Here is a 69,532-nt window from a genome sequence, read left to right as displayed (position 1 = left end):
TTTAATTCACCAAATTGGCCTGTAAAGAAGACAGATGGATCCTGGAGAATGACAGTGGATTATCGTAAACTTAACCAGGTGGTGACTCCAATTGCAGCTGCTGTCCCAGATGTGATTACATTGCTTGAGCAAATTAATACTTCTCCTGGTACGTGGTATGCAGCTATTGATCTGGCTAATGCCTTCTTCTCCATACCAGTCCCAAAGGACCACCAGAAGCAGTTTGCCTTCACCCGGCAGGGGCAACAATATACTTTCACAACTCTCCCCCAGGGGTACATCAACTCTTCTGCCCTGTGCCATAATTTAGTCCAAAGGGACCTCGACCACCTGTCTATTCCACAAAATGTCACACTGGTCCATTATATTGATGACATTATGCTGATTGGACCCACTAAGGAGGATGTATCAAAGACTCTAGATTCATTGGTACAATATCTGCGTACAAGGGGTTGGGAAATTAACCCAACAATGATTCAGGTACCCTCAACAACAGTAAAATTTCTAGGGGTCCAGTGGTGTGTGGCATGTCGAGATATTCCTACTAAAGTAAAGGATAAGCTATTACATTTAGCTCCCCCGACGACTAAAAAAGAGGCACAATGCCTAGTGGGCCTCTTCGGATTTTCGAGGCAACATATTCCTCACTTGGGTGTTCTACTTCGACCTATTTATCAAGTGACAAGAAAAGCCTCCATTTTTGAGTGGGGCCCAGAACAAGAAAAGACTCTTCAACAAGTTCAGGCTGCCGTGCAAGCTGCTTTGCCACTGGGACCATATGATCCAGCTGACCCAATGGTGCTAGAGGTGTCAGTTGTAGATAAAGATGCAGTGTGGAGTCTTTGGCAGACCCCTATTGGTGAATCACAGCGTAGACCATTGGGATTTTGGAGTAAAGTCCTGCCCTCCTCTGCAAACAACTACTCCCCCTTTGAAAAACAGCTGTTGGCCTGTTACTGGGCCTTGGTGGAGACTGAATGCCTCACCATGGGCCACCAAGTCACCATGAGGCCTGAACTACCTATCATGAACTGGGTATTGTCTGACCCACGTAATCATAAAGTTGGACGTGCGCAGCAACACTCCATTGTTAAATGGAAGTGGTACATACGAGATTGGCCAAAGCAGGACCTGAAGGAACAAGTAAGCTGCATGAAGAAGTGGCCCACATGCCCACAGTCTCCACTCCTGTCACATTGCCTCCTTTCTCCCAGTCTGCACCTATGGCCTCCAGGGAGTTCCTTACCATACTTTAAGTGAAGACCAAAAAAGTCATGCTTGGTTTACGGATGGCTCTGCACGATATGCAGGTGCCACTCGTAAGTGGACAGCAGCAGCACTACTGCCCCTGTCTGGGATCTCCCTAAAGGACAGTGGTGAAGGGAAATCTTCCCAATGGGCAGAACTTCGAGCAGTGCCCCCGGCCGTTCAGTTTGCATATAAGGGAAAATGGCCAGATGTGAGACTATATACTGATTCATGGGCTGTGGCTAATGGCTTGGCTGGATGGTCAGGGAATTGGAAGGACCATGATTGGAAAATTGGTGACAAGGAGGTGTGGGGAAGAGGCATGTGGATAGACCTCTCTGAATGGGCCAAGAAAGTAAATTGTATCTCACATGAACGCTCACCAAAGGATTACCTCTGAAGAGGAGGACTTTAATAATCAAGTGCATAAGATGACACGCGCTGTGGAGACTGGTCCTCCTCTTTCCTCTGCCACCCCTGTTATCGCCCAATGGGCACATGAACAAAGTGGACATGGTGGCAGGGATGCAGGTTATGCATGGGCACAGCAACATGGACTTCCACTCACCAAGGCTGACTTGGCCACTGCCACTGCTGAGTGTCCCATTTGCCAGCAACAGAAACCAACCTTAAGTCCAAGATATGGGACAATTCCTCGGGCAGATCAACCAGCAACTTGGTGGCAGGTTGATTACATAGGACCACTTCCATCATGGAGGGGACAGCGTTTTGTTCTTACTGGAATAGACACCTACTCTGGATATGGATGTGCCTTCCCTGCACGTGATGCTTCTGCCAAAACTACTATTCGTGGACTCACAGAATGCCTCATCCACCGGCATGGCATCCCACATAACATTGCTTCAGATCAAGGAACTCACTTCACAGCAAATACAGTGCGGCAATGGGTCCATTCCCATGGAATCCACTGGTCGTATCATGTTCCTCATCATCCTGAAGCTTCCGGCTTGATAGAATGATGAAATGGGCTCCTAAAGACACAATTACGGCACCAACTAGGTGGCAACAACTTGCGGGGCTGGGACAATGTTCTCCAGGAAGCTGTATACGCTCTAAACCAGCGGCCAATATATGGTGCTGTGTCTCCAATAGCCAGAATTCGTGGGTTCAGGAACCAAGGGGTGGAAGCTGGAGTGGCACCACTCACTATTACTCCTAGTGATCCCCTTGCAGCATTTTTGCTTCCTGTCCCAGCAACCCTGTGTTCCTCAGGCTTGGAGGTCCTGGTCCCGAAGAAAGGAATCTCCCACCTGGAGACACAGCACGGATTCCACTGAACTGGCAGCTGAGAATGCCCCCTGGCCACTTTGGGCTCCTCATGCCTTTGGATCAATAGGTCAGGAAGAGTGTCACCGTGCTAAGTGGTGTGATTGATCCTGATTAGCAAGGAGAAATTGGACTGGTGCTACATAATGGAGGTAAAGAGGAATATGTCTGGAATCCAGGAGATCCCAGAGGCCGACTCTTAGTGCTACCATGCCCTGTGATTAAAGTAAATGGTAAATTACAGCAACCCAATCCTGACAGGACTTATAATGCCCCAGACCCCTCAGGAATGAAGGTCTGGGTCACCCCGCCAGGCTCAAACCCACAGCCAGCTGAGGTGCTTGCTGAGGGCAAAGGTAATACAGAATGGGTAGCAGTAGAAGGTAGTTCTACCTATCAATTACGACCACGTGATCAATTGCAAAAACGAGGCTTGTAATTGTCAATGTATTTTCTTTGTATGTGATTATTGCGTATATTTCCTTTGTTCAAGTATGTTATATCAGATATAATTTGACTCAGTATGTTTTCATTTATATGTATGATAGATGATTGATGATAGGTATAAGTGTGATTTCATTAATGTCTGGAAATTATATAAGTATGTATGGGTAAAGAATTATGTACAGGTGCCAGGTTGACAAGGGGTGGATTGCTATAGTTTATTTTGCCAGCCTGGCCAATAAACACAAGTAGGATTAACTGAAGGGCAGTGGGATAAATGGCTCGGTGAGCCTCACCTTGGTTGTTCTGTGCCTCAGTTTAAAGGAGTACACTACCTGTGGGATGCCTAGCCTGTGGACTGTGTCGCTGTAAGTTGAGGTCCCTTTAAGCCCACACGATTGGAATGTTCATCTCTGGAGCTGGGGACTGACATTTGATGACAGTTGGGAACCTGCCTTGCTGTTTGCTGCCTGGGTATATATAGCCCAGCTCTCTCTACAGAAGGGGACTGGCAACTGGTGGCTCTCAAGCCTTAAAGGACTGCCAGTGTCTCACTGCTTTATAATTTAACTGTTAATTTCTTGTATTATCTATCTGTATATAATTTAACAGTTCATTTCTTGTATTATATATCTATCTCTAAAAATATATTCATATATAATTACTAGCAATCTGGTTTGTCTCTCTAGAGAACCCTGTCCAACACACCCGTGTCTCTTCAGTAGCATCCTATGATGCTGAATGGCTGCCGACTTCTGACTTAAGGTCCTCCCACATTCCTTGCAGGACTTTACAGAAGTATGAGCAAGTTGATGTTGAATGAGCTGTGAGCATTGACTAAAGGCCTTCCCACTCCTTACGTTCATATGATTTCTCACCCATATGGATTTTACAATGTACCGTCAGGTGTGCCACCTGTGTGAAGGCCTTACTGCACACCTTACATTGGTAAGGATTCTCCCCAGCGTGAATGCTCTGTTGTTGCTTCAATTGTGAGCTCACCCTGAAGACCTTCCTGCAATCCTTACCTTCCTAGGACTTCTCCCGTGTAGATCCTCTGATGTCGGATGAGAGTTGAGCTCTGATTGAAGGCTTCCCCACATTCCTTACATTCATGGAATTTCCTGTCAGTGTGAATTGTCTGATGTAGAGTCAGCTGAGATGATGGGTAAAGGTCTTCCTGAAATCCTTGCACACATATGGTTTCTCACCAATATGGATTCTATAATGCACTTTAATATGTGAGCCACAGTCCTTACGCTGATAGGGTTTCTTACCTGTGTGTGTTAGTCTGGGTACATTAGAGAAACGAATCTACAGAAACTCATATGTATAAGAGAGAGTTTTATATAAAGGGTAAGTACACATCAAGAAAATATCCCAACCCAGTGCTGCCCAAGCCCACAAGTCCAACATTAGCCCATGTGTCCAACACCAATCCACAAAGTCCTCCTCCATCTCACAAAACAGACGCAATAATGCCAACTGCAGGAGGAAAGCCTAATCAGTGAGTGTGTAAGCATCTCAGCGCTGGCAGGGGTCTCCATACAGCTGTTCCAGTACCTGGGGCTGCATTGGGGTAGGTCCATGCTGCTTCTCCACAGGGAAGTCTTGCAGGAAGTGAGCCTTTCCAGCTGAAGCAGGGAACTGGCTAAGGCAGCTGCACCCTGGTCCCACCATCACAAAGCAGGACATTCCTGAGAACTTGAAAGGTGAGGCTCACAGAGCCATTTATCTCTCCGCCCTTCAATTAACCCCACATGTGTTTATCGGCCAGGTTGGCACAATAAATTTTAACTATATCACCTGTGTGAATACACTAGTGTTCAATCAGCTGTGAGCGTCAACTAAAGGCCTTTGTGCAATCCTTTCACTCCTAAGTTTGCTCACCAAACTTGGGAAGCCTTCGATGCTGTATGAAATTTGAACAATAATTGAAGGCCTTCCCGCATTCCATACATTCACAGGGTTTCTCGCCAGAGTGAGTGTTCTCATGTTGACTTAGCCGTGAGCCATATTTAAAGTCCAAGGACATGATCCTGCTTTAAATATAGTTCCTCCAGATTCTCCCCTAACAGCTGTGCTTCCTTACAGTGAGCGCCTGGTTGATTATATGTCCCTATGGAAGCAGGCGTCCTTTTCTCTCTTCCCGTCGTGTCGCCCACCACCCACCCCCATACCTTCCCCCAAAGCAGGTATTAGGTTTCCTGCCCTTTGAGCTCTGGACCTTAATGTAGAGATCACCCACCTTGTGACCCATGCAACTACTGTCTAGGCATATCTTATGGCTACTTATAAGATAGGTAATGGTTCCACACGATAGTAATGGTCCCCTCTCACGCCTCCCAGCTCCACGTGGTCCATCAAGATGAGCTGAGGTGAGCATGCTACCATAAAATGTGTCTGACTCCTTTATGTCACTCTCCTATCTTTCTTATCCTCTAATGAATTTACAATCATCTTTCTATATTATCGGCGTACGTTTGTGCCTTCTGACCCTTCAGCTGTTGGAAGCTGGTCTCTGACAATGACTGGTCATCACTGGACTGAAATGTCCTTCTGTATGTCCGTATTGTCCGTCAAGCTGGTCTCTGTGCTCCCAGCTGTCTTAGAACACTCAAGCCCACAGTTTGTAAGCTTTCCAGGCCCTCCCACCGCGGTGACCTCATAAACATTGCTGCTCTGCGGGGGAAACCACGGCATCTGCTCAGGTTCCACTTCTGGGTCCGGGCCTGGTGTTGCCGCCCTCTCTGTCAGCCCGGGCTCTTTCCCTTGCTGCGGGAAGGAGATCACATCGGTTTGAAAGCGGTAAGACTCCTTGAGACCAGCTGCTCTACGTCTCTACAAATTCCTCTGAGCGGGTCCCAGGGCTCGGGTTATAAACCTGGGAACCGGAAGGGGGCGCCAGTGGGGCGGGGACCGCGGGGGACGACGGGAAATGTAGTCCGGCGCTAGAAACGTTGCCCCCGACGCTGGGGCCAGGTGTCCCAGTTCTTGCCAGCTCCTAGGCCGTCGGGGCAGCGCAGCCTACCCCCGCTGGGGACTCGGGAGCCGCTCCGCTGCCCGCTTCTCGGTCCGGGTCCTGGAGCGGCTGCGCCCGGGGGACCCGGAGCGGGCTCTCTTCTCGGGACTACAGACGTACGGAGCCTCAGCCCGCTATTGCACCGCCTCTGGAACCTGAGCAATTCCCAGGTTCCTATATTCATACTTCCGGGTACTGATTATCGATCGATCTTATTGATTGATTGGTTTGTTTGTTTGTTTGTTTGTTTTGCAGTTGTTTCTTCTCATTTTGAGTCATACCCGCACAGCAAATGAAGCCCCGGAATGCTTTATTCTATCCGCGTCCTTATGGTCCGCTCTACTTTCAGAAAGCAGGTCCGAGGTGTATTTTGAGCGCTTTCTGACCACAGCGACTCACCTTTGGCATGATATCTGATGCTGTGTTGCTGGTATGCATGAGAGTTTTAGTATCTGCTAATTCCTCAGCAAAGTGGACAGTCTGTTCCTAGTTTGGACAATTCTCCCGGAACCCGTTCCCCTTAGCACACCCTAGTAGTGTTTGAATCACCAGTGACATATTATCCAACATCATAGCAACATGCAAGCCACCCAGTATGACCACGGACAGAAAACTGGTAGTCAAGCAGCACGCTGAGCCATCCATCTAAGAAGCTCAACTATAAGAGGAAGAATGAAGAATCCGGGCTGGAGGAAGGCTTGTTAACACCTGTGGATATGCAGGTGACTCGACATTGTTTCCTGAAAGCAAGGAGGATATGAAGCACCTGCAGCCTTCAGCATGGATCGCAACTCACTTTTTCACTGTCTTCCACAATTATTGGTGTGTTTGAATCCATTTTAGCCACTGGGTAAATCCATCTTGTTGAGTCTCTCTCTCTCTTTCTCTCTCTCTCTCTCTCTCTCTCTCTCTCTCTCTCTCTCTCTCTCTCTCTCTCTCTCTCTCTCTCTCTCTCTCTCTCTCTCAACATCTATTTAATAAAAATTAAACTTTTCAAGGTATCCATTTTCAATCACTCACTACTTACCCACATTTCCTGCTGAATGTTATTTCTGAGAATTAGTTTATGCTGATTGACTTAGATGTCTCCCAAGACTATGGTCCTGAGCTCCCAGGCCCAACTACTTACTGCCTCAAGGAGTTTGGTAATGTCTAAGAAGTATTCATCCCTTTGCTTCCTTCCACCACATCCATAGATATATTGACAGGATAGATCAATACACATGTACAAATATCTTCTGTTGAATCTGTATGGGTATACATCCACTCTCCCTCCTACATCTTTTCCGTTTACACTTCTTTGTTCCTTAGTCAATGTCTAACTTTCACATGCATACAAGGCAACTGAAAATACCATGGATTGGGGTCAGGCGCACCTTTGCCCTCAGAGTGGCATCTTCACGTGTCCACACACTGAAGAGTTGTCTAGCAGAGATTTTGAGTGCTTGGGCCTTCAGACAGGTGAGGCGGGGAGAGGACTGGGCATGTGAATCAGGAAGATAGTCTATAGTTGGGGGGAGCTGTTAGTCTGGGTTGAATAGAGAAACAAATTCATAGACACTCATGTGTAGATAAGAAAGAGCTTTATATAAAAGAGTAATTGTATAATAAGAAAGCATCCCATCCCAGTCCAACTCAAGTCCATAAGTCCGATGTTAGCCCATATGTCCAATTCTAGTCTATAAATTCCTCTTCAGACTCACACAACACATCCAATGATGCCAAATACAGGAAAATCACAGGCCAGTGGATGGAAAGTCTTGTGGATCCAGTGACAGTGGAAGCATCTCAGCGCTGGCAGGGGTCTCCACGTGGCTCCTCCAGCTCCAGGACTCTGGCTCCATCAGCATAGCTCCATGTGGCTTGTCAATAGGAATGTCTTGCAGGGAAACAAGCAGAGAGTGTATCTATCTGGCCTCCAGTGAGTTATTTATCTCCATTGCACCTCCAAATGAAGTCATCAAGCTGCGACCTGATTGAAAGGCTAAACTCCACCCCTTCACAAGGTGACAGGTTATGTAACTGCCACATTGGCTCAATCGTTTCAGGGCAGACGGACTTCTTCCCAACAAGCCACGTGCCCTGCAGGCGACATTCTTGGGACATCAGGCTGTACGACGAGGCTGCACGAAATGCAGATCCGCTCGAGATGTGGATATTTCAGGTTTTGTCTGAAAGTCACAGAAAGAAGAGAGAACTGTTGATAGGGATGAGGTGGGGGAAGAACAGGCAGGCGGCATCGAGGGCCCACTGCAGAAAGGACTATGCCTGTGAGAAACCCACCCATCATGAGGCCTTTTCACTTTGCCTCTCCCAGTTCCAGTCGCCTAAAGAAAGGAGAAGAAGAAGCATTTCGTTGCTTGGTTTTGTTTTGCTTTTTTTAAACTTTATGATTATACAGCTTTCCAACCAATGAAACCACTATTTCATGCTGTGGTAGTTAACATAATTTCATGTTAACTTGATAAGTATGTGTCGGGGTGGCGTCTAGCCTGTCAATCTGACTTGAAGGGTTGTGTATAACCCGGCTTAGGGATTTGGTCGGGACGGGGCTGGGATGTTTTCTCAATAGATAATTGCTCTTTGATATAAAGCTCTCTCTTATTCACACGTGAGTGTCATTGGATCTGCTACTCTAGAGAAACCGGCCTAGCACATTGTGGTACTCTGGGAGTGGGATACTAGAGAAACAAATCATGAAGACGGAGAGTGGATACTTGTTTGATCTCTGCCACCTGGTAGTTTTAATTCTTTGGCTAGCCAGAGGTTAGAGAGGACCACACTGTTTCTTGAGTTGTTTTCTGGAAAGGACATGGGAAATGGAGGTTTTGATTCCTAGAAATTGTCTCTGATTATTCCTGTTTTAAATGGCAAAAAATGATTGTGATTTGATTAATATATATTCTGAGCTCAGAGGGCAAAATGACTCCTTGAACTTTGAGGCCATGCTACTTAGTCAAAATGGCTGACAAAATGATGCAGTCAGAGGTCTAAAGCCATATTGCTTATGAATGGGATAGTTTAGATAAGGATTGAATTTACTTTTAAGAATTGAGTTTAAGATCTGGCTGTACTAGGTTTAGACTGATTTCTTCTGCCTATTGTTATTGATATGATGTGTAATACAAATGATTATTGGGAAGTAAAAGTAGAGAGTTTGTAAGCTTACTTGCCTTTAGCCATTAAATTGGATCTTTAAATGTGTGTAGGACACACCTGCAAAGAAGGCTCTAAAGAGACAAGCCCTACCTAGTGTCCTGAGTGCTCAGGACCTTCTAATTTGAAGAGACTTGCCAAGTGGTCATCTAGCTCAGAAGCAACAAAGCCCACATGAAAAAAACACACTAGCCTGTGTGACCACGAGCTGTCGAAGGGATCAGGTACCAAGCATCAAGGAACAAAAAATCATATCATTGAAAATGTGGGTGAGTGCAGAGTGGACACTCAAAGCCCAATGGTAGCCAACCAGACACCCCTTACTGAAGGGTTGTAGGGAAGAGATGAACCAGGCAGGGTGCAGAGTAGCAACGATGAAACATATAACTTTCCTCTAGTTCTTAAATGCTTCCTCCCCGCCCCCACCACTATCATGATCCCAATTCTTCCTTACAAATCTGGCTAGACCAGAGGATGTACACTGGTACAGATAGCAACTGGAAACACAGGGAAGCCAAGACATATGACTCCTCCAGGACCAATGGTGAGAGTGGCGATGCCTGGAGGGGGAGAGAATGTGGAGTAGAAAGGGGGAACTGATTACAAGAATCTATGTATAACATCCTCCCTGGGGAGGGACAGCAGAGAAGAAGGTGGGGGGAGGAGATGTCAGACAGTTTAATATATGACAAAATAATAATAATAATATATGAATGATGAAGGGTTCATGGGGTGGGAGGAGTGGGGGAGGGAGTGGAGAAATGAGCAGCAGATATTAAGGGCTCAAGTAGAAGGCAAATGTTTTGAGAATGATGATGACAACAAATGTACATATGTTCCTTTTTTTAACAATTTATTGGGGCTCATACAACTTTTACCACAGTTCATACATATACTTACATCAATTGTATAAAGCACATCTGTACAGTCTTTGCCCTAATCATTTTTTTCTCCTCTTTTCTTTTTTTACATTTTATTAGGGACTCATACAACTCTTATCACAATCCATACATATACATGCATCAATTGTATAAAGCACATCCATACATTCCCTGCCCCAATCATTCTCAAAGCATTTGCTCTCCACTTAAGCCCCTTGAATCAGGTCCTCTTTTTTTTACCTCCCTCCCCTTTCCCCCCTCCCTCATGTGCCCTTGGTAATTTATACATCGTTATTTTGTCATATCTTGCCCTATCCGGAGTCTCCCTTCCCCCCCCTTCTCTGCTGTCCCTCTCCCAGGGAAGAGGTCACATGTGGATCCTTGTAATCAGTTCCCCCTTTCCAACCCACTCACCCTCCACTCTCCCAGCATCGCCCCTCACACCCTTGGTCCTGAAGGTATCATCCACCCTGGATTCCCTGTGCCTCCAGCCCTCATATGTACCAGTGTACAGCCTCTGCCCTATCCAGCCCTGCAAGGTAGAATTCGGATCATGGTAGTTGGGGGGAGGAAGCATCCAGGATCTGGGGGAAAGCTGTGTTCTTCATCGGTACTACCTCATACCCTAATTAACCCATCTCCTCTCCTAAACCCCTCTATGAGGGGATCTCCATTGGCCGACACTTGGGCCTTGGGTCTCCACTCTGCACAGCCCTGGAGCTGGAGGAGCCACGTGAAGACCCACGCCAGCGCTGAGATGCTTCCACTGGCAGTCAATCCACAAGACTTTCCACCCACTAGCCTGTGATCTTCCTGCTTCTGGCATCATTGCATGTGTTGTGTGAGTCTGAAGAGGACATTATAGACTGTTGTCAGACACGTGGGCTAATATCGGACTTCTGAACTTGATCTGGACTGAGCTGGTATGTTTTCTCAATGTTCAATTGCTCTTTTATATAAAGCACTTGGTATACAGGGGAGTGTCTCCGAATCTGTTTCTCTAGCTCACTCGGCTGACACACCTGCATACTTCAGTACACCCCTCTCAACAGAACAAAAACATAAACAGGCGCACATTCCTACGAAAACCACAGCAGCCCCACGTGTGAGGGAACCAACACCAATTCCCAGGCGCCATCCAAACCTCTGTCCTCACGGAGCTCTCCAGACCCAGCTGGCTCCGCTGGAGGGACAGGCTGCACAAGCCCTCTGTGATGTGCTGAGGGCAAAGAGGCTGCGTTGGGGATGGAGGTAGGTGCCCCTTACATGCAGTCGTCAGGGGTTTGCTTGGATCCACAAGCAGTGCCCCTGGGAGCAGCCGTCGGGAGCTCAAAAGATGAGTTGCCCTGGGTAAGACTGCTGCACAAGACCTCTTCAATGTGTTGAAGAGCAAGGAGGTTACTTTGGGGACTGAGCCATGGTTTCGTCAGTCGTCTCCTGTGCACGTGAAACTTGGACATTGAATTAAGACCAGGGAATTGGGGTGCTGGCGAAGGATACTGAAAGTACTCCAGACTGCCAAAAACGAAAACACACCAAGCCTGTCTTGGAAGGAGAATCAGAGTGCTCCTGAGAAGCAAGGATGGCGAGACTTCATCTTACATCCTTTGGACGTACTGTCAGGAGGGACCAGTCCCTGGAGAAGGACTTCGTGCTTGGTGAAGGTAGCCACAGAGAGAAGGTCCCGGGCATGAGCAAGTCAAACTCCAATTCCTTTAAACGTTTAAATAGCCTTGTTTGAATCTCAGTTTTGAAGAGGAGCAAGGGTATGAAAACCAAGAACAAGGTGAGAGGAACGCAGTCAGGGGACTATGGGACTTGGACACGTCCACAAACTTCCGGTGCCCACTGGTGGGACTCGCCAGGGCCATGGACTTAAGGTGTGACTCGTCACACATCATGCTGTTCACCTCGACGGACAGAAACCCTCCCGGTGGCAGGCGAGCTTCCAAGCTTGTTTGAAGGCAGAGAGGACACCACCCCACACTGAGCTCCCCACTGGTCAGGTATTGCCCGATGTATGACTGGACGCTAAATGTTAAATTGGAACAGAGAATGATGATAACATGCGCGATCCCTTTGCTGAATGAACGCGTGGATTCAGCATCGTGCTGCGTCTCGAGTCAGCCCCTCCATGAGACGCTGGGACACACTGAGGTCAAGCACAGCATTGACGGTGAAGATGACCTCGCACCGGGCAGTGTTTCATCTGGCCGTGGCTGCGGGTCAGCACCGACTGGACTCCAGGGCCCCTAACTACAGTGGTCCAGGAGGTTTCTTGTGCAAAGCAACCAACCTCTCCCTCGGGCGCTGAGGTGCCCGAAAATCACAGGACATGGCACCCTTTGAGCAAGCCCAGGACGTGACACCCTTTGAGAAAGCCCACTTGAGTAAAGAGTGGTGGCTGAAGCATCCAGGAGGGAGGGGAGGAGGTGACCCCGGCCTGGCCATTCAGGTGTTGGGAGGGGGTGGCCCCGGCCTGGCCATTCAGGTGTTGGGAACAGGGGCACCGGGTCCAGGACTCAGAAAGGGAGCCTCCACCTCAAAGGACCCCTGGGGAACAGAGCAGGCACTGAGAAGTCTAAAACAAATTAAAATAAGGAAAAAAGGTTTTCAAACAAATAATCTGTTTTACTCAAAGGCCACAGGCACGCTCCTGCTCCCATCCCTTGCCTCACTTCCCTGAGGAACTCGGGGGTCCTAGGGGTGAAAGTACCTAAGTGCTTGCTCCCCAAACGTTTGCTCCAGGCACCCAGTGAGTCCAAGTTCTATGCACCAAGGGTGCGAAGGGGTGACCCACTCCCTGTGCCGTCGACGACCCCAGGGCCCCCCTCCTCCTCGCCCAACCAGCAGTTGCGGGGGGCCTCCAAGTGAGGCCTGTGAGGACCCCCACCCCCTATGAGGCCAGCCCCGGGGAGGGTTCATCCAGGCCTCCCAGCATCAGGAGGAGGAAATGGGGTATCCACAGTGGTTGAGGTCGGCCTCGTTCCGGGGGACGCTCAGTGACAGTCTGGGCTTGTGCTCCGGCTCTTCCTCCTCCTCTTCCGGGCAGCACTGCGGGGGCCGATCTTTGAAGAAATCCGAGATGTACAGCACCTGGGCGTGGGCGAGGGGTGGGGAGGACAGCAGAGTGAGAGGGGTGCTGAGTGCTGTGGGGGGGGGGACAGGGAATGGGAGCAGCCAGGAGGGAGATTCCCAAGCACAGAGGAGGGCAAGGGGCCCCAGGGTGTCTCGGGTGGGAAGGAGCAGTGTGGAGAAGGAGAGGAGGGGCTGGGGTGGGCAGGGGTGGGCCTCAGGGGGCGGGAAGGGGTAGTGTGAGAAACAGCGGGGCAGGATGGGATCTCGTGGGTGGGTAGGGGCTAGTGCAGTGGGGAGAAACAATGGAGAGATGGGATTGAGGGAAGGCAGAGAGAAGCTACCAGGGGTAGGGCCAGGGTCCCGGGGAGGCTCACCGTGAGGACAGCCACCAATGCTCCCTGCAGGAGCCCCACGAGCACGTCGCTCCAGTGGTGTTTGTAGTCGGAGATGCGGGTGTAGCCCACGTACAGGGCAAAGGCCACCAGCAGGGACTGCAGCATGGGCCGAAGCAGCCGCGCCCACTTCCAGCACAGCCGGGCCTGCACATAGAGCTGGGCGGGGCCGGGGGTGGGGCGTCAGCGGGTCAGCGAAGACCCCGACTCACCCCCTGCCATCCCCAGGGCGCCCACTCACCGCCAAGAACACCATGCAGTACATGCCGAAGGAGGAGTGCCCGGAGTAGAAGGACAACCTGAGAAGAGTGGGGGGGGGGGGCGCAGGCTTACGGGGGTGTGTGTGTGTGTAGGGGGTTGGGGTGATCTCTGTGTGGGATCGCAGTGACAGCTGGCACAAGGATGGCCATGAAGGGCCATTCAGGCCTCACCAGCAAACCCGGGCCGAGTTCTGGCGCCCAGCAACCTCGCCCCTCTGCCTTGCGTTATCGTCCATCGGGGTCAAGGATACCCGTCCCACCTTCTCTGCTCCATAAACCCACGGGTTAAAAGTCCACCCTCATAAAAGCAACGGATCCCAAAACAGCTGTCTGACCGAAGCATGGCTGGGATCCCTGCCCACACCGGAGCCCCAGCCTGCCCGCCCCCTAGGCGAGACACTGGCCTTGCCCCCTCCCCACCCCATACACATATCCACCTAGCTCCAATGATGCTGTCCAGGCCCCCACACCCACCGGGCCCCAGGGACCGTTGGCTGAGGCCCGGCACTTACCTGGCCTCGGTAATGTTGGCAGGGCTGCCTCTGCACACATCCAGCTGCACATACCCGGAGCAGTTGAGCTGGCTCCAGTCAGGGTCGCAGACGGCCAGGAAGCTGGGCCGCAGACGGCCGATCGTGTACTTGGCCAGGTCGGTCAGGGACTGGCTTACTGCAGCCCCAAACAGGAAGGTGCCCAGCACCTTGTACACGGCAGCCACATAGTTGTTGAAGTTGGAGCGGGAGTACAGGCGGTTGATGTACACCAGGTAGGCCTCCCCGGAGGAGATCTGCAGGGGGGTCATCAGGACCTGGCTGGGGAGCTGCTGGGGAGGGGGCTGGTCCCATAGGCACCCCCAGGGCAGCAAGACAGAACAGAATGCCCTCCCAGGTCCCCAAAAGAGTCCTGTCCCCCACGTCACCCCGGGACCTCCTGCCTTACCAGAACGATGGAGGCAGTAATGGTGACCCCGGCCATGACCCCATTGGTGATGGTGTCCGGACGGTACGGGTACCGGATGGAGTCGTCGGTGCAGTAGAACCCTCGGACGTATGGGGTGTTCACCAGCGTCAGGATGACAAAGGGCAGCGAGGCTGGGGGCGAGGGGAAGCTGGTGGCACAGCCGCAGGCCCACGGACCGCCTGGCCTCCCCTAGCCCACCCCCTCAGCCATCAACAAAGGCCCCCATACCTCCTCCAGCCCACAGCCCCTCCTTCAGCAAGTGCACCCCACCCTCACGTCTCTCTGCCCCCACACCTGTGTCCAACTCGGCCTTGACCCCTGCCCCCTCGCCCCACCCCCGGCGGCACGCAGCCTCCCCGTGTGTGGAATTCCTCCGAAGTGGGCACTGGGTCGGCAGTTGGAACCCAGCAGCCCCCAGGAGAAAGCTATGTGGCAGGCCTTAAGCTCTGGAGACCCTCTGGGGCAACACTCTTACGCACTGGGGCCACCTGTGGCTTTCAATCCCAGGCTCACGGTGACTCTGCAGGACAAGGTGGGTGTCCCAGACTGTCACTCGTGACTGGAGAGAAAGCCTCGTCTTTCTCCCAAGAAGTGGCCGATGGTTTCCAACTGCTGACCCTGGGGGTGCGCAGCCTACGTGTAACCACTGAGCCGCCCTGAAACTCAAGCCACATCCCTGCCACCCAGCTGGGGGTTTCCCTGACCAGAAACCCTTTCTGGAGTGGACAGTCTCACCTTTGTCCAGCTGAGCAGCTGGGGTCTTTGAACTGCCAACCTTGCAGGCAGCCCAACGCCTAAGCCACAGTGCCACCAGGGCACCTGTCACACCTGCCAGAGTCCAAATAGCCAACGCCCGCCGCCACCCACCTCCTCTCCTCAGTGGACATACAGTAGGCACCGTATAAGTGTTTAAATACACAGCACAAGCACCCTAGCTGCCAGGGGCGGGGGTGGAGGTGGGTGGGGGGGAGCTGCCACCTGGCCAACCCCACACGGGGTCTCTCTCGGATGGGGAGGATGGCCAGCGACCCGGCCTCCACCTTCAGATTGGCTGACCCCTGGCAGATCCTCCACCTGGAGGGTGGGGAAGTGTTACCCTCCAAATGGGTGGTGTGGGGAGGGGTGAGGGGTGGAGAGGCAAATATGGTGCAAGGGTCCCTCCCCCATGGGGCTAGAATCCGGACCATTGTCCTCACGGGCAAACACTCGGCCTTTGTTCAAGGGCGGGGGGGGGGGTACGGGGAGGGGAGAGGACAGGAAGGGGGGCCTCGGGCCGCCCCCTCTCCCAGTCTGGCCCGCAAACCCGCCCGACAGGTTTGGGCTCGGGTTCCCCAAAGGCCCCCCGTTTGTCCGTCCGCAGGCTGGGCCTGGCCCTTCTCCTTACAAGGCCCCCAGCACCGAGGGCGCTGTGGTGTGGCTAAGTGCCCCCCACTCCGCAGGGGCGCGCATCCCACCGAGCTACCGTGTGTCTCGGGTCAGGGGCGGCCCTCGGGCCAATCAGGGATGTCAGTTCTTGGCGCGGTGGGGTCCTTGGGGCCGCGCCCCCTCTCCGCCCGCCCCCACTTCGGCCCGGCGCCCAGCCAGGCCTCCACCCGCGTGAATCACCCCGGGCGGGCGGACGTGGAGGTGCAGCGGCCCCGCGGCGACTTCCTGCTGTGGCCTGGGGGGATGCTGACCTCGGGCTCCTGGGCGCGGGGACGCCAAGCCCGGCGGGGCAAACGCGTGCAGGATTTGGGGTGCACGGCACAGGGTCGCTGCGGAGCGAGTGGGGGTGGCGCGGAGGGTCCTCGGGTCGGCCCCGGGTCGCGGCAGCTGCCGCGCGCGCTCCACACACCTTGGCGGCCGGGGCGGGGCCGACTGGGGCGCGGATCCTCCCCACTTCTCCGGACCTGGGTCCCGAGACTTACCGATGAGGACGCACAGCACGTCGAGCGCCACGAAGACCCACTTGCGCTCCATGCCGCGCGCCGGGGCAGAGCCCGCGACCCCCGAGCCGCGTCCGTGACGTCCAGTCGCGCCCCGACTCCCCGCGGGTCACATGGCCGCCGCGCCCGACCCAGCCGCCCGGGGGAGGGGACGGGAGGGGACGGGAGCGAGGACGCGGCGGGGCGGGGCGGCCCGCGCCGAGGGAGGGGCGGACTCTGCCCAGGCGCGCGGACGGGAGCGGGAGTGCAGCGGCGGGCGCTGGGGCACCCAGACCCCGTCACCAAGTCCGGGCCCGAGGCGCAGGGAGGGGAGGGGAGCTGTAGTCCATGCGCGCTGCCCACGCGTGTCAGTTGACCCTGACTGTGCGCCCGGGCTGGTACAGGTTGGGGCCCCAGGGTGAATGTGGCACAAAGTGGAGGCGGAGGCGCGGGCTGGGTAGGGTGGCGTCCGTACGGTCCCTTCCCAGAACCTCGGTTTCTTCTGGGAAAGAGGGGGGTCGGGTTCCTTTTGGGAACGCGGACACCTGAAATCCAGAAATGCCTTGGGGCCGGCCTGGTTGTTAGCCACCCGTGGGGCTGCTAACCTTAAAGTCACGGTGCTATGTTTGGACCCATCCGCGGGTCCGCGGGAGAAAGACCTGGCTTTCCGAGAGAAGGGGATGGGGAGCTGCCGCGCCGCTGTGGCTCCCCATCCACTCAAAGGCAGGGTCTGGTTTGATTTCTCTCCCGAGAAACTTTACAATCGGGGCGCGGCCTGCCCGAGCTGCCCTCTGGGCGTTCACGGTCTGGGCCAGGCGGCGCGGCCCGTGAGGAGCAGCACAGGACAGTCAACCAGGGCTTTGGGGTGGGTGGAGGGCATTGACCTGCGCGCTGGCGCGGGCGCTCACGCACAGCCGTTGGTGCCCTTGGGCCCAGCTTAGCTGAGGCTTTAGGGTCCTGAGCACCTTGACTGGCCGGAGGGGCCCAACAGAGCCAGCGGACACCCAGGAGCTGCTTACCCAGAGGTCGCCATCTCAAGGTCGAGTACAGGAAATGGCAGGGTTGGGATTAGAACCCAGCTTTCTCCCTCCCCCCCCCCACCTATATAGAGCTTCTCTGTGCTACTGTGGATTCAGGGGGTCGAGGCCCAGCTGGGCGGCACTTCCTGGAGCTGGGGTGGACTAACAGACGCCTGTTGGGGAGGTCAGAGTGACAGGGTGCTTGTGGGTGGGCCACTGATCTGAAGCCCCGCCACCGGCCAAAGGGCAGCATTGGGGGAAGTCTCGGTGCTACCACCCCAACTTCCCTGGACTGGCTGTGGGCGCCCACAGGTGTAACAAGGATATAACGAATCACTAGACCTTTGGAGGAAACTTAGGGTTCTGAATTGCTTTCCCAACGAGGGGGTGAGAAGCCCACCCCAAATCTCGCTTTTACGAAGCACACCCCTGGAGCTGGGGGGGGGGGGTTAAGGGCACACCTGTCTTCTGAACCTTTCGGGAATCTGGTTTCCTGGACCAGGGAACGCTGGTGGCCCTGTGGGTTAGGCATTGGGCTGCTAACTACAAGGTCCGCAGTTCAAACCCACCAGCCGCTCCTGGGGACAAAGATATGGTCTTGGCCAGGTAAAAGTGTTCAGCCATGGGCACTTCAGGGGACCGGGCTTCCAGCACTCTGGGGCCAGCTCCAGCGGGGGTCAGGCCCTGGGTTGGCTGGTTTGACCCCTATTATCTATTATCAATATCATAACCACCCTGATCCTCCATCCAACCCCTCCTCCCACAGGAACCAAGGACTCACTGGGGCCTGCATGTGGTAAGGTGACAGGGTTGGCCTGAGCTGGGAGGGGCCCAGGAGGGTCTGTGCAGGAGGGGTGGGAGGTGAGGCCAGGATTAGTCGGTTACAGGATTAAGAACACTTGGTGAGTGCGGCATGAATTAGAGTGGGGATTGGGGTCAGGGCACCCACACTTTGCAAGGATCTAGTCCAGCGAGGGAGACAGTACTGGGGTGGAGTGGGGTTGGGGGACAGGGGTGCTGTGAGGCCTAAGAGATGGGAATGATTGGCGGAATAATGTCCCTAGACACACAACACACACCCACCCTCCACCCCTGCTCTGGTCAGATGCAGGTAAGTGCTCCACGTCCACCCCCTAAACAAGCCGGCTTCAAACCCCCTGGCAGGGGCCTTGGCTGGGGACACTGCAGGCATACCAGGTGGCCGCCCAGATGGTGTGGGGCGCCCTCGTGTGGCAGAGGGCACAGCAGCAAACACGGAGAGGAGGAATGCCCTTCTGGGAGCTGCCCAGGCTAAGGGAGGGTGGATGGCCTGACTTGCCCCGGGGCTTCAAAACATTCTCTAGTGGGAAATGGCTCCTACTTTTTGACGTCTTCTTCTACACAGGACACATACCCAGTTAAACTTCAGACCAGCATCACACACACCCTGCGCCCTCACAGAGCATGACTCAAGCATCTATCTGGGTGCTATGGATCTGAGGTGGGGGTCTGAATGGATATTCTGTATCTGACCAGCCAACTCTCCCCAGGGCCCCACAGGAAGATCCCAGGCCAGCACAGGTGGTGAGGCAGGTGTCTACCACAGTGGAGACCAAGACTCTGGACCACTGGCTGGGGGTGGGGGGGGTTGAAATTGACTGCAGCTCCTGGCACTGCAATCACCACAGACGTGGCCATGACGTCCATTGCAGACACATTGGCTGCAGTGTAACATGTTTAGTAAGAGGTAGGGAGCCATGAAAAGGTGACCCCAACTAGGAGACCCGTAGGGAAGCTGAGATGAAGACGGATGAAAGCCGATCGGCAGGTTCAGCAGCCAATGGCAGTGCCCCATGAGCCCCAGCCAACGAAACAAGAGGCAAACCATAAAGAGAGTCGAGTGAGCATGACAGCTCAAGTCGCCTGACAAACATACAGCCCTGGTGTGGCAGTGGTTACACATTGGCTGCATTCCACAAGGGCAGCGGTTCAAAGCCACCCTTGTCAAGTTGGTGTCAGCAAGCCACAGGGGCAGTTTATCTACCGTCCTAGAGGGTCCCTGTGAGTCCGCATCGACTGGACGGGAGTGAGCTTGGGTTTGAGTGGAGGAGGTGGGCAGAGTCAACTATAAGAGAAAGAAATGAGATTTCCCACGTACTTTCTGAAACCCTATCCTGTTAAATCGGCTAAAAACAAAATGTACACCTGGGCAGCTCAAGGAGCCCTAAACCCCCAACTGGTGGAAACTGGACAGAAAACCGTCTTCCACGCGGTCAGATACAGCCGACCACAAGAAACGGATGTATTTGGTGAAAGCTGAGCGAACTAGGGGACCGCGGGGCACCTCGACAATGCAGGAAAATGTCAGCGGGCAGGATGTGCTCCCAAGGCCCTGTGCCCTTTGCCTCCAACGCCCTGCTCCCACCATGCCAGGCACAGGGTGCTCCCCCTCCCACGGCTGTCTGCAGGCAGCACCACTGGGCTTCCGATCAAGTTTAATAAATAAAGGGAGGCGGTGAATCAAGGCAGTTGTCGTCACTTCACAGTGTGGTCCTGGGAGGGGCTCAAATCCGACTCTGGCGGGAGTGGCTGGAGCAAAGGGAGACCCCTGACGACCCTGGAGGCGGGGCGCCTGCCGTGTACCCGCTCCAACGAGAAAGCATAAATAAGACCAAGGAGAGGGCGGACATGGGGCCCGGCCATCACGTGGGGACGTCCAAAAGAAAGGAGGCCCCGGGCCCGGGGAAGGGGAGGGGGCCTACCTCCTCAGCCCTGGCCGGCTCAGCTGCGGCCGAGGCGCTGGGAGGCGGAGAAGGGGGTAAAGTGCGGCTTTTCCTGAAGTGGCTGGCGGGCGGGCGGGCGGGCGGGCGGGCTGGGGCCGGGCAGCGAGGTATATGGCTCCATGCCCCCACAGTTTGGCACTGAGTTGCAGCTGCCCGCCCGGCCCTGGGGCGGCGGGAGACGGCTGCCTGCCTGGGCGCCTGCGGGGCTGCTGGTGGCGGCGACGGCCGTCTGGGGTGGCAGGCCCGTCCCCCTGCTAGAGGAGGCCCCAGGAGTGGGAAGCGGAGGCCTGGTGTGGGGCACCCGCAGCCCTGTCCCCTCGAGTCATCCCGAAAGCCCCGAGGCAAGAGGGGGCGTCACTGTCGGCTCTTGGGAAGGGGTCGTTTCGGCAGGCCGGAGGTCGAGTCCGGGGGAGGTTTCTGGTGGCTACCGGCTGAGCGCCGGGCATCGGGAATCAACAGGTCATCACATTACAGCTGCAGGAACGAGAGGGAGACAGGCTGCAGGGTTGGGAGCCAGCCCTGCTCGGGGCAGTGAAGGTCCCAGTCGCAGGGTAACAACAAAGGGGAGTCAACGCGAAGGCTTCCCGCCCCCACCCCAGCCCCAGAGGCCGGCTGCAACACTCACTGTGACAGAGGCTCTGGGTGCAGCCCCGCAGGACACGCGGGGCGCGGGGCCAGGAAAGGGTTGACGTCCCCAAGGCCGATGAGCCCGAACTCTGCGACGGATAGGGCCACCTGTGCGGCGGGGTCCCCGCCCAGACCTGAGTGGGCAGGGAGGAGGGGCAGCCCCTCGGGGAGGGTGGCGGGCAGGGCCACGTCCACCGCCAGCCGGGGGTGGGCGCCGGGTTCCGGGGCAGCTGAGGCTGCAGGGTAGAAGGCCGGGTCGGCCAAGGAAGAGGGCGGTGGGGGGTGCGGCCCAACGGACGGCTGGTCCAGAGGTTGGAAGGGGCAGGGCCCTGCCTCGGTGGTCCGAAGACCGCCCGCTTCAGGCTCACCAAGGCCGCCGGGGCTTCGGGGAGCGCCATCCTCCACCAGTGACTCTGCAGGAGGAAGGCGGCTGAGGTGCAGCCCGAGTACGGCTGGGGCCGCAGCTGGGGGGGTCGATGGATGGGGCAGGATCCTCACCTGTGCACAGCGCCCCCAGGGCATCCTGCTCAGGGCCCAGGCCATCACCATTAGCGGTGGAAGGCAGGGGCGGTGCGGAGCGGGGCCGGCCGGAGCTGTCAGGGTCGCCACCATCCAGGTCCTGCTCCCCATCCCTGCTGGGAGAGGCCTGGTGAGAGGTGGGAGGCCCTGGGAAGGTATATGGGGGGTGGGGGAGGCAGAAGCTGGGCAACGGGTAGAGGTTGAGGGGGTGCAGATGGGTAACGGGTAGACTGAGCTCCAGGGCGGAGGCTGGCCAGGATAGGCAGGGCAGCAGCTGGGGGCTGGCCAGAAGGGAGGGGCTTGGACTGGGCAGGGGCTGGGGCGGGGCGGGGTGAGCAGGAGGAGAGGCAGCGGAAGAGGCGGAGCCGGGAGCCAGGGCTGGGCAGGTGGGCTGCACGCACGTGGTTCCGGACGGGACGTACTTCCTCCGGCCCAGGCGAGTCTGCTGCGTGAAGTAGTCGAAGCGTTCTGACTTCTTCCACAGGTAGTAGTACTCCACACACTCGCCCACCGACCGCGTGCGCACCTACGAGAGGCAGGCGAGTCAGGGGAGCCGACCCCGCCCCGCCCCCAGGCTGCGGCGCCTGCTCCGTGCCCAGCACCCACCTTGTTGGCCTGGATCAGGTGGAAGTTCTTGCCGTGCACGCGGAAGCCGTGCTCGAAGTTCCTGCACTCCTCCTCGCTCCAGGCGCACACGCCTTCTGCGCGGAAGACACCACGCTAGGACTGGGGCGGGGGCGGGGTGTGGAGAGGACTGGGGTGGGGGCGGGGTGTAGGAGCGACGTGGGGGGCCGAGGGGGTTGGGGAGCGGAGCAGAGAGAGGTGGAACAAGGGCACCTGGGTAGAGGGCTGGAGGGCCTACCTCGGACCACCTTCACGTTGAAGCGCAGCCTACGCAGGGCCTCCTCGGCGTTGAAACTGCAGCGCACCAGCTCGTACAGGGCCTGGGGGTCGGTAGACTCGCTGCTCAGCCCCATGGTGGCGCCCACCCCCACCCCGAGGCTGGAGCTCCCGGCAGGTGCCCCGCAGGCCGTGGCGACTCCAGTCCCAGTGGCCCCCTCTGAGGGCCCCACCTGCTCGCTGTCCTTCACCGACTCCCCATCCGGGAGCTGGGGCCCGGATGCCTCGTCCCACCTCCGTGTCAGGGCACGATACAGAAACTCCTCCACCTCCCTCTCGGGCAGGACATGGGGGTCCCAGAGCAGCTGGTCTTCGTTCTCGTAAACTGCAGGGGCGAGGGGAGGGTGTCACACCCTGGACTTGCCCGGGTGGCACATGATTATCCTCCCTCTTGCTGAGCCCAGAGCCCCTTAGGAAGGGGTGGGCAGAGGTGGTATACATGCCGCTATATGCATGCACACACGCAACCAGTCTGGCCCCCACACCGCCTCCTCCAGACCCTGGGTTGGTGAGATGTGGCACCAAGGCTGGCGCTGGCTCTGCCCAGGAAAGAGGCTGCCAGGGGTCAGACACCAGTGGAGGCAGGGACGACATCTGCAGAGGGCCCACTGTGCAGCAGCAGAAGGCTGACTGGCAGGGCCTCGGGATGGCTCGGGCAGGGACAAGGGGCGTGAAGGGAGGCCACAGGGCACACCCACCCCGTTCTCAAAGTTCCTGCACTCCTGCTCCAGCTGGCCCCCAACTCGTCTCAGTCCAATGAGCCCACAAACCCAGCCACCCCAGGGTGAGCAGTGCAGGGGTCCAGCTGGACTTCTCCTGGTTTCCCACCCGACATCCACGGGGTGCTGAGACCCACACGGGCGGAGCCTCTTGCGGTGTTGACAGCTGTAGCTTGGGCACGGGTAGGCTACCCTCCGACCACCACATAACCAGACCCGGTGCCCAGCATCGCAGGGCCAGGTGTCCTGGGAGACACAGCTAGCCCTCACATGGTGGACAAGGGCAGGAAGACAACTGCGGATGGGGCGCTAAAAGAAGCAGAGCGGAAGAAGGCCAGGCAGACAGAAAGGAAGACATCGACAGGTGAGATCTCAACAAAGTGAAACGGGTGTTCTAGAAGACACACCTGGCGCAGACAAGAGCAGGAGCGACAAAGGCTAAGTACAGCCGGATCCCGCTCAGGGCACGAATCCAGACCGAGTCTACGAGCCACACTCAATGGAGAAGGGTCCAGCGCACGTGTAAGTGAGGCCCAGAAACAACCAAAGGAAGGGCATTCTCAGAGAGCTGGGGACCCAGGACACACACGCACATGCCACATACACCCAAGCCAAGCACACGACAGGCAAGAAGAAAGGCCTGTGTGTGTTTTTACTGAGTCCAAAGACAGGCCAATGCTGACTTTTTAAAAAATGCTGGAATAAGCCCTGAGACGCACTGAAAGGGCAAACAAACGTATGAAAACCATTTCCAAACAAAAATAAAGACTGAGAAAACCGGGAGCCAGAGCAGGGCTCCACGGCCTACACGCTGGGCCATACTGGGCTATGCAGGTGGAGGGCGCCCGGCTGCCACTTACTCTTCTCCCCGTGCCTGCTCAGGTGTAGGCTGCTGAGGTCAGCCTGGAACTGCGGGCCCACCATGATCTCCTGTGAAGACAGAGGCCACTGGTGGTCAGCTACAGGAAGCCCAGGGGGCCAGTTTCCAGGGAGGAAACAGGTCAGTGTGGGGGCCCAGGGTCAAGGCTCCTCAGGAGGGTGCACAACAGAGGGACGGGCACCCCAGTCCACACACCTTCTTACACTTGTTGACAGGAAGCGAGTCCTCCTCTGTGTCCGAGGAGGTGGGGGAGTTGGAGGAGGTGGAGGAAGTGGGGTCTCTGTCTCCACCAGCCAGGAAGCGAGCTGTGGGGAAGGGGGCAAGTGTCAAGAAGGCGTGACCCCAACCCAGGTTCTGCCACTGCTCTTAGCATGAGCAGACCCCAGGCCTCCACTACACAGTACCCCACGTCCCTTCTGGGCTAGCAACCCTCTGAGCTCCAGCCTACTCAGTCTGTCTGAGCCCCATGCAGCAACGGCCCACCCCACTCACAGCCTGGCCAGGTGGTGACATGAGGAGAAAGGTCTCCTCCACCTGCTGCAAGGCCCCTGGACCATGGCACCAGACACCAAGGAGCTTGACACTGGGCCCCATGGGACCCAAATGTGGCAGCCTCTTCACCCTCAGCTCAAACACCAGCCCCTCCTGAGGGGCTCAGCCCATAGCCAGGAGGTGGCCCCTTCCCGCCACAAGGTGGTGAGGTGGGCACTTACGTCCGCTCTGGTTGGGGAACAGGGTTGAGGTGGCGTGGGAGGTCACAGATGGGGTGAGGTCGTCGGCGGACGACTGTGTCTCTTCCTCTCCCGACAGCAGATCCTTCGCTATTTGTTCCTTAAACAGCAAGAAAAACAGATGGGGGGGGGGGGGGCTTGTTTAAGACTGAAAATACTACAGGTGACAACACATTAGCGATCACCTTGAGGGCCCCATGCCACCTCCCTGAACCCCCATGTGGGATGGGGCCAAAGGCCAGCGAGGGCTGGGGCAGGGACACAAAGGAAGAGTGAACAAGCTACCCCTCACCGTAACTTCCTGCCACTGGGATTTTCCAGCAGGGCAGGCCCCACACAGACCCTCCTCACCTTGTCCAGGGTCATGTCCGGCAGCGGGGCGGCGTCCGCGCCCACCCTCTCCTGCTCCGACACGGGGTCCGAGGCCGCGTAGCCGCAGAGTGCCAGCAGCTCGTCAAGGGGCATGTCGCTGCTCTGAGGGGGACAGCACTCCACTGGGGGCCTGCCCGGGGCTCTGTGCCCGCCAGACCCCCCCAGCAAGCCCACATGGAAGCCCCGCCTCCACCCAGCCCCTGGCACAAGGGCTCTGTCAACCCCCCGAGTAAGTGCCGGAGCGGAGAAAGCTGTGCACACAGGTCCCAGCCAGCAAGCAGGGGCCTGGGCCTGCCTCCACCCACAATGCCTGCCAGCTCGGGAGGGCAACCTCCAGGGCCACCACCCCAGGGGACAGGAAGCAAACAGGAGAGCGCCTTGATTACAGAGGCAGAGATGTCCAGTGACGAACACCCTTGTGTGACGATGGAGAGCAGTGAGGGGCACTCATGCCATGCAGCAGGGACAGTGGGTCAGGCCCTGCCCCAACCTGAGCTCAACACCACCACTGCCCAGCCTCATGGCAAAGCTTCCAAACGATGCAATATGGACAAGCAAACGGCATCTAGTCTTGGAAGAAGCACGGCCAGAGTGCTCCTTGGAGGCAAGGATGGCAAGACTCCGTCTCACAGACTCTGGACGAGAGAGCAGCCCCTGGGTGACGTCGAGGGGCAGTGAGCGCGAGTCAGTCCCTCACGGAGACGGACGGACACTGTGGCTGCATCAACGGGTCAGGCCTAAGAACAACTGCGAGGAGGGGCAGGGCAGTGGTGTGTTCTGTGGCACACGGGTGCTATGGGCCAGACTGAATGGAAGGCACCCAAGAACACTCCTCTGCTTTCAGCCAAGACCCCTCTGACACCAGCAATGTCCCTTGTTCCACATCCTCTTCTGAATCTATCGGATGGCTTCCAGTACAATTTCACTTGCACATGCTATCAGTGACGTGAGTCTAGAAGCTGAGACTTCCCTTGGGTCACCTTTCTCTGGAATGGGTACAAACAGGGATGTCTTCCTATCCAGTGGGCAACGAGCTATTTTCCAAGTTTCCTGCCATCGACAAGTAGGGTCGGAACTGATTCACTGGCAACAACAAAGCCACCACAAAGGGAGAGACCTCACCTTCCCCTTCACCTGTCTGCCAGCTTCCATTCATATTTGCCTGAGGCCTGACCACACAGCTCCTGGACATTTCCCCGCCATTCTCAGGGTATCCGCACTGCTCTGTTCACCCGGGGCTCAAGGGCCAGGGAAGCCAGCATGCCGGACCCCAGCCCAGTCTCAGCCCACACGCCAACCATAGCTCCTGGCTACACAGTGTGTGTGTGTGTGTGTGTGTGTGTGTATGTGTGTGTGTGTGTGTGTAGTGGGGTACCCAATGTGTGGCCAAGGGTGCCAGGCATGCCAACCACAGCTCCTGGTTACACACTGTGTGTGTGTGTGTAGGGGGGTATACCCAATGTGTGGTCAAGGGTGCCAGGGTCCCCAAGGAGTTCACAGAAGCACATATGCTGCTCCCTCCTCCGCTGTGCGGACAGCCCCATGTGCACTGGCAGCGGCCAGGGCACCAGTATGAGCCCCCAATTCTGAGTCATGACGGGGTCACTGACTTCCCAGGCACCTGTTTCACCTCCCCCAGGAAGACAGGGAAGCGGGGTGGGGCAGGGGTAAGGAGTGGCCACATGCCAGGCTTGTCCCTCTCTGCAGCCACCTGGACCAAAGGGCCAGCTGCATCAGAGAATGCCCAGAATCTCCGAGATGCTCACAGGTACCCAAGCTGGCTGGGCAACACCACAGCGCTGGGCTGGCTCCTGTGTATGGGAAACCACGCTTGGCTTCCACGGGCCTGTGGTTTCCACAGATGTGCAACGGGGTCACAACGGCAATGTTTAAGAGACGACGTTATGTAGACAGGCACATCATAAAGACCTGTGTCTGAGCTGCTCGGTCGTTTCTCCAAGTCAGCCGGGGGTCTGAGGCCAACACGCCCGAGGGTGGCTGACTGCTGACCCACAAAGGTGGCACAGGGCAGGCCGGGCCCTTCATCCGTCCCCGCCAAGTTCCAGCTCACATAGGTGGACTTGTCACTGGGATCTTAGCCGTCCTGACCCCGGAGGCCACGTGAGTACCTGGGAGATGAAGTCCTTCTCCAGCTCCTCCTCGGGCTTCACAGGGCCCCCGGACGCCGCCTCGCGCCCCTCCCGGACGCCGTAGTTCTGTGACAGGATCTCCGAGAGGCTCAACTGGTGGTTGGCAGAGCCCATGGACACAGCTGCAAGGGAGCCTGCATAAGGCCCTCGCCCACCTGTGCCGCACCCCCCCCACACACACACACACACAGTGGGTGTGCCACTGGAGGCCAAGTGGAAGGGGCTCTGGTCTCCTGAGCCCAGGCCCAGAGAGCAGGCAGCTCAGGGAAGGTGCAGGGAACCCCCACCCCAATCTCCAAGTCCCTGCCAGTGAGGCACACATCCCGTCCTGCTCAGGTGAGTGGTCCTCTGCTGGGGGCCTGCAGCGCTCAGGAAAATAGTCCTGACCCCGGCCTGCACAACCCCACCCCACGATCTGTAACCCTGAATTATGCCAGCCTGGGTTGACTGTCCACCCCAGCAGGCAGAGGGCCCTGGAGCCTTTGGGGTACCTGCCGCTGTCTGCACGCCGGACTCCACGGGGCACAGGCCGTGGCTGAGGCCAGCTACACGAGGGCCTTGCCGTCCCAACGAGGAGCCCTGCGGGAGAGAGGGCAGTGGTCAGGAGAGGGCTGGACTCGGGAAGGCCCCAGGTGCCACTCCAGGAGACTCACTCCTGGGACCCGGCCATCACTCGTTGAGGAAACCGAGGACACATGGAGTGGACATGGGCAGGTGTCCGAGCTGTGGTCCCAGGCAAACACTAGCACAGCCAGCCAGCACTTGAGGAAACTCCAATAAGGAGGCGTAGCAGCAATTCTAGCCTCGGCCACTAAGTGGCAGCACCACCTGAGAGGCCGTGCCTAAGAACCACCCAGCTGAGCCCTGCCCACATTCGCAAGCGCGGATAATTCCACCAGTTTTACATGAAAACTGCCCGAGTCTTGTCCACCCTGGGAACCACAGAAGGTCACACACACAACCACCGTGGGTATTTTCAGCCACCTGAGTTCTGAGGGGACTCACTGTCCAGGGACAGACAGAACTCAAGCACCCTTCTCCCAAGAATCACCCTTGGCCTTCCTCCCTCTGATGTGCGTGGAGTCCCAGCCTCACAGGTGAGGCAGCAAGCACGAGTGCCTGGCTACCACCCTGACAAACAGGTCCCACTTGTCTCTGCCCACATGGGGTCACTAGTTTACCCAAGGACACAGGGAACAAACAAGTGTCTGGTTACAGTGGAGGGGATGGGGCGGGACCAACTCAGCAGGGGGCAATGGGGGAGTTACTGTCATTTCTGGGTGGGGTCTGTCCTCCTCAAGGGCCTGGAGGACCAAGGAAGCTGACCAGGTGGCACCACAGGCTGGACATCATAGGGCAGAGCTGCATTTTAACTTCAGGAAGATGACAAGACACCAAAAGGCCCGAGAGGATGGTTTCTAAGACTCATCTGGTTTCCGGAGAGGGGCGGGAGCAGGGCAGAAAAAAGCAGCCCCACATTCTCTCCTGGCCCCAGAGGCTACTTTCCTGGTGACAACTGGCAACTAGGCGGCCTCACAGATCCAGGCTGTTAGGCTACCAAACGCCATTTCTACTGGTGAAAAAAATGTTGAGCGTCTTCCCGAAGTGCAACTCACATGGGGAAACCTACCGCACCAGGCTCTGGAGGGTCTACTGTTTATGCCCACCTTTGAAATGGGAAAACTGAGGCTGAGATGGTCAGTGACTGACCTGAGGCCACCAGGGGAGGCTAGCCTCTCAGGGCCAGTTGGCCTCTTCATTGACCAGTGTCTCTGCCCAGAGCCAGACCCGTGGGTCCTGAGGATAAAGTGACCAGACGTACCGATTTTTAACAATTTTTCCTGTGTTCTGTGGCTTTTTTTAAAAGTCCCGATTTTTGGAAAGAATGCACAAGCTAGGGTTTTCAGCTGCCATGTGGCCAGGATATGAGTTTTATCAATAATGTCCCGCTGGTGTCCCGCTTTACCAATGTTAAAATCTGGTCACCTTACCTTAGGACTTGTCTGTCTTGTCCACTGCAGCCCCTTGGAGACTTAGGAGCCTCATAGACACGTGTCCTAATCCTTTAAGACGCTGGCGAGGTCACTGACAGGGCAGCACCCTCACAGTAGGGCAAATCTGACCAAGCCTCCCAAAGGTCACTTTACTGCTGGAGACCACCGGGCAGTGGCAGGCACACATGCAAATTCTCTCCCTCTGCGTCGATTCCCGACTTGAAGGTCAGCCCCCACCCCCTTGAGCCCTCAGTTTCCCTAAATGACCCTCAGGAAGGGAGAACTCTGGGCACAGCTAACACAGGGCAGACATACTCTCCTCTGGGGCAAATGCAGAAGCTCCTAGTGGAAGGGAACAGTTTGTGACCCCAGCTCCACGTGTTTCCCCTGGGGCCCACCCAGGTGCAGGGCAGGCCTCCCCTGTCCACTAGATGAGGACTACTCTGTGCACCTGTTGGCCAGCCTGTCTTGAAGCCCAGAGAGGGGGGACACAAAGTCTGGCTGGGTCCAATGCAGCCAAAAGAGTGACACTTAAGGGCCCTATCGCCTAGGAGGAGGATGCGGGGCGGCCCGGTGGGCTATCCACAAGGTCAATTTGAGCACAACATCTGCTCCTCAGAAGGAAGACAAGGAGGTTGGCTTCCGCAGATTCACAAGCTTGGAAGCCCTGCTGCGGCGGCGGCGCAATTCCATTCGGCCCTAAAGGGTTACTGTGAGTGGGTTTGGATTTGCAGTGTCTCACCCCCGAGGGGGCCACTGAGGCCCACGCTGCCCCTCAAAACCCGAAAAGCTCTCAAACCCAAACTTTCTCGTTGTGGTCTTGCTTTATCCCGGGCAGTCTGTCCTGCACGCCTTCGGTCCTTAAGAGTGTGCCAGGCAGGCAGCACAGCCCGAGTCGCGGTGGGGCACGGGGCCGGGGCCTCCGCCCAGGGCGGGGGACGAGAGGCTCTCAGAAGTAACTTCCCGGGGACAGTCGGTCCCACTCGGGGACGGCGCCCGGGTGTGCGCTTAGCAGCGCACGGCGAGATGTTCGGGTCCCGCCCAGGGTCTAGTCGGGAGGGCGGCTCCGCGAAGCTCCGCACAGAGCAGGCCGAGCGCTGCGGTCCCCTGGGATTCCGGGGACCCCCCCCCTCCCGCAGCGCGACCCCCGCACTCTGCAAAGTTTGTGCGCGGGGTGGGGGGAAGGGACGGCGCGCCCGGCCCGGGGATGCGAGGGGCCGAGCCACCGCAGCCGCCTCCCGCTCCGGGGCTCCCGGACGCGGAGACCCCCGCCGGCCCGCCCCTCCCACCGCCGCCGCGCATGCGCCGCGCAGCCCGCGATGTGGCACCAGGCGGGGGGGCCCAGGCCGGGGGCGGCCGCCGACGAAGCCCCGTGCCCTCGGCCCCCGGCGGCCGCAGCGCCCCGGCCCGGCCCAGGGCTCCAGCGCGAGCGTCTCCGCGCGCGGGACCCCCGCTGCGGCCAGGCCCGGGGCTGAGGCCGGGGCAGTGGGGTGGAGACCGGCTCCCCCGGCCCGCTCACTCACCTCCGCCATGGCCGTGTGTGCGCGGGAGGCGGTGGCCGCGCCGGGATCCCCGGATGCGGGGCCGTGCGCTCATTGGCTGCGGCTCGCGGGGGCGGGGCCGGGGCGGACCGGTGCGTAGTAGGTGCGCGCGCGCGCGGGGGCGGGAATCCCGGGCGCCGCCTGTCGGGCCGCGTGCGCGTCGCATCTGGTCGGGGTCTCACCTCGCTTCCCCAAACAGGCTGGGACCCGGGAAGGGCCAGGTGTCCTTGGTGAAGGCCAACGCCTAGTAGCCGCCCCTGGCCCGCCTTGGGTCCGGTAGGGAAACTGAGGCCAGGCGTGCAAGGGCGACGGGGCCCGGGCCTTCAGTGTGGTTCCGGAACCTTCTGCACGTTTGCCTCCATTGGGGGATTTAGAAATGCTGCTAAAGCAGAGCTCAGAGAAGCAAGGACGGTGGATTCGAACTCTCGGCCACTTGACTCCGAAGCTGCCCCTATACTGTTTAATTTGTTGTTCTTTTTGTATTAATGGAAAGCGACCTTGAACCTAAGGAATTCTGGTGGCACTGTGGGTTAGGTGCTGGGCTCCTAACGCAAAGGGCCAGCGGTTCAACCCCTCCCCCTGCTCAGAGGGAGAAATGGGAGGCTTTCAGCTCCTCAGTAACCCTCTATAGGCTCACAATGAGTTGGAACCCACGCAGTGCCAGTGGGGGGCGGGGTTGGCATGGGTCCCTGGGTCCTGCAGACGGTTAAGCATGTGGTTGCTTGTGGAAAGGCTGGTGGTTGAAGCCCATCCAGAGTCCCCTCTGCACAGACCTGGCAGCTGGCTTCAGTCACACGCAGGCTTGAAGACCACATGGAGCTGGTCTGCTCTGCATATGTGGCGTGACCAGGGGTCGGAAAAGACTGCACAGAAACTGATCAGCAACTTGGTGTGCCTGTGCCAGGCGGCTGGGGTGGGGTTGACCAGGAGAATTCCAAGGCCCTACCTCAGGGAGCTTAGCGTGAGGAGGGCAGGCAGACAAGGATTTGCCAAATTTCATGAAGCACAGAGGCAGAAGGGATCGAGAGGGCCGGGGTTATAGGGGAGGCAGTGGGGTTGAGGCATGGAATCAAGGGAAGTGGAGAGTGTTGATGGTAGTTGGTTGTCATGGTTGGAGTCTGTTCCTATCCATAGACCACACACCCTGTCCCATCAACCCTGTCCCCATCCGGCACCATCCTCATAGTTTCTGCTCTCTGGAGACCAGGGTGGCAGCTGCCGTATCAATCCTTCCCATTGAGAGCCTTCCTCTTTTCCACTGACCCTCTCACGTTACCAAGCACGATGTCCTCCTTCCGGGACTGTTCTCTCCTGACAACACGTCCAAATGCGTGAGACCGAGTGCCGCCATCCTCACTTCTGGGAAGCACTTCTGAGATGGATGTGTTCGTTGGGGAGGTAGACAGTAGGAGGCTTCGAAGATGGAGGGAGTGAGGAGAGAAACATGGCTTGAACAGTTGAGTGGATCAGACCAGGAAGATGGGAATTGGGTAGGGCAGGGCTCTCAAGAGCTCCCCGCAATCCCAAGTCACCATGGTCCAATGGAGTTTTGAGAAGCTGCAGTGCCCCAAGCTTGATCCTGATGCAGAAGGATTAACCCAGCCCTCTGAGAATGAATGGTTAGGGTGGGAAGAACCACTCTTGAGAGGTCCATCTCTGATCTTGCCAGTCATGTGATCCAGGAAGCCCTCCATCCCTTTTATTGGATGGAGTCATTTGGGCTGGGGAGAGGGCATGTCGAGCCTTTGAGTTCCAATGATCTAAGGAGCCATTGATTCAATCAGCCAATGAGCTCAACTGCCCTGTGTTTGTATGTAAAAGAATCATATCCTTACTCGACTTCCCTCTGTCACCTGCCTTGGAAGCTTGAATGGATTTCCTCATAAAATAACAAAGACATAAAAAGCCACGCACCTAGCAGGAAAAGATGCAGAGGTTTTGAGCAAACACATGTATACCATCATCCCAGAAGCCAGATTTCGCATGTGCGTCCGTGTGGATTTTGCCTGGGGTTGTGTGCACGAGTGGGCCATTGGGTCAGGGCTGGCCCAGGGAGCGAGCCTGGCAAGAGGTGAGACTGCCCCTTCGGGAGAGACCAGTTCCCAGAGAGCTGCTGTGACTCGGAGCGGAGGGAAGTGTTCGCAGTTCAAGAGGGATCACCTTTCGCACCACAGCATCTCCAACATTTGTGCTTAACGTTTCTCACCCCTCCCCCGGCCCCCGCAACCCCTGCTGAGAATTTGGATTGTTTTCAGGTTACACCTGGGCTGCTAACCACAAGGTGGGAGGTTCAAACCCTCCAGTTGCTCTGCTCCTGTAGAGATTTATAGTCTCCGGAGCTCTAATGAGGGTGATATGAGTGGGAATGGCAGAGACTTTTTGTTTGTTTGTTTATTTGGGACCTTTTATTCTTGTGATCCCTGTCAAACTAAAATCCCATGGAATCAACTCCGTTCTGTTTCTTTACACCAGTCTAATCCAACAGAAATGTTGGGCGGCACAAGCCACATACATCATTTTAAATTTCCTAATCACTGCATCCTAAAAATCATTAAAAAGAAACAGGTGAGATTGATACAATATATTTCATGTAACCCATCATAGACAAGAAGACTTATCTTTTCAACACGTAATCAGCAGGAAAAGTTATTAACGAGATGCTCGACATTTCCCCCCAGCCCCATGCTCATCCTTCAAACACCAGTATGTATTTTACACTCACAAACAAGGCAGTTCACTTCAGTCTGCTGTTGACTCCACAAGAAAACAAGCAAACGAACCTCTTTTAATGGTTACCAACCTACCCTTAAATAGACATGACTTCTATTGTTAGAATGATCCATTTTGATGAGGGACCCTGTAGGTGCACATCACTTCTTGTCTCTTTTCTCCATCCCTCTGAATTTCTGTGAGGTTGCCACTAATGCCTGGGTTGGTAGCATTCACACTGAGGTACCCATTATTCGTAGGTTGGCTGTAATGTTGGTCCTTGTGTTAGTCTGGGCACTTTAGAGAAACAAATCCACAGAAACTCATGTATAACAGAGAGAGTTTTATATAAAGGCTAAGGACACGTCAAGAAAACATCCCAACCCAGTTCTGCCCAAGCCCACAAGGCCAACATTAACCCATATGTCCGACACCAATCCACCAAGTCCTCCTCCATCTCACAAAACACACACAATGATGCCTACTGTAGGAGGAAAGCCAAATCAATGAGCGTGTAAGCATCTCGGCGCTGTCAGGGTTCTCCACACGGCTGCTCCAGCACCCAGGGCTGCATCGGGGTAGGTCCATGTGGCTTCTCCTTGGGAATGTCTTACAGGAAGTGAGCCTTGCCAGCTGAAGCCGGGAACTGGCTAAGGCAGCTGCATCCTGGTCCGACCATCACAAAGAAGAGACCTGAGACCTAGAAAGTCAAGGCTCACCAAGCCATTTATCTCTCCACCTTTCAATTAATCCCACATATGTTTATTGGTCAGGTTGGCACAATAAACTTTTAACTATCTCAGTCCTGAATTGACATTGGTGCAGGGTTCATCGTGGGCTCTCATTGCGATTTACTACCTTCTCTCTTTGTGGCTGAAGTTTCCATTCACATGATTTTGTCAATGAATCCCTCAGATTCTTGCACACTAGAAGAATATCAGCCTGTTTTGACACAGCTCTGTGACAATTTAGCTAGGTATAAAATTATTTCCCCAGACTGCATTCCTTCAGAGCAGTCTCGGGAGCTTGGTGGGCATTGTTCCACTGACTTCTCCTTATGAACACTGCTGAGACTCTAGGTACAGCCTAACTTCTCCCACCTGGTCCTTTTGGCCAGAATGCCAAAAGACTCTCTTTTCTATTTTATTATTTCTCTAAGATATGTCTTGGTGTCAACTGCTTAGTGTTCTCCAAGAAATAAGATAACCTCAGTGAACTGGAGCTGAGTCCCGGTACCATAGTGGGTTACAACTTGGGCTACTAACCTCAAGGTCAGCAGTTTGGAACCACCAGCTGCTCCGGGGGAGAAAGATGAGGCTTTCTGCTCTTGTAAAGAGGTACAGTTTCACGTTTCAGTAGTTGCCTTATGCCCCAGGGAGATGATTGATAATGCTCTCTAACATAAAATGTCCATGATGTTCTAAGTTGAACCGGAGACATATAGAAATCAGAGACATATGAATGGATTTGGGGCTTTACACTTCATTCTAGTCCCAATCTAAGAACAATTAATTCTAATGACATGCCCGTGCTTGATGCCCTCTCTCCTGAAGAGATCGCTGAAGATATGGGTGCTAAAGCAAAGAGTGGTGAAGAGACTAGATGGTGCCCAACTATTAGAAAGAACAGCACCTGAATCTTAAAGGTTTGTCTTCAAACAAACAGCCATCAAAGTAAGGTGTCAACTAAGTCCACATGGAAGAAGCGCACCAGCCTGTGTGACCCAAGGTTTGTAAAAAAATACAATCCAAATCTGAAGGAGGGAATGGTATCAGAGATCACGTTGTGAACACTTGGTTTGCAGGTGGCTATGAACAACCGTGGAAGCCAAAAATCCGTTTGCAGGGTCCACACATAGATGAAGCTTCTGGTGACTCCCCTCTGACATAGTCACGGGATGTGACTAGCCTTCTGATCAGTCAGAGAGCAGTGTAAGGTTGATTACAGCAAATATAGTTAGGTTAACATATAACACATTATCATGTGATCTCCCTTTGACTCATTTAAGCATTTTTTTTAAAGGGTGAAGGGAAATACATGTGGATCAAGCCTCCAGTGGGTCCCCTCTGACCACAGACAAGGCTGTGCACAGCCCTGCGTCATGCAGAGCGCACTGGAAAGTGGGTGATTGCAGGTGCAGTTAGGTTAAAATTTAACACCTTCTCATTTGATCTCCCTTTTGACCCATTTTAAATTTGTCTTAGTTTTTAGTATCTTCTATTTTATTTTCCATTGAGTTTTTTTTTCCTGTTTTACTTTGTTATTGTTGTTGGATGTGTGTGTGTGTGTGTGTTATTTGTATGTTTTTCTGTATTTGAAATCCAGAATAGGTCGATCTGGATTTGGTCCCTTGGAGATCTGGCAGGGGAAGTTGGGGGGAAATGGAGAAACTAATAGGAATGAGGACAAGACAGAAGAAAATATTCTAAAACTGATTGTGGTGGTGATTGTTCAGCTCTTCTCAATATGATTGAACTATTGAATTGTATGATATGTGCATCTGCCCATAAACCAGTTAAAAAATAAGTAAATCTGCTCAGAAAGAAAATAAAAAACAGTCACCGTCTCAGAAACCCAGAGAGGCAACTCTACTCTGGCCTGTAGGGTCACTGTGAGTCAGAATTGACTCATGAGAAGATAAAGAGGAGCCGGAGGAGGAGGAAGAGGAGGAAGTGGGCACATCTTAGAAACACACACATTACCAAAAGGAGCCCAAGAAGAAATATCAAACCAGCGCAGACATATCACAAGTAAATAGACTCTATCAGTACTAACAACCTTCCCAAGGAACATCAGATGGCTCTGGGTGCGATTCCATGGCCAGACTAAGGCAAGTGAAGGTGTCCGCCTCTGTCTATTCATACATTCAAACAGGATAGGAGAGTTTTGTATGTGTGTGTGTGTTATCCGTGATGTAATTTCTTTCTAAACATGACTATGGACATAGGGTCCTAAGATTTTTTTTTAACTTTATATCACATTTTCTACAAAAAGAATGCTTTTCATATGAGTACAGTGGAAGGGTACGTCTAGAGAAATATTGGTACTAGGGCCCCAGTTCATGGATGCTCAGTTTACGTGCTTAAACGCATCTCTGTGATCACTAGATGGCTGCAAACAAATCCTCAGTCATTCAATCTTTAGGGGGCCTTTGCGGGGGTGGGGGAGAGCAAAACTAACTGCCATCAAGTCCGTTCTGACTCATGGCGACCCTACAGAACATGGTAGAACTGCCACTGTGAGTTTCCTAGGCTGTAACTGTCTTATTCTGGGCAGACTAGAAAAGCAAATTCATAGACACACTCATATGTGTATAAGAAAGAATTTTATACACAAGAGCAATTGACCATTGAGAAAACATCCCAGCTCAGTCCAGATCAAGTCCAATATTAGCCTATATGTCCAATACCAATCTATAAAGTCCTCTTCAGACTCACAAAACACAAGCAATGATGCCGAATGCCGGAAGATTGCAGGCCAGTGGGTGGATGGTCTTGTGGATCCAATGACAGTGGAAGCATCTCAGTGCTGGCGTGGGTCTCCACGTGGCTCCTCCGGGTCCAGGGCTCTTGCTGCCATCAGCATAGATCCATGTGTCTTGTAAGTAGAGAGTCTCTCCTGGGGTGAACATGTGTCCTGCCTCCAACAAGCTATTTATCTCCTTCCCACCTCAAACTGGGGTCATCAAGTTGCGATCTGATCACCAGGCTAAACTCCACCCCGTCACTCTTCAGCCTCAAATTGACAACAGATTATGTAACTACCACAGTAATTCTTTGTGGGAGTAGAAGACCCCATCTTTCTCCCTCAGAGTGGGGTGGTTTCAAACTGCTGACCTTGTGGTTCACAGCTCAGCACATAACCACTGTGCCACCAGGTCTCATCAAAACAGTGGCGTCTGCTTTGCCAGTTAAAGTCAAGGCCAAAAGGCCACCTAAGATGATTGTGGTGTGCACCTCCACTGGACATCGGTCAGGAGAAGTGTCCAGGTATTCGGCTCCCTGTGATAGACAGGCTTCATCCCACACTCCATCTTCACCCGGGATGACCAGAAGACCTCAAAGATGGACTCAGTGGAGTCCATGGTGACCCTGCAGGGTGGTGAGGGTCCCAGTGCCCAGTGCTTGACCAGCCTGTGGTGAAATGAAATTTCTTAATATGACTCTTCCCCCCAAGTCTCTGTAACAGCCACCAAATGATTGGGTGGAGCTATACAAATGGGGCGTGTGTAACGCTAGTAGAGGGGTTGACAAGTTGTCATTAGATTTGTGGACTTGATTTGGACTGGGCTGGGATGCCTTCTTTTGATGTAAGATGACTTGCTGACATAAAGTCCTTTCTTCTGCACATATGGTGTCACTGGGGTTTGTTTCTCTAGACAGCCCAGCCTCACACACCTTCGAATTTAATTCTGAGTCTAGGGCACTTCCCTCATCTGAGGAGAATTATCCCACAGAACCAACATGGATATATACGCCAGCGTTTGCATCGTGCTGGTGATGTTTCGGCTCCTCTCTTGGTATCTCCGCCTCAATGTCTGGTTTTCATCAGTGATTCCCGAGGCATCTGGAATCTGAGTGTGTGATTCCAGGATTCGGCAGCAAGTATTAGAAAGACCTTTTAATACCTGATCATTGCCTAAACATGTTAATCTACTGGACGATATCCAACAGGCGTAAGTGAACGCACTGTCTGAACATGACATGTTCATGAAGTTCTAAAATGTTCTGTTACGGCCTTTAGAACACCCTGACTGGCACTGGCAGCGTTGCCGTGGGATCCGCCTCTGCACTTAGGAAAATCAATTGTGCAAAAGTCACATACGTAGTGAGGAGCTTGGGTTGCCATTTCGTCACCAGTTTGAGTTCTTTGACTAGTAAACGTGGTAACTCACCCCCTGGGTTTCCTGTTTGTTGGAGAGAAGGCAAACAAGCAAAACACCCCACTGTTTTCAGTAAGTGTCAAGTGGGCCACCTATCAAGGGTCTCCTAGGCTATACATCTTTACAGGAGCAGACAGCCTCATCTTCCTCCCTCGAAGCATCTGGTGGCTTTGAACTACTGACCTTGGACTTAGCAGCCCAAGGCCTGACCCACAGTGCCACCAGGGTGCATAGCCATGGAAAAGGACACCATGCTTGGTAAAGGGTCAGCAAAAACAACAAAAAAGGAAGATCTTCGATAAGATGGATCGGCGTAGTGGCTGCAACAATGGGCTCAAACATGACAGTGACTGGGGATGGCGCTGGACCGGGTGGCGATTCCCTCCGCTGCCCTGAGGACCATGGCCCGGAGTCCGCCTCGCCTCGGTGGCACCTAGGATCAACAAGTGCCCCCTCATTCTTCACCGATGCTCTTGGTCGTCTTAGGATCCCCACTTGGGCCTTTGATCTATCTTGTTTGTTTGTGGATATGGTGTGACAAACTCCTGTTTCCGTTTTTTGTTCCGCATGTGGATACCCAGTTTTGCCAGAGCATTTTGGGGGGGGGGGTATTTAATCATTTTATTGGGGGCTTGTACAATTCTTATGACAATCCATCCATCTATCCATTGTGTCAAGCACATTTGTACATTTGTTGCCATCGTCATTCTCAAACATTTGCTTTCTACTTGAGCCCTTGGCATCAGCTCCTCATTTTTCCCCTTCCTCCCCGCTCTCCTCTCCCTCATGAACACTTGATAATTTATAAATTATTATTTTGCCATATCTTACACTGTCTGATATCTCCCTTCGCCCACTTTTCTGTTGTCCACCCCCTAGGGAGGAGGTTATATGAAGATCCTTGTAATCGGTTCCCCCTTTCCACTCCACCCTCCCTCCACCTGCCAACGTCATTTGCTAGACTCTCTCTTCCCCACTCAACGACTACCAATGTGGGAAACAGAAAGATTTCTCCCAAGTCATTCCCCCAAATATGTTAGACTAAGGACACTGCTTGCAGCTAATAATGGTCAAGTTAAGTCCCTGTAGGCAGTCAGCTGTCAGGGTAGGCCTGCTCCTGCTGCTGAGGACAATGGGCTACTTCTCCCTGAGGCTTGCAGTCTTGATTCGGTTCCTGTAGGTGGAGTTCACACCCTACTGATAATGGTCTATAGTTGAGCCAGGGAACAGGTTAGACCAGATCAGTGGCGTCCAAAGTTAGGCTGCCATCCTGACTCTATCATATGTATTCCCCCCATTGATACCTCCCCTTCCGCTTATGTGGATACCCCTAGATCACCCCCTCCCTTTACTGTATTACCTATGGCACAACCCTTTCCTGTGATGTATGTCCTCACCTGTAATTAGGGGGCTTGCATATCCCCAGAGAATATAAAAGCCTGGGCTAGCATTAAATATCGCTCTACCTCCACCGGCCCGGTGGTCACCAGAAGTCGGAACCCAGTGGCTGCCACCGCTTAGAAAAAAATATATAGCTCTCTCCACGTGGCCCACCAAGTGAGGCTGAGGTGAGCATGCTACCATGAAATGTGTCTGACTCCGTTACTTCAATCTCCCTTCTCTCTCTCATGTGCTCTATGACTTTACTATGATCTTTACTTATCGCTGTACAATCGCGCCTACCGGCCCTGTGATGATGTGGTCAGGGCTGGATTCCCCTGGCAGCTCAGCCTCTGCCCCACGTCAGCTGTTGGCAAGTGGATGGCTTTGCTTATGGGCTCTCGGTTCTGCTCTGCTCCCCGTGTTGCCTCTGTGCCTGTCACCGTCCCAAGACCAGGCTGTTTCGGCTGTGCAGGCAGTTCTGAGAGCAGGTAGTGCGTGGGAAGCCGCTCACTTTGCCCTATTTCTCCCGTTGGCTTGGTCCTCTTTCGATCCAGCCATTTGCATCTTCAGTAGAAAGGGGACCCTGCAGAGATCTGTCTTTCTATTAGTTACGGGGTCTGCGGATTTTTAAATCGTTCTACTTTCCACACGAGGATGATGATGATGATGAAGATGAAGATGATGGTGAGGATGACGGTCACAAGAAACGGATGCCGACTCTGGAACGACGTCAACAGGTTATATCTGTGTTGCCGTGAGCGACACAAACCGTGTGTTGCTGGCACGCACGAGACTAGAGCTACCGGTGCTCGCAGGCAGTGTGAGCTCTGCGACGGAGACGTGCCCCGAGGCCTTGTGCTTTACAGGGAGTTCGCTTTGGAACTGCCTGTCGGGATTCAAGTGTCTCTTCGGTGAACTTCCCGGCAGGAGCAGGACAAACTCCATTGTGTTTTGTTTTGAACTTTGTTTTGACGTGAAAAGCAAGTACAAGGTGAGGAACGCAGAGCCGTGGTATTCGTACAAGGAAACAAACCCACGATGCCCATGGAGCTACCAGACAGGGCCATGGACGGAACGTGCGGTTCACCTCCATGGATGGAAACCCTCCCGGTCGGTGGCGGACGAGCGTCGGAGCTTCTTCGATGGCGAGCCGAGAGGCCACCTTGCCACTCTGAGCTCCTCACCTCCGATGTCTCGCCTGCTTTGTCACTGTGGATGCCAAATGCTAGGTTGGAGCAGATGCTGATGATAAAATGCGTGATCCCTTTGCCGAAGAGACGTGTGAATTCAGCATCGTGACGCGTCTCGGGAGTCAGTCCTTCTCGGTGCAGGAGACACCCCTGCATCCTCATCCCGTGTCCTTGACCTGGGCAGAAAACCAGGGACTCTTCAAGTCCGCTTCCACCGCGGCACAGAACTGTGGGTTAACTGGAAATAAAGAAACGCACAAAGCAAGTGAAAATTACTGAAAGGTAGTTTGCATTCCGATTTAGACACGGACACAAACGTTCACGTCTGAAAATTAGTTTTAAATTTTTTAAAGGACTCGGAGCATGTGGTTTTGGTCTTCAGGTTGACCAGCCAAAGAAAACAGGGATTCCAGGGCGGCTGGAAGGAGCTGCACTTTCTTGCCCTGCCGATTCGTCGGCATCCATCTCCCGGCCTGTTTTTCCCGCCTTGAAATGGGACTTCGGGGCATGCACTTTCCATCCTCGGTCTCCACGGTGCGTTGGACCCCTGCTGGCACCCAGCGGCTCGGAGCGTGTCGTACATACAAGGGCGTCCTCAACCCGAAGACAACGTGGCGCTCAGGACCAGATGCGCCACAAGTCACGTGGCCGTGGGGCCACTGGTGTGTTGCTGGTGGTCACCGAGAAAGCTGAACGTGGAGTTCCCCGTCCGTCCAACAGGAAACGGGAAATGTAACTGCGTCCCACACAAAGGTTAAGGAATGCCAGTCCCCTTCCACTGCGACGCTCACTTTCACTCGTATCCTGTGGGTCTTTGCTTGGGACACTCTTTCGTTGATGTCCTCGGCGCGTGCCTACCAGGCTGGCAGATCTGTCGGTCGTGGAAGAAGTATGGGCCAGAGTGTCCCTTAGAAGCAAGGTTGGGGAGCTTTTGTTTCACACCCTTTGCATCTAGTGTTAGGCCAGGTTGTCTAGACAAATCCAGTGACATCCGTCTATGTATAAGAAAGAGCTTTATATTAAGAAGTAATTATCATCAGGAAAGCAGCCCAGCCTCGTCCAACTCAAGTCCACGAGCCCAATGCTAGACCCCAAGTTCTTCTTCAGACTCAGAGCCAAATGCCTCATTGCAGAATGCAGGAAGATCACAAGCCGGGGGGTGCAGAGTCCCGTGGCTCCAAGGTGGGTAGGTGAGGGAAACGTGGCAGGACTCCAACAGCTCTCGTGGTCAGGGCAGAGTCCCCGCAGGCAGGAAGGCAAAGGGAGCAGAGAGAGAGGAAGGGTCCCAGGTTCCCCAATTCTAAGAAGACCACGCCCCTAAGGAGGTATCATCAGGCTGTGGCTTGATGGACAGGTTGGATTCCACCCCTGCACTGTCACACGTCTTCAAGCTGACATGAAATCACCCAAGGACCGCAGACATATTGTCAGGGGAGACCAGTCCCTGGAGAAAGACAGCATGCTTGGTGTGACAGTTAGGCTTATTGTGCCAACATGACACCTGCAAGGTGATGTGGGTGGAGCTTAGCCTGCCAATCGGGCCATGGCTTGAAGCCCTCCTTTGGAGGTGTGACAGAGATCAATGGCTTTCTGGGGGCCAGCCCCTCCCCTTCTGCCTCCGGTCACCTTCCTGCAGGTGAGCCACTCTGAGACCTGCCAGACGCCTGGCGATATGTCTACCACCTTTGGATCCACGTGGCCTGTGATCTCCCTGCGTTCTGCATTACAGCATGTGGCTGCGTGAGTTGGAAGAGGGACTTGTGGACGAGTATCAGACATACGAACTTGACCTGCCCTGGGCTGGGATGTTTGCTTGGTATATCAAGAGGTCTAAATGAGCGTCACGTGCATGTTTCCTTCCACCGTGCTGGGGCCACCGTGAGACTGGACGGCCACTAACAACCAAGGGAAGGTGACCGCAGCTTGGGTTGTCATCAGACGGTGGTGACAGAGAGTGCGCGATGACGGTGGTGCGGCTGAGGGACCAGACGTGGGGGCTGAGGGAGATGAGGCAGGGCATCCAGGATGCGGGGGGCGGGGCGGGCGGGATGGGGGCGGAGTTTAGCCCGAGCACCCGGATGAGTAAGGAGCCACGGAGGCCCTCATGAGGAAGGAGTCAGGGGGTTCGAGTTGGGCTGCCGCCAGCAGCGTCAGGGGTGGGAAGGCACCAGCTCATCTGCAGGACAGCGGAGGGGCTTCCAGCTCTCACACAGTCTCAGACACACACAGAGGGGGTCACTCTGGGTCGGCATCCACTCGATGGCAGGGAGTTTGGTGGTGATGGTTGTTGTTGTTTTGTGTAGGAAAGAGCTCTATATCAAAGAGTAATCGTCTATTAAGAACACAGCCCAGCCCAGTCCAGATCTAGTCCTTAAGTTCAATATTATCCCCTATGTCCCACTCTAGGGTGTAAATTCCTCTTCCGACTCACGCAGCCCATGCAGTGACAAGAACGCAGGAAGATCACAGGCCGGTGGGTGGAAAGTCTTGTGGATCCAGTGGCGGTGGAAGCATCGCCAGGGCCTTGGCTCCACTTTGGTTTTTGACCTGGATGAGTATTGGGGCTGGTAGCAGCATCTTCTCCGTTAGGTTTCCAGGAACCGGAAAGTACCTAGTGAGGGCGCAGGTCGCGGTGACATCAAGAACCTGCAGGGCATTCATGGGGAACTGCCCAACCGATGTGTGGCTGAACATGATGGGGTCCAGCCCTGCAGTGGGATGGGGAGGGGCCCTGGGCAGGGACTGCAGGATGAGCCTTGAAAACAAGCTTTTCAGGCATGGAATCCAGACACACAGTGACACCTGTTGTGCATTGTTGTTGTTGCTCTAACTCACAGCAGGAGAGCGCACTGCCTGGTCCTGGGCCATCCCCGTAGGCCTTGCTGCTCCTGTGTGAGGGCCCACTGTGTGCTCTCATTTACACACAGGGACAGAAGCAGAGGTCAGAGGGGGCAAGGGAAGAGGGTGCAAGGGGTTGCAAGCCAGGGAATGGGATGGATACTAGAAGCAGGAAAAATGTGGGAAATGCAGAAAAAGGTGATGGATTCTAGGGCAGGTTCCCTGAAGGAGCCACCAGGAGGAGTCCACCCTGCCCACACCTCACCATGCACCAGGAGCCTGGCTCTGTGCTGGGAACTGTGTGTGAGCATGTTGTTGCTGGGTGCCAGCCAGTCGGCTCCGGCCCACAGCGACCCGGTGCACAACAGAACCAAACACGGCCGCCCCTGCGCCACCCTGGCTATTGTTCCTGTGCCGGGGCCACTGCTGCCGCCACCGGGTCACCCATCTCCAGGAGGCTCTTCCTGGTCTTTGCTACCCTCTCCTTTACCTACCGCGACGTCCTTCTCCAGGGACTGTTCTCTCCTGACGACGCGCCCAAAGTGAGAGACTCGTCTCTCCGGCCTTGCCTGCAAGGCGCAGTCGGCCATACTTCTTCCAACAAGTGGGCAATCAGTAGCGACGGAATGTGTGGTGGTTTGTGACCGTGGCCCCGGGCACCGTGAGCGTCTTCCCAACCTCTCCCAGCCTCAGCCTCGGCGTCTGAGAGATGGGGACGGTCACGGGGGAACCTCCCCACCTCTCTGTAAACGCCAGTGCAGTCACTCGGTGGGCGTCCGCGGGGTTTATTCTGGCGTTTTGCTGAGTTTGAGGTGCTTGGGGGACACTGGGGGTGGGAGTGGGGTGGGGAGGAGCCAGACTGGGTGCCAGAGAGCTGAAGGGGAAAGTGAAGGACAGAGGTGAAGGTAGTTCTGGAAATAAAAGGGCTGTGAAACTCTCACGTTGGATATCAATATAAACATTATTATTGCTTCCAGATGCCCGCCGCTGCCCGCGACCAAGTGCCCGAGCTGAACACACACACAGGATTGAGATGCACTTGGGTGTTTACTAGGGCAAGGTCACATCTTTCTGGTGCTGTTCTTGGGGGTGGCCAGCTCGGCTATTCGAGGAGACGCCCGTGCCTTCAGGGAAGCGGGGGAAATACGGTAGGGGTCGTAGCCCTCGTTGAATTCCTTGCGCACCTTGGGTTGGGCCAAGGAGAGGGTGCGCGGACTGGCCACCGCCCTCTTGGTGCTCTCCTGCACCTCCCAGCGAGGGTCTCGGTCCGGGACGCACTTTTCCGAAGCCGTCTTGGGCGCTGCAGGGTGGTGGAGAGAGGGGCGTTGTCAGGGGGGCGCATGGCTGGGTCCTCACAGTCTCAGAGAAGCCTGGCCCACAGGAGAGCAACCTTCCAGGTCAAGGGTCACAAGTTCAAAGGGCCCACCTATCAAAGGACAACGGATAGACACTGTGCCATGAGCAGAAGTCATGTTCAGGGACCGCACCACTATGTGCAGGTGTACGGCCACCACGTGCAGGGGGCGGAACTTACCGTACCACGTCCCCAAGCGCAGGTAGATGCGCACGCACGGGGGAGGGGGGAGCTTGTCATACCACGTCTCCATGTGCGGGTGTGCACGCGCAGGCGGGGCTGTGGGTGGGACAGCGCAGGTTGCCAAAGGGGTGGATTTTATTTTCTTAGAAGTGGTTTTTATTGTCTTCTTTCCTTTTCTTTAAGGGGGGCGTAGGGATGCTTTCTAAATTCTGTCCAATAGGCGTCTGCTGGCGCGTTAGCAATTGCGCACGTGAAAGTGGGGCCTTGAATGAGGGCGCATGAGAGGACTGGGGGCGTTTGCATCGTGGAGCCGCAGGCTGTCAGAAAGAGCAAGCCCTGTCCTGGAAGAAGCGCGGCCAGATCGCTGTTTCGTGGAAGCCAGGTGGGCGAGGCTTTGTCCCACCCACTTTGGACGTGTTGCCAGGAGCGAACAGTGCCCGGAGAAGGGCCGCATGCTTGGGGCAGCGGATAAAAGAGGCAGGCCCTTGCTCGGATTGACAAGACGGACTGACACCGTGGCTGCGACCATGGGCAGACAGAAGGACGACCGGGAGGACTGCGCGAGCCTGGCACCGTTTCGCTCTGTGGTGCCCAGATTCGATGGTGCAGATCAACAGAGTGTGGGTCTGGGCAGGATGGAGATGGGAAGTGCTTCCAGGCCAAGAAGAGACGCTCTCTAGGAACCACTTCAAAGTCAACGCCAGGGCACCTCGCACCTCGGTTTGTTTCTCTCCACTCCAAACTCCTCGCCTGCACCCACCCCTACTGCCCGAGGCTGACTCAAGACAGTAGGTGAGAAGACCCTCACCTTCAGCACCACCGCCTCCTCCAATTGCTGCTTCCTGGGCACTGAGTGGAGGGGAACTGCCCTGCTAGTGTCCCAAGGAGCTTGGACAAACTTTGGGGGAAAAACCAAAAATCTCACGGCATCTGGTCGATGCAGACTCAGAGACTGCAGGACAGGATAGAACTGCCCCTCTGGGTTTCTGAGGCTGTATCTCTTTATAGGATTGGAAAGCCTCATCTTTCTCCTGCAAAGCATGTGGTGGTTTTGAACTGCTGCCCTTGTGGGTCGCAGCCCAACCCACAAGTGGCCTGTCATCCAGGGAAAGGAAGTGTGGGCAAAGAGCTGGCAAGACAGGCTCCAAATCAAGTCTTCTGCCCCCTGCCCAGTCCCGGGTCTGCCCAGCGCACCTGCCAGACAAGCCAAACCTGAGCTGGACTCACTGGCTAACTGAAGGAGCCGGTTGTAGTCGGATGTGTGCGGCTTGCTTTTCGGCATGGGGTCCCATTCTTCCAACAGGGTGGCTGGGGACCTGGGCTCGGCCAGCTGGAGGATCCGTGGGCTGGGGATGGCCATCTGGGCTGCTTTCGACACCTGGGACACCTGGGAACAGACCGGGTGGAAAGCCCACTGCCATCCTGACTGTCCTGAGGCACAGCAACACCGCCAGGGTCTCTGGTGTCACGCATGGCACCCTTGGGGGCATGGAGCCAAGCAAATAAGGCGTATGCACCATGCATGAGGGCAGCCGTCAGTGTCGGCATCCCGCCAGGTTTAAAGTGAGCCGGAAGGGCACATCGCACTGCACCAAGAAGAGATGGGAGTGGAGTGGAGGCCTCTGTGCTGGGAACCTCTCATACCCATGAGACGGAGAGTTGTGGAACTTGAGGCTGCGGTGAGCTACACACAACCCCTCCCAGGGGGCGGACAACAATGGGTGTATATATGAATTGTGATAAGAGCTATACAAGCACCCAATAAAATGATCTTTTTCTTAATTTTAAAAACAAGGCTGGGAGAGATGGCAAGAAGCAGTGAAAGAAGCAGGAGATGGTGGGGTGACCTTTGTGACCCATGGAATGGGGGGCAGGGGGAAGAGAGAGAGAGAGGTGATTTGGCGCTGAGGTTTACTGGAGGAGTGGGGTGCCTCCGGGCACTTATTGGCAGAGCGGCAGAGCCCTCAGCTTGGGGGGCACTCTGAATGCCACTGAGGAAGAGCTGCCCATCAGCATGCAGCCACGGGTGGAGCAAAGCTCTCAAGCCACTCATCTGCCGATGTGGCACGCTTCCAACTGAGAAGACACAGTCCTCGCCTCTAAGGCGCGCTCTGGCCGCACTTCGTCCAGCGCAGGATTGTTTGTCTCTCAGCAGTCCATGGTGCTGCCGATATGGTTCTCCAGCCCCACGATTCAAACGCCTCGATTCTTCCACAGCCCAACTTTTATTCAATGTCCAACGTTCTTTTTTTAAAAAATATTTTTATTGGGGGCTCATACAATTCTTATCACTATCCATACATACATCCATTGTGTCGAGCGCATTTGTTCATTTGTTGCCATCATCATTCTCAGAATATTTGCTTTCTGCTTGAGCCCTTAATATCAGCTGCTCATTTTCCCCTCCCTCCCCACTCACCCCACCTCATGAACCCTTCATAATTCATAAATTGTTATTATTTTGTCATATGTTACACTGTCCAACGTCTCCCCCTGCCCTCTTCTCTGCTGTTCATCACCCAGGGAGGAGGCTACATGTACATTTTTGTAATCAGTTCCTCCTTTCTATCCTATGGTCCCTCCACCCTCCAGGCATGGCCACTCTCACCACTGGTCCTGGAGGAGTCATCTGTCCTGGATTCCCTGTGTTTCCAGTTGCTATCTGTACCAATGTACATCCTCTGGTCTAGCCAGATTTGTAAGGTAGAATTGCGATCATGATAATGGGGCAGGGGGAGTATTTAAGAACTAGAGGAAATTTATATGTTTCTTCATTGCTACCCTGCACCCTGACTGGCTCACCTCCTCCCCACAACCCTTCAGTAAGGGGTGTCCAGTTGGCTGCTGATGGGCTTTGAGTCTCCAAACTGCAGTCACACATTTACAATGATATGATTTTTGGTTTCAATCTCCAACTTTCACATGCATATGATGAAATGGAGAATGCCATGGCTGGGGTCAGGCACACCTTAGTCCTCAAAGTAACATCCTTGCTCTCCAATATTCTAGAGAGGTCTGTGCGGCAGACTAGTTGTTAGGCGGGACCAGGTTGGTTCTGACACATGGTATCTGCGTGTGACAAGACGAAACACTGCCTGGTCCTGCAGCAGCCTCACAGTTGTTGCAGCTACTGTGTCCCTCCACAGCTTTGCTGGTCTTCCTCTCTCATTGCCCTTCTACTTTACTGAGCATGTCATTTTCCAACACGACTCTCCTGACATCATGGCCAAGTTATGTGAGATGAAGTCTTCCCTACCTTATTTCTGAGGCGCATTCTGGCTGCGCTTCATCCATGGTCGACGTTTTCGTTCTTCTGGCAGTACACGGTGTCTCCAACCTTCTTCACCCACACCTAACTCGAACGCATCGACTCTTATGCAGCCTGCCTTCCTGGTTGTCCAGCGTTCATATGCCCGTGTGACCGCTGAAAAGGCCATGGCTGCTACAGGCACGTCTTAGTCCTCAAAGTGACAGGAGCGGGTCTTGTGCCACAGATTTCCTCAACGAAATGTGTCATTTGATTTCCTGACTGCTACTTCCGTGTGTGTTGATTATGGATCCAATGATTGGGCAGTCCTTGACCCTTTCCGTCTTTCCTCCACTTGTGTCAGTGTCTGCTGGACCAGTCGTGAGCAGTCTTGTTTTCTTTGCATTGAGCTGTAACCCACACTGATTTACAATCTTTGATCGCCATCAGCAAGGGCTTCAAGTCCCCTCACTTTCACAAGACCATCTCATCGACGATCATTCAACACAATAGCAACAGTACGGTGTTCATGGATAGGAAGAATTAACACTGTGAATGTCATTACTATCCCAAGCAATTTGTGAATATAATGCAATTCCCATCCAAATCCTAGTACTATTATTTAAAGAGATGGAAAAACAAATCACTAATTTTATATGGAACGAAAAGAAACCCAGGATAAGCAAAGTGCTACTTAATAACAACAACAAAGTAGGTGGTCTGTCACTTCCATACCTCGAACCTACTGTACAGCCACGGTAGTCAAAACAACCTGGTCAGAGTACAAGGACAGATATGTAGACCAATGGAACAATCAACAAAGCAGAAATAAATCTATGATTTTGGACAAAGGACAGAAATACATGAAGTGGGGAAAAGGTAGTCTCTTCAACCAATGGTGCTGGCAAAACTGGATTTCCATTTCTAGGAGAATGAAACAGGACCCAGCCCTCACTCCTGATACAAAAACTAACTCAAGAAGGATTAAAGACCTCAATGTAAACCCTAGAATTATAAAGAGAATCAATGAAGTAATAGGGACAAACTTAAGGACCCTAATACACAGCATAGGGACACTATCAACATAATGAAAAACACTGACACAGCAGAGGGCAAACTAGAGGACTGGGACCTCCTAAGCACAAGACATTGTGGGCATCAAACATTCAACAAAAGAGTGAAAAGAGAACACACAGACTTGGAACATTTATATACAGGCTTGGAATATATATGCCAAGCCTACACACACACACACACACACACACACACACACACAAGAGGAGGGGGTATCCCTCCAAAATAATTTGTTTTCTCAAGACTATGTATTTTCTTTTTTTTTTTTTTAACAAAACCTCATCACCTTCAAAGTACTCTCCAATACACTCAAAACCTTTGTCAAATCTGCAATTCCAATCTTGGAAGCATTTTTCAAACGCATCTGTTTGGATGGCTGCCAGCACCTCCCTCGTTTTCTTCATCACCTCTTCTACAGTGTCTAATCGCTGTCCTTTCATGCCCTTCTGCATTCGCAGAAACAAAAAGAAGATGCACAGGGCGAGGTCAGGTGAGTCAGGTGTTTGGGACAAGAGAGGCATGCTGGGTTTTGCCAAAAACTGGTGCATTGAGATGGCTTCGTGAACCATCTCATGAAGTGCATTGTCATGTGGCAAAGCCAGTACCCCATCGGCCACAAGCCAGGCCTTCTTTGTTGCATACTGTTACGCAATCTTTTCAGAACCTCTAAATGGAAAGCTTGATTAACAGTCTGACCTGGTGGAAGAAACTCCAAATGCACTTTGACGTTTTCATCCATTCGGGAAGTTGACGGACATCCAGAGCGAGGTTTGTCATCAACCGACATTTCACCTTTTTCAAAATGAGAATACCACTTGTACACTTGAGTTTTTCCCAAAGTGCTGTCCTTGTAAGCTGTGTTCAGCATCACGGCAGTTTCTGCGGCATTTTTCCCAAGCAGGAAACAAAATGTCACAGCCACACGCTGTTCCCTGAAATCGGCCACCACACAAAAACAACACAAAACGAGGTTCCAGCATAACTGCTTTTATGGAAAAACTCGCTGAGACATGAGGGAGCTTTCCCAGACGACGCCTCTGGGTGCACTCACAGAGAGTGGCTAGATGCTCACCTAGTGGAGGGAGGATGGGTACTATGAAGGCTACACTCCACCCAGTGCAACTCCGGGTTTTTGGGGTACCCCCTCATATATACCAAACGTTAATGCTATATCAGATAAGGGACTAATCTCCAAAGTACAGAAACCTTGACCCCCTGAGCAATAAAAAGAGATCCAATTAAAATATACTGAAAGTTGTGGTTTGTTGTGTTTTGTTTGGTTGGTTGTTTTTGTCAATAGATGTTTCAGATCATCATGGCACAGCCGCACCTGGAGAATACCGTGCTGAGGGAAGTTAGCCAATCACAACGGGATAAATATGATAGGTGACCACACATAACATACATAAATACTACATGTTCTTGGTCTCACTGAAGACTGTAGCTTTCCATCTTCCTCACAGGCAAGGCTGTGCCACCTCACAGGCTGTACATGTGCCCTCCCAGGGTCCTGATGCCACGTTCTTCTCCAAGCAGCGCAGCTTCTCAGAACACGTGCTCAACCTGCGAGTGGAACGTGGATGATAAAATGGTACGACCTTGCTGCACATCTCTCCTGGCGTTCAGCCATGCACCATCCCCTTGTTTTGCTCAAATGCCTGACTTTTGGTGCCACATGAACACAACGAAATTTTCCGGGATCCCCATTTTTTACAATGTTATGTATAGTTTGTTATGATTCACACAGCTGAGTACATTTGCATAGTCAACAAACACTGGTAAACGTCTTTCTGGAATTCTCCGTTTTCGGCTGAGATCCATACGGTGTCAGCAACGATATCTTCGTTGCACGTCGTACTCCGAATATGACTTGAATTTCTGAAAGTTCTATGCGCTACTGCAACCATTTTTAAGTGTCTTCAGCAAAACTGTCCCTGCATGGGCCAGGAATGACATGCTTGATGACTTCAACGTTCTGCAATCACTTCTTTTGAACGAGTGCAGATATGAATCTCTTTCAGTTGACTGGTCAGGTAGCTTCCGTTTTTTTTATTTTATTTGTGTAACAAAGGTTATTGAGTGATCCCAGGGCTGCATCTTTTTATTGGAAACATTCCAATTGGTCTTTTGCCAATTCCTAGAGCCTTGTTTTTTGTTCACATCTTCAGTGCATCTTGGACTTAACTCTTCAATATGATAAAGAATTAATCATCTGGAACCTGTTTAAAGTGCTGAGTGCTGACCGATTCTTTTAGGCACAATAACTCGGTGCTCTTCTCTAATGACTCCTGCAGTGTTTCATGATCGTCCCTTGCCATCAGGCGCCATCAAGTGGGTTCCAGTTCATCCCGACCCAGTGCCCAACAGACTGACACACTGGCCAGCCTGCGTCCTCCTCCTGTCATCTTTATGTCTTAGGCCATGGTTGTGGCTTTCCATTTTCAACTCAAGGCTTGATAGCTGCTGCTGCTTCTTCTTCTTCTTCTTCTTCTCCTCCTCCTCCTCCTCCTCTTCCTCCTCCTCCTCCTCCTCCTCCTCCTTCGTCTTCGGTTCTTTCCATTTGAGATAGGCTACGTTTGTTCTTCCCTTTTGGATATTTGCACCTTTATAATATTTTACTTTGTCTTCTCCAACTGCCTTTTGCACTTTTCCATTCAGCTCATTTACCTCATTATTTCGATTCTACATGCGAGAACAAGCTTCCAAGTCTCTTCTGCCACCCGCTGTTGGTTTTTCTTTCTTGTCTTTTTCATGACCTTTGCTTTCTTCATGTATGATGTTCTTGATGTCATTCTACAGCTCTCCGGTCTTGAATCATTAATGCTCAATGCATCAAGCATGTTCTTGAGGGGTTCTCAGAATGAGTGGATATGCTCATGGCTATATTTCGGCTTTTGTAGACTTGTGTTTCAATCTGGATAGACTAGAGAAACAAATTCACAGACACTCATGTGTACAAGAATGAGCTTTATGTAAAATAGTAATTGTATATTAAGAAAACATCCTGACCCATCCAGATCAAGTCCATAAGTTCAATATTACCCCATATGTTGATACTAGTTCATAAAATTCCTCTTTAGACTCACGCAGCCATGCAATGACAGGGGATGCAGGAAGATCACAGGCCAGTGGGTGGAAAGTCTGGTGGATCCAGTGGTGGTGGAAGCATCTCAGCGCTGGCGTGGATCTCCACGTGGCTCCTCCAGCTTCAGGGGTCTGGCTCCATTAGCGTGGCTCCACCTGGCTGGTCAGTAGGAAGACCAAGCAGAGTGTATGGGTCTGGCTTCCAGTGAGCTATTTATCTCCGTAGCGCCTGCAAATGAGGGCATCCAGCTGCCACCTGATTGACAGGCTAGACTCCACCCCTTCACTCTCAATAACCTCAAGTTGACACCAGATTATGTAACTACCACAACTTGTTCTAATTTTCCTCAGTTTCCACCTGAACTGGCCTATGTGCGATTTTTCCACCCTCAGACGTTGACCTTGTTTGGGCTGGTAAGATTGCGCTTCAGCACTCGATGCCGTGCTGGTGTGGAAAGGTGCAGGCTATCGCCGTGTTCACTGGTCTTCCTTGTAGGGCACTGGCATCCTATCGCAGACAACACTGTATTTCACGGTAAACCTTGAAATGGTCCTTTGGACGGTGAGTGCACCTGACTGATCTTGAATCTGTCATTCCCCAAAGAGTAAGGCGTACGATGGTACAATTTAACACGGTCCCGGTCCGTCTCAGCTCGTTAATGCCGCAGGTATCCATCTTTGTGTGTCCCGTTTCATTGTTCAACCATTTGCCATTTCCCTCGTTTCCGACTTTGCAGTCTATGTTCTGAATTGTGACTGGATGTCTGCAGCTGCTGCTGCTCAATTTGAATTGCGCATGTGAACGCGCATGTGAACGTCCTGAACGCTCTCTCCAGCCACATCATTCACGTCAACTCTGCTTAGAGGAGGTGGCTCTTACCCACTCGTATTCTGAATGCCTTCCAACCCGAGGGGCACGCTATCAGTGTCCCACTGATACTCAGGAGGCTTTCAGTGACTAAAGTTTAGCAGTGATCAGCTCTTCCTTCTTCCTAGTTCTTCTGTTCTTTGGCTACAGGCTCCACTGAGACCCCCGTCCATGGGTGGCCCTGCTGGTATTGACACGGGCGGCACAGCTTGAAGCTTCGCATAGCAACCTGCAACCACAGTGCAGCCAATTGACACAGGGGCTAGTGCTGGCTGGAGAGCCTGGCAAGCCCAGAGTCCATGGAGCAATTCAAATATCAAGACTGGCAGAGACCAGACAGATCAGAGAGCTTTGCCAGGCTATTCATATATGGACATACAGCGGAGGCCCCACCCTCAGGGAAACCTGTCCACGGATTGGCTGTTCACAGCAGATCGCATGGTGAACACGATTACATTATATCAGATCTCGTCGTGGAAGATGACTACTTAGAGCTACCAAATCAGAGAATTGTGGCCCAGTCAAGCTGACACACTACTTTATTCCTCTCACAGACAACCCCTTGTGACCTTAACCTCTGTACGCCTACCCTTAAGCTATGTATAATCTCTAAATGGAGAAATGTATAAGGTCATCGTTTGACCTAACCAGATACAACAAACACACGTACATCTAAAAATGCATTAGCCCTATTTGCATCTGATACTTTCTAGTTGGAGGAAACAAGAGTATTTGACGCACATCTGTAAGGAAGAAATACTCATCACAAGTACAGTCCTCATGTCTCAAGTGCCTATATGGTATAGCTAGTGTTTATAACTACTTTCTTCCACCACACAATCCATGCGCCCTTTGCCCTTAGCAAGCACCTCAGCTAGTCACTGTTATTTACCTGGCTTGGGATGACCCAAACCTTCATTCCGTAAGGGTCTGCGCCATGAGTATAACCATGCTGGAATTGTTTACCACGGACTGTAACCACAGCCCACAGCAGTACAAAGAGATGTCTTAATGGATCTCCTTTATTCCAGGCAAGCTCTTCTTTAGCTGTTGTGTAATATCCATCCAAGTTCCCGTGGTGATTAGGATAAATCACACCACCCAATATAATAACTCAATTTTTTCCCTATTGACCCCGAGGCATAAAGAAGCCAAAGTGGCTTGGGGATATTTTCTTCACTCCAGTTAAATGGAATCAGCATTGTGTCTCCAAGTGTAACTATCCCACCCTGGCGAACTAAGACCCCTGATCCAAAGACCACTGGATCACAGACACAGGAAGTAAAAATTCTCCAAGTAAGTCCCCCCTAAGTTCCTGGATTCATGAATCCTGGCGATTGAAGGAACAGTACAATTTATGCAGTGGCCGGGAGAACATTACCCCAACCCTGACAGGTACTGCAAACTAACTGGATCCAGAATTGCGTCTTCAGAAGGCCATTCCATCATTCTATCGAGCTAATTGCTTTGGACACTCAACAGTGGCTGTGCCCACGTCAACTGTGGTGGGGGAAGCCCACGTGGCTTTGCCATGCTATACACAGATAACAGCTCCTTTTGAGAAACAGCTTTGGGCTCGTTTCTGGACCTTAGTACGCACTGAGCCCCTAACCATGGGCCAGCCAATCACCACGACTCCTGAGTTGGCCGTCATAAAGTAGGCGTCATCTGACCTGGATGATCATAAAGCTGGACAGGCTAGCAGCACTCCACTATCAGATGGGGCTCCAGAAGGACCTAAGACACGAGGGAGTGGCCCACGGGCCCACAGCCTCCATTCCGGCCACACTACCTTCCTTCTCCCGGCCTGTCTCATGGGGAGTATTTCGTGATCGGTTGACCAAGAAAGTGAAAGCGCATGCTTGGTTTACACGCGGTTCTGCACGACACGCGGGCACCACTCAGAGTGGAGAGCAGCAACACCACAGGCCCTGTCTGGGAGCCCCCTGAAAGACAGGGTGGAAATGCCTCCGGTGGGCCGGGCTCTGCTTGGAAGGAGAAATGGCCAGCTGTCTGGCTGTGTACTGACTCATAAGACTCAACCAGTCGCTTGGCTGGAGGCTCAGAGACTTGGAAGAAGCATGATGGAAAATTGGTGACAATGAGCTTCCCATTCTGACAGAATTTCAGACCAAATGGGCACGCAGGTGATAGCGAGGAGGCAAGTCTGACCTCTGCGTCCTAGGATTCAGCCTTGGGCTGGCGCTGAGGGTGCTTCTCTGTTCCGCCGCGCCATTTTTATGTGGCCAGTGCCCACCTGGTGGCTGCCACCTGCAGGCGCCACAGCGATGCTCTGGGCGGAAGGTGGGAGCCCCTCGCTGCCCGTCAGGAGGGTTCTGGGTAAATCAGAGGCAGTATGTGTGTAACAGAATGCCACACAGCGGTACAAATGTTTCCTGAATAAAGCCGCGGTGGTTGCTCTATAAAATATCTACACGTGTGGAAGGAGAAACCAAGCAAGATGGGACGGCCTTTGTGCCGACTGAATGACAGAGCAGGGCAATTTGGCTTCATGAAAACGATGTCAATGAGGCCACTCTGGCTAGCGCCGGTGGGGTGGGCAGAGGGGCCCCGGCACCCGGCTCTCGGGGACCATGATGGCTTGCTCTATGCGTACAACCTCGGGGTTCCCAGAGAACCCAAAGACAGCACGGTTTTGGTGTCTGGTGCTTTGAGTCCTTCTGTCCAAAGACAGAACTGGGCCCAGTTCTGCCACTGTCCCTAGCCCGCTTTAGGGTACAGTCATGGCCCCCACCCTGATTCTGGAGTTGGAGAGAGGCCCATAGAAAAGTGAGGCACCCATGTCTCCCAGACAACTGAGACCTGGACAAACCAGAGAACAGTGTGCTTCACAAACACGGCCAATCTTACAAGGATCAATATTTAACAACACCACTGTCACAGGAGAAATGAAGAAGAAGAAATGTGGTTTCTACACTGATAGGCCAGACTTTGAGAATTACGAGGAAGCCGGGCACAAGGGGTGGGAACAGGAAAGGGGTTGGAGTGGGGGTCATGGGAACAAAACCCACATCTACAGAGGATTTGATAGGCTATTGTTGTTGATTTCATGTCTTAAAATAGACTGTGTAAATGTATACAGAGTATGGTCTATTAAAACTATTTTAAAAATCCCTCCAGATTCCTTATCCCTCAAACCTGAATAGTGGAGGTTTGAAAGAAGAGGAGGAAAAAGGAAATTGACCTGGATGTAGAGTCTTTCGTGGCAAACAAGTTCATCTCAAACAAACAAACAAGCAAAAATGAATAAATTAACAGTGAGGCAATAAACAAGTGGCCATGTAGCTCAGAAGCAACTAAGCCCACACGGAAGAAACACATCAGCCTGTGTAATCATGAGGAGTCGAAGGGATCAGGCATCAAAGACCCAGAACAAAAACTCCTATCAATGAGAATGAGGGGGAAGATGGAGTGGAGCCCCAAAGCCCATCTGTAGACAATTGGACATCCCCTTACAGAAGGGTCACAAGGAAGAGGCGAGCCAGTCAGGGTGCAGTGTAGCACCGATGAAACACACAACTTTCCTCTAGTTCTTTAATGCTTCTCCCCCTACCCCACCCACTATCATGACCCAAATCCTACATTACAAATCTGGCTAGACCAAAGGATGTACACGGGTACAGACAAGAGGTCACAGTGCAGGGAATCCAGGGCAAATAAACCCCTCAGGACCAATAACTAGAGTAGCCCTAGCAGGAGGGGAGAGGAAGGTGAGGGGAGAAAGGGGGAACCCATCACAATGATCTACATATAATCCCCTCCCAGGGGGACGGACAACAGAAAAGTGGGTGAAGGGAGATATTGGTCAGTGTAAGAAATGAAAAAAAATAATAATTTATAAATTATCAAGGGTTCATGAGGGAGGGAGGGAAAAATGAGGAGCTGATGCCAAGGGCTCAAGTAGAAAGAAAATGTTTTGAAAATGATGATGGCAACAAATGCACAAATGTGCTTGACACAATGGATGGATGGGTTGTGATAAGAGCTGTCTGAGCTCCCAGTAAAATGAGTTTTATAAATAAATACATAAATAAATAAGAAAAAACCCAAATGAACATACACAGGGGAGTATTTAAATTAGATTTTACAGATAACCTAATCATTTGAAGTGGCTGCTACTTCTTGTAGTGGGAATAGTGGATACTTTAGTAAGTCTGTGAAAACTTTTCATTAAAGTTTGTAAAATGCCTATCTAAAAAATTCTTTTTAAAGAAAATAATTATAATTTATGAAGGGTTCGTGAGGGAGGCAGTTGAGGGGAGGGAAGGGAAAAAAATCAGGAGCTGATACCAAGGGCTCAAGTAGAAAGAAAATATTTGGAAAATGGTGATGGCAATATATGCACCAATGTGCTTGACCGGGTGGATGGACGGACGGATGGATGGATGGATGGATGGATGGATGGATGGATGGATGGATGGGTGGATGGAAGAATGGACGGACGGATGGACGGACAGACAGACAGACGGATGGATGGATGGATGGACGGATATAGGATGGATGGACAGACGGACGGACGGATGACTGGATGGACGGACAGACGGACGGATGGATGACTGGATGGACGGACGGACGGACAGACGGACGGATGGATGGATGGTGAGGAGTGCTGTGAGAGCCCCCAGTGAAATGATTTTAAAAGGAAAAAGAACAGTGAGGCACCTACCTCAGACATATTTATGCTCCAGATGTTATTCCGGATCTTAGGAGTGGCCAGTTCCTTCAGTCGATTAGTTGCTTGGTAGTCCAGGGAGGAGCGAGAGATGGGCCAGATGGGAGTGGTCCTAGGAGGCATGCACATGTTAGACCACCCACGCAGCCGAGCAAGGCCATGCCTCTGTGTTCGTGTGTGTGTGTGTGTGTGTATGCGCACGCACGCTCAGGCCATCTCTGCTTCCTCTCCCCTCATCTCTGGGATTCAGGGAGACCCTGGGGATGTGGGGAGTTCTGGAAATTCACGGAGAAAGGATTCATCCAAGACACCTCGAGAGAAGCCCCCCTGGAAGTTCTTGAAGATGACGCCACCCCTTCTCCAAGGTCAGCTCAGTGAGACAAGCAAACGACTGGCCTAGGTCAACCCTCCCCATTGTCCTCTGGAGAGACAGCTTCCAGCCAGGGCTCTCTCCCCGCTCCAGGACCAGGAGCTTCGGCGATGCTTTAGATCCGAGGGAGTGAAGAGTTTGCCCTCTGGTTGCTACAGGAAACGGGGAAGAGAGGCTGAGAGAATGGTCTGGACAGCCATGTGTGGCCTGCTCTGGCTTCCCTATGGCCACCAAGCAGGGCTCAGACAGGCCTCCCCCTCCATCCTTCGACACCGACCCTTCCTCCCCCGACACGCTGGTTCGTCACGGCATCCGTACTCTGCGGCAATGGCCACACGAGCTCACAGACAAGACTCACGCTTGGGCGGAATTAGGGGGCTAACAGGCCACCACAAGCCAGGACCAGAAAACATGAAAGACACGGCCACTGGTCCACAGCCACGCCTCTCTGGGGTCCTCAGCCTCTCGGCCACACGGTCCTTAGGCCTCTGCCTCCATGGGCCAGGAAGCCAGCCCACCGCGCTGCCTCACAGGGACACAGGCCTGGCTCTGCTACTCTGTTCTGTCTCGTGGTCCTGTCTCGACCTCTGCTCTCAGCCTGGTCCTTTCCCCTGTCCCATGGTGCCCACGCCAGAGCCTCTGATCCGCGCCTCTGCCCCTTCAGAGATCTCCAGCGCGCTCCACCGGTGGCTCTTCTCCCAACTGTCCCGGGAACTCTGTGTTCCCGCTTCTGAGATGGCTCTTGCACGCGGAGGCGTGGCTCTGAGACGTGGCTTGGCCTTTCCTCAGCCCATAACCCAAGGAAGCAAAGGAGGATCACGTGGTTCACGCCCTCTACTAACGTGGCGACTCCACCCACCTTAGTCCTGTCCAGCGGCTCAGCAGCGACGGGGCAGAGAGGCCAGCTTTACAAGACATCACCTAAGTGATCGTGGCCGGAAGGGCCATGCAAGTGACTAATCTCGGTGGCCGACCCCTCGGTCCACGCCTCTGAAAATTACAGCCCAGCTATGCCTCTGCTCCCGACTGAAGTGAAGCCGTGCTTCGAGGATTCTAAGGCAGATTCTGGGCACCCTGGTGGGAAAATGGGGTAGATGCCGGCTGCTCATTGAAAGGCCGGCAGTTCAAATCCACCAGCAGCTCCCCGGGAGAAAGATGAGGCTGCCTGTTCCCGGGAAGATTGACGGTCTAGAAAACCCATGGGTTGGCATCTTTCCTACAGTCTCCGTAAGCCCAAATGGCTGGCCAGCAGTGGTCCAGTTTGGGTTGTCAGCCAGACTCTCACATTTCCACCTGGCGGAGGTTGGAATACCACAGCTGGTCCATGCGGCCAGACCCGCGGTGGAACTCCACGGCCCTCGGGGTGGCGTGGGTGACACAGACGCCGCTCCACTCAAGGACGGGCGTGGCCGCCCACAGGGTTAGGGTTAATGAGGTCTTCGCACAGGTGGTTGGGCTCACGAGGAAGTCCCTGTGCTTCTGGGTCGAAGCCATCCAGAAGACTTGAATATGTGGTTTCGTTCACGTCCGTCATCGAACCTGTGTGCACTTGCCTCTGCAGAGCACTTGCCTCAAGCCTGAAAGTCAGATGGGCCTCAAAAGCGGAGCCTTGAACTGGCTAGCTCTTCAGATCCTGCTGTCGGGGGCGTCTGGTCAACTCCGACTCAGAGTGGCGTCGTGCTCCACGCGACGGACACTGCCCGGTCCTGTGCCCTCCTCTCACTGCTGTCATCCTCAAGCCTGTTGTCACGACCACTCTGTCGATCCAGCTCCGTGAGGGCCGCCTCTTCTCCCCTGACTCTCATTTAACAAGCATGACATCCCTTCCCGGCGGGTGGGCGGGGAGGGCACCCCTCCTGATAGCACGCTCCAACCCACGTGAAGTTAGACCTCTCCATTCCTGTGTGTGAGTAGCGCCCTGACTGGACTGCTCCCAAGACACGTGTGTTCTCCTGTCAGGCCTCTCAATGTCTTCACCCACACCAAAAGTCAGCTATGGCCATGCTTCTTGATGGACAATCCAAGGGCAGAGAATTCACTGCCACTGCTGGCTTCTGGCTCACCGGGGCCCTGTGGGCAGAATAGAGCTGCCCCTCGGGGACAGCCAGGCTGCCACCTCCTCAGGAGCAGACTTCCCGTCTCGCTCCCACGGTGGAAGCCAGCAGCTGGCCTTCCGTCTGTTGTCACTTGTGCGCTCAGGGACCCTTCCATAGCTGGTGTGAGCACTTCTCCAAGCGGTGGGAAAGCAAAAGCTCTCTGGGACTCCATTTGGTTTCCCTGTCAGCAGTGGTCTGGAGTGGAACCCGAGCTGTCACCGAGGCAGGCCTGCCCTTCCCGTCTGGCCCCGGCACAGAGCTGGCCACGGGCCTGGCCGCACCTTGCAGGGGCTGCTCCACACACCACGCACATGTAAGCAGAGCCCACTCCGCAAGTCTGTGGCCAGCAGAGAGGGGGTTGGCCAGTTAGTGGCAGTGGTGGGAGGCCCGGCCTTGACACTGGCACGGAGCTGTAGCTAGCAAGAGTCCCCACGACCGGAAGGCGGAGACAGAAAGCAGAAGGCCGCGTCCTCCTTCACACGCTGCGAGGCCAGGGCTGTAAAGGAGTGGCGGTGAGCAGGGACGCCTGAGGGCCAGTGACAGACTGGGCAGCAACAGAAGGGCCCAGAGGAGCCTGCCCTGGGGGGAGGGGGGCTGCGAGGGGGCCTGTCCTCAGGGCCTGAGACAGGCGGGTGGGGCTCTGGTTGTTACATAATCTGTTGTCAGTTTGAGAGGATTAAGAATGAAGATGAAGTTTAGCATGTCAATCGCAGCTTGGTGACTGCATTTGGAGGCTCCAAGGAGATAAATAGCTCACTAGAGGCAGGACACAGGCTCACTCCTGGGAGACGGTTCTGACGAGAAGCCACATGAAACAGCCATGATGCAGCCAGAGCCCTGGGAGCTGGAGAGGCCACGTGGAAACCCCTGCCAGCGCTGAGATGCTTACACTGCTACTGGATCCACAAGACCTCCCGCCCACTGGCCTGTGAGCTTCCTGCATTCAGAGTCATTGCATGTGTTTCGTGAGTCTGAAGAATTTATAAATTGATATTAGACATATGGACTAATATCGGATTTAGGGACTTGATCTGGACTGGGATGTTTCTTGATATTCGATTGCTCTTGTCTATAAAGCTCTTTCCTATACATATGAGTGTCTATGAATTTGTTTCTCTAGTCCACCCAGACTAACACAGGGTCTATGCTCAGAGGGCTGAGATGGTGGGGGTGGTCTGTACTTAAGGGGCTCAGAAGGGGGTCTGTGCTGAGGGGGTTCAAAGGGGGTCTGAGTTCAGAGGGAGCTGAGAGGGGTCTGAGATCAGGTGTTGAGAAAAGGCTGACCTGAGGGGGCTGGGAGGAGGGTATCCTGAGGGACTGCGATGGGGTCTGTCCTCAGGGGGCCAAGGCAAGCCCTGCCCGGTCCAGAAGAGCCCAGAGAGGTGCCTGGAGCTGAAAAGGGGATCCTGCCTTTGTGCTTCCTGACCCTGATCCTTAATGAACCACCTGTGGTCACTGGGCATTGTATGTCAACTTGAATTTCTATGAAAGTGGAGGGTGGGATCCAGCCATGAATCAGGTCACAGCCTGAAGCCACCTCCTTGGGACGTGGCCTTCTTGTAAGAGAGAAACTGAGAACATCCCCCTCCCCCCTTTCTCTCTGCCATTCTCCTTCCTGCTTGCTGGGATTCTGCTTGACTCCAGGAGTGGCCCGTGTGGGCCGTGTGATGCTGAGAGGTCTCGATGCCCTGCCATGTGCTCACTGACCTTGGATCCACGAGGCTCTGCACCCGGAGGTCTCAGATCTCCCTGCTTCCTGCCCCTCCTATTGGTGTTCTTGGCCTGCAGCTACCTGAGCCTTGGGAACTTTGGGGTTGGCATTGGACTTACGGACTTCAGTTGGGCTGGGCTGCTTCCTCGAGGTGGAATTTCTTGTTGCTGTAAAGTTCTTTCTTACACGTTGGTGAGTGTCACTGATTTTCTTTCTCTCGGCAACCCACCCAGCACCCCACCCAACTGCTAGTGTGGTCTGTGAGTTCTGGGTCGCCATTGAAACAGCTTCTCAATCTTGGAAGAGAAGTGGGGGGTGGGGTGTCTGGGGTCAGAATTAATGAAGCGTTTGTAGGTGTGTCTGACCTCCACTTCACAGGAAGCAGCCTCGGGCTCCTGGCGATTCTCCACTGTGGATTCAGACAAGTCTATTCTGACCATACGGCAAGGTAGGACCCAGACTAACTCTTTCAGGGAATAGAAAAGCCTTCTCTTTCTCCCGCAGAGAGCTGGTGGTTTCTAACCGTGCCACGCTGTCTGAGTGTGGAGGACGGCTGAGGCTGGAGGGGACAGTGGTCTGTTGGTGGCATTCAGATGGGAAGTGACTCACCCCGGTTTGAACTCAGGATCTCAGATCCTGGGACCTGGGGGTTTCCGGCAGACTCTCCTACCTGTTGTTGTTGTAATACTCCAGGTAGAACCTCCGTGGTCGGGCCAGCTCCTCCATTCGGGGGGACACCGCTGCGCAAATTGGGAACAGCCCAGTCACTCCAGTTCTGGTGAGCCCCAACTTAAACAACCCCCCGGCTGTGGGCTGGCAGGGATGACCCCGATGGGGCAGTAGGTATGGGCGGAGACCAAAGGGGGCAAGTGGACTTGGGACTGTAGTTAGTGAGGACCCAAGCTTTCCTGGGGCCCAGGACTTAAAGTTATTTATCTCCATAAGCGAACTTGCTCTTAACGCTTCACCTGAAGAATGGAAGAGCCGCGGGGCTCTGAAAGGTGTGTCCCAGTGAGGGAAGACAGTGGGCCTTTGGGAGACACTGACCCCACACCCACTGGGTCCAAAGGCCTTTCCCTAGGAAGGACCCCATTCCCAGGACAAGCCTCCCCCTGACAGGACACAAAGTCCAAAAGTGAGGTCCTAGAAAATGGGGACACAGGGACCCTGGGAGATGGGGCAGAGACCCCTGAGATCCCAGGGCTGGGTTGGGCCCAGGGGGCTTGGGGTGCCCATCACAGCCCCCGCCTCCGGAGGCGCTCACGGGCAGACACTAGCCGGCTGCGCTTACTGGGCACGGTGATGGACAGGGTGGTGTCCTCCAGGAAGCGCTCTGTCCAGTAGACGGACGGCCTGGAACACAGCGGGCTTGGTGGGAGGGCGCCCGGCTCTGTAATAGATGCTCCCGCTCCGGGGCTCGCGCACCCACAGTCCGCAGGGACCGTGCCGAGGAGACAGAGGACAGAGGACTGCGGAAGCGGGGGCACAGCTGGCCGGGCACGGAGGGCCTGTCCGCCCGCGTGGAGTCAGTAGGTCGGTGCCGGTCCTGGGGGTCGGAGGGGGAAGTCTCCCTGCACCCGGCGCGGCCCCCCGGGGCCAGGGGCGGGGCGGGGTGACTCACCAGTAGAGAGAGAAGTGTAAGATGGCTTTGCGGGGGGAGATCCAGGTAAAGCCCTGGCAGCAGCCCACCCTGTGAGGAGAAGGTCCAGCCCCCGCTGCCCTCCGCTCCTGTTCCCGAAAGGCCCTGCCCCAGATCTCTCTCCCCCTCCCCTGGCCTCCTCCTTCCTTCGCTGCCTGGGCCCCACCTGCCCTCCCCATCCCAGGCGGGACACGGGGAGGACCTGGGGAGGTGGAAGGGGACCCGGGGCCAGGGCCAGGGCCAGGGCCTGCCTGGCTCTGCCGGTGGTCACCTGTCTTTCATGGCTTGCCAGCAGGTCTTGGGCCTCGCCAGCTCGAAGAGCCTCCTCCGCTTCTTCCTCCCTCTGGACTCCGGCCACCCGCGGCTGATGGACAGCTGGCTGGTGCAGGGAAGGGACTCGGTCACGGTCGGTCAGCCCAGAGACCTTGCTCTCTTGCTCAAACACCTTGAATCTGGCCTAGTGCCCCTTCATGAGTCTCCTCTCCAAAGGTGACGCCTCCAGACAGAAGCGTGGGGTCCCGAGACCCTGGGTGTGCCGAAGGGGCAGTACCTTCCTCCCTGGAGTGGACACGAGGCCAGCCCCGCCGCCAGCCCCAGCCAGTCCATTGCTTCACAGACAGCTACAGAGCACTGACTGAGCCCGTGCCCCCTCCCCCATAGCTTCCCCCGCTCAACACCTCAAGTCCATCGGTCAACACCTGCTACCTCATGAAGGGGGCCTGTGCTCCCCAGGTTTTGCCTTAAAGGCAAGTGTCACCCCAGAATCACGCTCAGAGACCCAGAAGAGAGCTTGGGCCTTGCAGGTGGGGGTGAGGAATTTCTGCCCCCTCCACTCCGCCCCTGCACAGCCTTGTCCTCCCACTAAGCCCCAGATGCCCTATCCCTGACAGCCCCTACTGCGCCCTTTTCTCCAATACCCCATCCTCCCACTGCCCTGCCCCCCCACAGCCCTCCCACCGCCCCAGCCCCCACTGCTCTCCATCCCCCTACCTCCCCCGCCTCCCACTGCCGCCACGAATCCATCGCCTTGTAGCCCTTCCACTGTCCCCTCCCTCACGGACCCCAGCAGCCCACCATGCTCACCTCACTTCAGGAATGTCCTCCTCCACTTGATTTTCTGGGACCCCCTCCTGCGTGGAAAGGTCCTCCTCCCAATTCGGCGCCTCCGGGGTCTCCTCTCTGATGACTTCCTCCAGGGAAAACTCTTCCTCAGGGTCCTCCAGCTCCGGCTGGAAGTGGTCCAGGTGCTGGGGCTCCCAGCCCGGGCCCTCAGCATCCAGCACCTCATGGTCCTGGGCCTTGTCTGCCTCGATGTCTTCCTCACCAACGTTTTCAGTGTGCGTCAGGCTCTGCCTGTGGTCCCCCATGGGACCCTTCTGGCCTTGTACCTTCCTCCCTCAACACCCAAGTGCCTCTGTGGTTCCTGTGGCAACAGCAGAATGTCCTGCCCACAGTCTTGGCCACATTCCAATCTCTGTCCAGTCACCATGGAAAGGACTGAAGCTCCCAGGAGCTGAGAGGCCCTGCTCACTGGCCCTGCCCGTTGCCCCCACTGTCTCTTGCTTCTACCCCTCAGCCACGCTGCCCTTATCCCATGAATGCCTGTGGGAGTGACATCATCTGCTATCAACTTGAGACTATCAAGAGTGAAGGGGTGGAGTTTCACCTATTGATCAGGTCAAGCTTGATGACCGCATTTGGAGGCTCTACGGAGATAACTACCTCACTGGAGGCCGGATACACTCGATCCTGTGAGACATTCCTGCAGACAAGCCATATGGAGCTATGCTGATGGAGCTAGAGACCTGGATCTGGAGGAGACACGTGGAGACCCACGCCACCGGATCCACCAGACTTTCCACCCACTGGCCTGTGATCTTGCTGCATTCGGGGCCATTGCATGTGTTGCATGCGTCTAAGAGGAATTTATGGACTGGTATCGGACATCTGGGCTAATATTGGACTTATGGACTTGATCTGTACTGGGCTGGGAAGTTTTCTCAATATTCAATTACTCTTTGATATAAAGTTCTCTATTACATACATTCGTGTGTCTATGAATTTGTTTCTCTGGTCCACCCAGACTAACACAATGCCCAAGTGTACACTCATCCTGGTTCCTTCGCACTTGCTGCTGCAATGCCTGGTCTGGCCTCATCGCCCCCCCCCCCTCACTGACCTCTTGTTCCCAGCTCTGAGGGGAGGCAGGCCACCCTCACGTGTGTCTCCCTAAGCTGCTGCACAGGGCAGATGTCTGGAGAGCCAAACAGCCTCATCCTTCTTTCCAGGATCGGCGGGTGGGTTTGAATCTCCAACCATCCCCTGATTAGCCCACGGTCCTCCGTGAAATTTGACTTCACCTTAAACAAAGCCGCGCATGAATGGGCTTTCTTCCTGTGCAGGGCTGAGCGTGTCCTACTCAACACACTCCCCCGGGGCCAAGCAGCACCCGGTCTGCAGGACACACGGATTCAGATGTGAAACTCAAACCAAAACCCTAAGACATACAGAGGGGGTGAGAAATCAGGTGGAAGGGGCGTAGGGCTGATAGAGGGGAGCTGACATCAGGGAGTCAAGAAGGAAGAACTTGTTTGGAAACTGACTGTGGTTGTGGTGCTACAGCAGCTCGATAGGGTTGAACTATGGGATGGCATGAAGGCTAGCTGAGCTCCTCGTAAAGTGGTTTGGGGAATAAATTAAGGTGGAGTGGTGGGACACGCATACGTTACTGGTGGGCCTGTAAGATGGTGTGACAGGTAGGTTTATTGTGCCAACCTGGCCAATAGGAACATGTGGGATTAATCAGGTTGCAGTTTGATTGGAGGGCAAAGAGATAATAACTTGGCAAGGCCTGCCCCCCCCCTCTCTCTCTCTTGCTTTCTGGTGATCAGACCAGCGTGCTGCTGCTTTAGCTAGTTCTCTGCCTCAACTTCTGAGCTACACTACCTGGGGGACAGCCAACCCAGGGATCCTGTCGCTAGAGCTTGAGGTTCCTTCGAGACCTGCTTCCCCATGCTGCTGGTGTGTATACCACTTGAGCTTGAGACTGGTGGAGCCTGTCACCATGCTTGAGTTCGATATCACATCAGGGCCTGCTTCTACTAAGCTGCTGGTGGTTGGTGACCCACCCTGCTGTTTGCTGCCTGTGGGTGGACTCTGCCTGCATTGCCCGAGGGAAGACTCAGCTGTCTGCTTCTTTGACCTTGGACCTGACATCCCTTGTGAGTAGAAGGACTTCCAGTAGATGGACTGTTCCATGGAAGTGAGTTGAACTGAGCCCTCTGTACCGCTGTGTAGACTAATTGGCTGCTATATTCCTTGGTGCTGTATCCAGAAACAGCATTGAATGCAGCAAGCACCCTACTGGATAGACACCCCAGAGAAATGGCGCCGTGTCCCAGGGCTAGAGGCAGGTGCACCTGGTTCATCACAGGTTCACGCACAGTGGAGGCAGCTCCAGTGTCTATCGGTGGAAGACTGGATAGATGAACGACAGCCCATGAGCACGGTGGAAGACCGCACCATGTGAGAGAGTAACGGGGAATCTGCAAAACACCACATAACGTGGATTGTGGGAAACTGAGGACTGGGAAGAGAGTGTGTGCGGACAAATTCTTTGTTCTCGTACTTAGGAGCCTGGGAGGCCAGGGTTCTGGGTGGAGCGAGGCCTTCACACTTGTGAGTTAGAGATGAGTCCCAATCACAGTCTCATAGTTAAGACGAATCCCCACAATATCCTCCCAGAATAGTGCTGCCTTAACATTACCTCTCACAAGCGCAGGGCTGATTGCAATCAGGCTGGCAGCTTTGCTGTCCATAGGCGCAGCCATGTGGAATTGCTCTCCCTGCTCAGGGGACAGTCACCCCACCTCACCTGCCCCCGGCACTGGTGTTAGGCTACTCCTGCAATGAACTCCAGGGTGAACGTACTGGCCACTTTGCTGTATATGTGGCTACCTGTAATTATGGGGGCATCCTTGCCCTGAGACTATATAAGCTGGCATTGTGAATGAGGGGGAGTGCGGAGTGGGAACCCAGGACCCATCTGTGGGAAATTGGCATCCCCTTGCAGCAGGGCCACAGGGAGGACACGAGCCAGACAGGGTGCAGTATAGCAATGATGAAACATACAATTTTCCTCTAGTTCTTGAATGCTTCCTCACCCCCACTATCATGATCCCAATTCTACCTTACAAATCCGGCTGGACCGGAGGATGTACACTGGTACAGATAAGAGCTGGAAACACAGGGAATCCAGGACAGATGATCCATTCAGGACCAGTGGTGAGAGTGGCGATACCGGGAGGGTGGAGGGAAGGTGAGGGAGAAAGGGGGAACAGATTACAAGGATATATATATAACCTCCTCCCTGGGGGATGGACAGCAGAGAAGTGGGGGTGAAGGGCAACGTCGGACGGTTTAAGATATGACAAAATAATAATAATTTATAAATTATCAAGGATTCATGGGGGATGGGGTAGTGGGGAGGAAAGGGAAAAAATGAGGATCTGATACCAAGGGCTCAAGTGGGAAGCAAATGTTTTGAGAATGATGAGGGAAACAAATGTACAAAAGTGTTTGACACATGGATGGATGGATGGATAGATGGATGGATGGTGATAAGAGTTGTATGAGCCCCCAATAAAATGATTTTCTTAAATAGACAAATATTTTTTATAAAAAGAACACATTGAATACATTGTCTCTCTCTGGGACCAGGTTCCTGATGTGATAGAGGAGGTGAGCACCCCAAAATTTTTGTCTGCCTCTTAATTTCTTCCCTTCAGTCACACAACCGTCCCTGAGGACGTGTCTGAATGTGGGCTGGACCCCACCGTGGATGAACCTGGGGGACATTGAAGAGGGAAACTGGGCAACCGCAAAGTAACAAAATCGTATGAGACCCCTACTCTTAAAAGGTCAAGCTAGGACTCGTTCTTGGAAGGCTCCCAGGGCAGATGAGGCAGTGAAGAGGAAGTACCACATAGAGGGCAGACACAGGGCCTCTGGCCAGGTGGCGACCAGTCAGCTCTGACTTCTGGGGCCTCGGGTACAACACGCACACACTGCCCGCTGCTGTGCTGCCCTGGGTTTGAGGCCAAGGTGCAGCCACGGTGTCCGTCCATCTCCCCAGGGGCTTCCTCTTTGTCACTGACCATCTGCTTTAGCAAGCACGATGCCCAATTTTTCCCCAATAAAAGCTCATCTAGACATCTTACCCTACTTCAATCACGTCTAGCAGTAATTGTACTGTTGCCACCCAAATCAGTTTCAAAACATTTTCTTACTTCTTGGACTCCTTGATATTAGCTCCCCCTTAACACACACACACACACACACACACAGCACACACACACACCACACA

At 54.0% G+C, this 69,532-nt stretch overlaps 3 protein-coding genes across 7 annotated transcripts; all 3 read right to left on the bottom strand.

The window, feature by feature from the left end:
* Window positions 1–12,648: 12,648 nt before the first annotated feature.
* PLPP2 (phospholipid phosphatase 2) lies at window positions 12,649–16,815 on the bottom strand. Of its 2 annotated transcripts, XM_075544141.1 has the most exons (6): window positions 16,636–16,815; window positions 14,708–14,859; window positions 14,281–14,555; window positions 13,750–13,807; window positions 13,491–13,667; window positions 12,649–13,134 (listed from the first exon to the last, which is right to left on the bottom strand). In XM_075544141.1, exons 1-6 carry the CDS (start codon window positions 16,685–16,687, stop codon window positions 12,979–12,981), a joined length of 870 nt encoding a protein of 289 aa, XP_075400256.1. In that variant the 5' UTR covers window positions 16,688–16,815; the 3' UTR covers window positions 12,649–12,978. The 2 variants fall into 2 exon arrangements, with proteins under 2 accessions (XP_075400256.1, XP_075400264.1); XM_075544149.1 differs by lacking the exon at window positions 13,750–13,807.
* A 3,293-nt stretch (window positions 16,816–20,108) lies between these two features.
* Window positions 20,109–30,875, bottom strand: MIER2 (MIER family member 2). Of its 4 annotated transcripts, none has more exons than XM_075544100.1 (14): window positions 30,829–30,875; window positions 27,803–27,890; window positions 27,291–27,433; window positions 25,141–25,263; window positions 24,772–24,889; window positions 24,254–24,363; window positions 24,039–24,108; window positions 22,633–22,784; window positions 22,422–22,503; window positions 22,166–22,260; window positions 21,961–22,085; window positions 21,539–21,672; window positions 21,039–21,453; window positions 20,109–20,887 (listed from the first exon to the last, which is right to left on the bottom strand). In XM_075544100.1, the coding sequence occupies exons 1-14, from the start codon at window positions 30,835–30,837 to the stop codon at window positions 20,866–20,868; spliced, it is 1,686 nt and encodes a 561-aa protein (XP_075400215.1). In that variant the 5' UTR covers window positions 30,838–30,875; the 3' UTR covers window positions 20,109–20,865. The 4 variants fall into 4 exon arrangements, with proteins under 4 accessions (XP_075400215.1, XP_075400235.1, XP_075400225.1 ...); XM_075544120.1 differs by having other exon boundaries at window positions 21,982–22,085; XM_075544110.1 differs by having other exon boundaries at window positions 22,166–22,257.
* Window positions 30,876–44,909: 14,034 nt separating this feature from the next.
* SPMAP2 (sperm microtubule associated protein 2) lies at window positions 44,910–65,534 on the bottom strand. Its single transcript, XM_075535159.1, has 8 exons — window positions 65,251–65,534; window positions 64,439–64,546; window positions 64,150–64,218; window positions 63,820–63,881; window positions 63,199–63,268; window positions 58,346–58,463; window positions 46,613–46,772; window positions 44,910–45,148 (listed from the first exon to the last, which is right to left on the bottom strand). Exons 1-8 carry the CDS (start codon window positions 65,532–65,534, stop codon window positions 44,910–44,912), a joined length of 1,110 nt encoding a protein of 369 aa, XP_075391274.1.
* Window positions 65,535–69,532: the final 3,998 nt, after the last annotated feature.

Source organism: Tenrec ecaudatus, chromosome 1, assembly GCF_050624435.1.
Source record: "Tenrec ecaudatus isolate mTenEca1 chromosome 1, mTenEca1.hap1, whole genome shotgun sequence".
NCBI lineage: Eukaryota > Metazoa > Chordata > Mammalia > Afrosoricida > Tenrecidae > Tenrec > Tenrec ecaudatus.
Note: the sequence above shows the minus strand (reverse complement) of the source record. Positions and strands in the feature narration are given on the sequence as shown.

Coding starts and splice junctions, on each gene's coding strand:
- PLPP2 (XM_075544141.1), bottom strand. CDS start 16,687: ATGGAGCGCAAGTGGGTCTTCGTGGCGCTCGACGTGCTGTGCGTCCTC. Junction 14,556..14,707: donor TTACTGCCTCCATCGTTCTG/GTAAGGCAGGAG, acceptor ACCCCCCTGCAG/ATCTCCTCCGGGGAGGCCTA. Junction 13,668..13,749: donor ACTGCATGGTGTTCTTGGCG/GTGAGTGGGCGC, acceptor GGCCCCGCCCAG/CTCTATGTGCAGGCCCGGCT.
- MIER2 (XM_075544100.1), bottom strand. Junction 24,364..24,771: donor GTTCCCCAACCAGAGCGGAC/GTAAGTGCCCAC, acceptor CCTTCCCCACAG/CTCGCTTCCTGGCTGGTGGA. Junction 20,888..21,038: donor CACCCAGAGCCTCTGTCACA/GTGAGTGTTGCA, acceptor TCGTTCCTGCAG/CTGTAATGTGATGACCTGTT.
- SPMAP2 (XM_075535159.1), bottom strand. CDS start 65,534: ATGGGGGACCACAGGCAGAGCCTGACGCACACTGAAAACGTTGGTGAG. Junction 63,882..64,149: donor TTACACTTCTCTCTCTACTG/GTGAGTCACCCC, acceptor GCTGTGTTCCAG/GCCGTCCGTCTACTGGACAG. Junction 63,269..63,819: donor CCTGTCCATCACCGTGCCCA/GTAAGCGCAGCC, acceptor CAATTTGCGCAG/CGGTGTCCCCCCGAATGGAG.